Here is a 72,089-nt window from a genome sequence, read left to right as displayed (position 1 = left end):
TTTTGGCCTAATACCTCAACCTTTTTTTTAATCGTATTGCATTTATTTTCATTAAACCATTATTTGTTGCATTTCATTGTTGTATTGTTTATTTTCCTTGTCTCGTTTCTGTGTTTGTGGGTTCGAGGAATAAAACCCGTGTGGCGGCCGTCTGAAGTAAGCACCATGGTTTTCTTCACCTACGCATGACGGACTGACCGCAAATTTTTGGCTTATTCGCCTCGGAGTTAAAGCAAACTGTTCGGTTATCTGCCGCCCGTGAACTTAATCAGATTGTGATCAATATTTTTGGCCACTGTATCTTGAGTAATCCAATGACACGTCTGCAAAAGTCTCAATATTCCAGTTCCCGAAAACTCATGAAAACATGAATCAAAATCGGTGAAAACAAGGTAGTAATGATCTCTTATGACCTGATGATCCCATCAAGCGTGAACATAGAAAACGAAGCATTGCGACCAGATATAGTACTGAGGTACAAAAAAGAAAAGGCATTGGTAATTGAGGTGTCAGTCCCCAGCGATTATGACCTTAACAACACAGAAATCAAGAAAATGACCAAATACCAAGTTCTCAAAAATGACGTGAAAATATCCTGGAAGATGAAGAGCGCAAAAATTGTACCAGTGATAAATAGAGCAATGGGAATGATAAAATATAAAGTAATAGAGATCTTAAAAACCATCTCTAGGAATATTACGACAAACAAACTGCAGTTGGAAACGTGTACGGGGTTCGGTATCGATCCCCAAAAGAGCACTTGGAACAAAATTTGAGAACAAGAAAACTTCACAAACTGGTCCATGAATCATGATCCCTTGCTAAAACAGAGGTGGATACTTCGAGACCTGGGAGGACTACGTTCCATCTTCTGAAACCCATGTATGGAGATAACAACCAATGACACACACACACACACACACACACACACACACACACACACACACCCACACACACACACACACACACACACACACAGTATATATCTACCTAAACGTCATATCGAGAGCTTCCCAAAAGGTCATTGATTGGTTTTTGCTATGAATTATGTCACTTAATGCAATGCAATGCATTTATCCTATTCCAACATAATTTGAATGTCATCACTGCACATCGGATTTTTATGTGAAAAAATAAAAAATATTTTTTCACATAAAACGGCTTTTTTGCGCGCAAAAAAATTATTTTGCTATTTTCGGAGAAAAAAACAATTTCGCCCTTTTTCGGGAAAAATAAAATAAAATGCCCTTTTTGGTCGAAAATGTCTGGCAACGCTAAAAAAAAATAGGGAATTTTTCGAAATTTTTAACTGCGATCGAAATTTTTAACTGCGATCGATCTCAAAAACAAAACGTTGCGTCCACTTGCGTGCGTTGCGTCCCCAGCATGTGCAGCAGTGAGGCAGTGTACTACAGTGCGAGAGTGTACACAAAGTGTGTACAAGTCTCCTATCAAGATGAGTGCTGCTCTTCGTGACAAGTGGCTGAAGGAATTCAACGCTGGCAGTGATGGGGCCACCTTCAAGTACGTGTCGAGTGACACGGCTTTCTGTCGAGCTTGTGAAAAGACTTTCCGGGTGAAACAGAAGTCTGAGCTAGCCCAACATGTCCGAGGAGACTGCCACAAGAGCAACTTGGCCTTGAAGAAGAAGAGGACGGTCACGCAAGCTACCATGGAGGACTTTGGTGGCGGAAAGAGGCACAAGTGCGACGTCGTGGCTCAGGAGCTGTGCCAGGCCATGCTGGCCACTGGCATCCCATGGTCGAAATTGGAAAACCCTGCCCTCCGGTCGTTCCTGGAGAAGCACATCACTCTCAAGATCCCCGATGAAAGCTGGATTCGAAAGCACTACCTCGACAAGTGCTACGACGAGGCCTTGGCGGGGATCCGTGCCGACCTCGGACAGCAGCCCATCTGGCTGTCCGTCGACGAGACGACCGATTCGGCAGGTCGATATGTGGCCAACATCATCGCGGGACGCTTGCCCAAGGAGGGGTACTTTCGTCCCCACCTCGTCCAGTGCATGTTTCTGGAGAAGACCAACTCCGGGGAGATCGTGCGCGCAGTCAATGACACGCTGCGCTATCTTTGGCCTGATTTCAAGCCGGAGTGCCTCAAGGTCCTCGTCAGCAACGCCGCGGCCTATATGATCAAGGCCGGCCATGCCCTGAAGGAACTCTTCCCGGACTTGCTGCATGTGACTTGCGTTGCCCACGTGCTCCACCGTGTCTGCGAGACAGTCCGGGAAATGTTCCAGGACATCAACGACCTGATTGCCACGACGAAGAAGGTGTTCGTCAAAGCCCCGTCGCGTGTTGTCCTTTGGAAGGAGCAGCAGCCCAATCTTTCTCTCCCCCCGGAGCCCATTCTGACTCGGTGGGGGACGTGGATCGACGCCATGGTGTTTTACGCCGAGCACTTCGAGGCCGTCAAGGACATTGTGGACCAGCTGAACGATGACGACGCGATGGCAATCCGGAGTGCCAAGGACCTGTTCGGAAAGGCGGACATCAAGGTCAGTTTGGTCTTTTAAAATGCCCATGTGTTGTTCATCCCGAAGATCCTTAAGCAGCTGGAGGAGGCCGGCATGGAGCTGACCAAGGCTTTCCAGCTCCTTGATCAGGCCAAGGAGGAGCTCGAAAAGATCCGAGGCTGCCGTAAGGAGATCCTGCTCACCAAGTTCAAGGCGGTGCTGCAGCGCAATCCCGACATTGGTGTGCTGAGGACAGTGGCTTTGATCCTGGATGGAGATCAGCACGGATCTGAGGTTGGTGTGCCGGCTGGAGTCAAGCTTGCCGACATCCCCCTCTTGAGGTACTGCCCCATCGTCAGCGTCGACGTGGAAAGGTCCTTCTCCGTCTACAGAAACGTCCTCACCGACCGCCGACACCGCCTCACCAAGCAGAACATTACCAAGATAATGATTTCAAACACCTACTTTAACCGTTCCTAAAAGGGTCTTGTCAATTTCTTCTAGTCCTCTACTTATCAAACAATGCGGTTGCAATAAAGGTACCTGAACGTCATTTTTTACCTGTTTACTAGCCCAGAGTGCTTAATGTTGTGCAGGAAAAAGCTTACCATTTTTTGTTCTTTTTTTGACTGATTTCTGAAAAACTTGGTAATAATAAAAAAAAATGAATAAAACGGGGGAAAAAAATATTTCGGGATTTTTTCACATAAAAAAAAAAATCCGCTTTTCAAAACATAAAAGGCCTATTTTCTTAACATAAAAATCCGTAGTCTAGACTCATCACACATTAGTTGTGCCATCATGTCCAATATAAATGCAGTTAACTGATGATAAAATAGGGGAGAGGGTGAAGGAGTGTAAGCAAGGGCATAGACACAAACACGGTGTATGTATGGCAGGAAACAGATGAACAAAAGAAATAACCGCTAGATCTTTAAAGGTGGTGGAAATGACCACTTATCGGTTTCTGTTAAATGCATTTTGAATTGCTTTTCAATGACGAATTCAGCCTGCTGATAGCATCACGATGAAGGCAGGCGTGGCGTAATCACAGATGCTGTGCTGCTCCACATCTACGAGGGTCGGTACGAAAGTAATGCCTGTTATTGTATTGCTCACTGAATATAACTCCAATTACAATGAAACTTCCAGGGAATATGCATACTTATGTGTCAAATATGAAGCTAATTTTCCAAGTAGTCTCCGTCAACTGCAAATTCACTTAAATGAGCGCATCAATCTGACTCTTCTTTTCCGGTGTCTCTGCGGTTTCAGGCCGACCACTGAGAATCCTCGTCGATATCGGTTTTCAATGACTGTCTCTGCCTGCGTATGCACATCTAGAATTGCAGCCATTTTGAAAGTGTGGTGTGATGTTGTCATGTGACCAATCACAGTGCCGCTCAACTTAAAAATGGGTGGGAGATACATGCCTTTCAATGTCATCTTGCATTGCTTTCCTACGACGCATTGATTACGAACTGAAAAATAAGAGGCAATACTTTCGTACCTACCCTCATACTATGACTACTACCTCTTTAATAGCCACAATTATTCCCACCTTCTTGTGGGGTCTGCTAGGGAATGTTTAGTCCAAGTCGTTCATGCACCAGTTTGCCAGGCCTGACTTTGAACTGGAGCTGGTTGGTTGGACAAAAATTGGGAATTTCGTCTGTGTCCCGGTAAAAACTCGCCTACTCTTTGCGAAAAACATCGTGGGATTTATAACATCCACAATCTAACACGAGGAGATGGGACATCTAGCTTAAAGTACATCCGAGGAACAGCACACTTTGTGATACAAGATCCACGGACTGCCCTGGTTGTGAAGTACCAATCCCCCAGTTTATAGTCAGGTCGGGAATCAAACTCAAACTGGACAGTTGAACAGCACATGTGCTCCCTCTGCACCAATCAAAACCTAGGATTATGTCCTGGAATTCAATGCTTTCAAAAGGAGAAAGAGTTACGTTTTTCTTTATCCGTGTTTACAGTCTGGTTGAAAGCACAGGAAATGAGATGCACTTGTAATTAGTCTAAGGTTAACCTTCTAGAGGTTATAGCACTTGGCAAGTTTTACTGCCAAATGGCACAGTTGACAGGGTGACCCAGACAAGTAATTATTGAGTTATGTGGTTAGACTGCCTGTGCAGGAGAATGGTTGGACAGGAAGTAAATGTTGGTTGCTGATCCTTGGCTGCCGGAAATTGTGTTCAAGTGAACTTGCACTTTTCTGGATGAAAAAATGCTCCTCATTTAACCCTGGATTCTGAAATAAATGCGTGAAAATTAATATGTTGCTATAATATACAGTACTTATTTAAAAATTATAATTGTCTTATCACTTGAGGTTTATTTTTAACTTTATTTTTTATTTTTTGAAAATTTTTCATTTTCATTTTCATTTTTTATTTGGAAAAAAAATTGTTTTTGAAAATAAATTTAAAAAAATAATTTAAACACTTTTTTTTTTTTTTTTTTTTTTTTTTTTTTTTTTGTATACAAGATCGAGGCTCGTGAAAGAGCGAACATTAATCACACAGAAAGACAAACAGACACATAAAACAAATAACATCGGGAGCGGTAGACAAGATGGGGAGAGAGGGGGAAGGACACAAACACAACATTTGAGAGCAGGGACCGAGAGACATGGAGACATCGAGAGATCTGTGGGAGGGAGAGGGCTTTGGGGGGGAGGCATGTGAAGGGGGGGAGGCATGTGAAGGGGGGGGGGTGGGAGAGGTATAAACATATGGACACTGCCAGGATTTCCAGGAAATAAGTTGGAATTTCAAACAAGGTGGATCTGGGGTGAATTAGTGGGGGTAGAAAAGATCAAGGTTATGGATGGGGGAAGATAAGAGATGGTGGTGAACAGCTGTTTTAAAGACCTGGAGGGAGGAGAGGGATTGAAGGGAGTGTGGGAGTTTGTTCCACAGGCGGGAGAAAAGAGGAATGAAAGAGTGAAGGTGAGCAGAGAGCCGAGATTTCGGCAGTTTAACCATCAGAGGGTTGCTGGCAGATCTTGTGCGACCTGTAGGAATATTTGGGGGACAGAGCACAGAGAGAGCTGGGGGAGCAAGGCCGGAGAGGAGTCGGTAGAAGACAGAAAGACCACCTACCTGCCTGCGGTGAGTGAGTGAAAGGCCCTCAGAGATAGCTTCATCGCGGGAGATTCCAATGATTTTGAAAGCTTTGGATTCAACAGCGTGAAGCCGAGCCAGGTGTGAGGCTTATTTTTGGACAGTGAGGCACTTGAATTTTATTCTCATTTTTTTTCAATTCTTATCACTTGAGTACAGCAGGAGAAAGGGCAGGTTACTGATGGTGTATTGCCCACCAGATTGGTGGCGTAATGGTTCAAGCTTCCCCCCTGATTATCGGAGGTCAGCAATCTGAACCCTGCCGAGTTGTAGCAAAACTTTAATAACGATATGTGCTGCTCCCCTTCCGTGCTTGACGCTTGGCATTTATATTGGACTCGTAGGAGTACCCGGCGTTGGGGGGGGGGGGGGGGGAGGGGAGAGGGAGGCAGGAGAGGGAGGGGTGAGAAAGGGAGTGGGGTGGGGGGGGGGTAGTGGAAGGGGGTTCATCACCTTTTCGTTAAATATATGCTGGTGAATGTGGCGTTCATCACGTTTCTGAGTTAAGTGTGATGCAGATCAGGAAGAAGAAGAAGCCCGACTACCAATTCGTGCACTTCCGGAATTGTTTGATTTATTTGTCTTTAAATGTCTGGTGATTGTTTTGTATTTATTTATGCGAATGTGTACTTGTATCTAACTGTCATTAATTTTAAAAGGCTTAGGCACTATCGGACGATTTTATTTAAATAAAAAAAAACTCCAAAAAACGACCTTTTTTTCCAAATTATTATTTATTTATTTTGCCTAAAACACTCCCAGGCACTCACTGATGAACCTCTGAAAGTTTGACGAAGATCCGTTCAGCCATCTGTGAGAAAAATGGCGACACAGACAGACAGACACACACAGAGACAGACCAACAGCTCTCTTATATAGTAGATAGAGTATGGACAAACGACAATAGGTTGGCAATCATTGTGCAGGCTGGATGGGTCTAATGACCCCCTCCTGTGTCGACGTTTCTTAAAGGGAACTACTGAATATATGGCTGGTCATGGTCATGTGGCTGTGGTTACATTCCCGTTCCGAATGCAGTGAAGAAAAAGCAGTAATGAACACTACATAGCTGAACTCTTCCACTGATCAATTTGAGTATCTTCCCATTCTTCCATGCTGCCTGGATTTGTCAGGGCAGCGGGGGTCAGAGTGCCCATCGTACATGGAACGGCCCTTTCCCCCTTGTCCCCATGGACCGGCCTTTTCCCCATTGTCCCCATGAACCGGTCCTTTCCCCTTTGTCCACATGGACCGGTCCTTTCCCCTTTGGCCCCAAGGACCAGCCCTTTCCCCCTTGTCCCCATGGACCAGCCATTTCCCCTTTGTCCCCATGGACCGGCCCTTTACTCCCTTGTCCCCATGGACCGGCCCATTTCCCCTTTGTCCCCATGGACCGGCCCTTTCACCCCTTGTCCCCATGGACCGGTCCTTTCCACCCCTTGTCCCCATGGACGGGCCCTTTCCCCCTTGTCCCCATGGACTGGCCCTTTCCCCGTGGTCCCCATGGACTGGCCCTTTCCCCCTGGTCCCCATGGACTGGCCCTTTACCCCCTTGTCCCCATGGACCGGCCCATTTCCTCTTTGTCCCCATGGACCAGCCCTTTCACCCCTTGTCCCCATGGACCGGCCCATTTCCCCTTTGTCCTCATGGGCCGGTGCTTTCCCTCTTGTCCCCATGGACCGGCCCTTTTCCCCTTGTCCCCATGGACCGGCCCTTTACCCCCTTTGTCCCCATGGACCGGCCCATTTCCCCTTTGTCCCCATGGACCGGCCCTTTACCCCCTTTGTCCCCATGGACCAGCCCTTTACCCCTTTGTCCCCATCAACCGGCCCTTGTCCCCATGGACCGGCCCTTTACCCCCTTTGTCCCCATGGACCGGCCCTTTACCCCCTTTGTCCCCATGGACCGGCCCTTTACCCCCTTGTCCCCATGGACCGGCCCTTTACCCCTTTGTCCCCATGGACCGGCCCTTTACCCCCTTTGTCCCCATGGACCGGCCCTTTACCCCCTTGTCCCCATGGACCGGCCCTTTACCCCCTTTGTCCCCATGGACCGGCCCTTTACCCCCTTTGTCCCCATGGACCGGCCCTTTACCCCCTTGTCCCCATGGACCGGCCCTTTGTCCCCATGGCCCGGCCCTTTACCCCCTTTGTCCCCATGGACCGGCCCTTTACCCCCTTGTCCCCATGGACCGGCCCTTTACCCCCTTTGTCCCCATGGACCGGCCCTTTACCCCCTTTGTCCCCATGGACCGGCCCTTTACCCCCTTGTCCCCATGGACCGGCCCTTTACCCCCTTGTCCCCATGGACCGGCCCTTTACCCCCTTGTCCCCATGGACCGGCCCTTTCCCCCTTGTCCCCACGGATCGGCCCTTTTCCCCTTGTCTCTGTCTCTTTTCTTCCTCTCTCTTTCGAACTCTGTCGTGGCCCTGACTTCGTGAAGGCGGGGGGTACACCATCCTGGATGTGGGGGATCACTGAGATGCCCCGGTGATCACTGCTGTCTCCATGCCGTGGGCTTGTTCGAGAGAACTGTCCGGGGCTATACAAGAACAACAACAACATTTCAAGAGGGAGTCCTTCAACGGAGAAAGAGGGCACAGGCCCATAACATCCATTTCACCTTCCTTCCCACGGTGGTTAGCCTACCTCTTTCGATATTCAGTTGAGAAGATTATTTGTCCTTATTTACCTGTCGACGCAGCACAACTCTTGTCCGAACAACGAATAGTTTTCCATTGTGAATTATCATCAACAGGTTCGTATCATTAAACAATGTTGCACAGTAATGCCAGTCAACAAAATGGTTACATTTTGCTGTTATCTTATGGGGTTTTCAACATGTATTGTTGCCATGTCTGCTGCTTCATCCATGGCTTCCCTAATTCACCAGGGTAATGGTTTGCACTGGAAACAGAAATACATATTTGGAAAGCTCTTCCTCCCTTCACATGTCTCTTCTCTTCGTATCTCATCCCAAACCTGATCTTTCCCTTCCTCTCCATTCCTCCCACACTTCCATACCATCCGTTCTCTCTCTCTCTCTCTCTCTCTCTCTCTCTCTCTCTCTCCCTCTCTCCCTCTCCCTCTCTCCCTCTTTCTTCCTCTCTCTCCCTCTCTCTCCCTCTCTCCCCCCCTCTCTCCCTCTTTCTTCCTCTCTCTCCCTCTCTCTCCCTCTCTCTCCCACTCTCTCCCACTCTCTCCCTCTCTCCCTCTCGCCCTCCTTCACTTCCTGTTCTAAATATTCCCAAACGAGCACGTGGCTCTGCCATTCGTATGTAGTACGTAGATGGCCCCTATATGTATGAATACAATAATACCGTTGCAGTTTTTCAGAACCAAGATGGTGACTAATGATGCAAATTCCATGAGAGTGGAGAATTATTTTGGTTTTTCAGAAAGAGGATTAAATTTTCTGAAATTCATCATGGATTTCTCGTAAAGTGTGGGTTCGCGATTGTTCCCTATCACGGAAAGTTGTGGACACCTGGTGACCATTTTAAATCTGGCCATGGCAGGATGCTTGATAAGAAACATCTTGTCGCCAGCCCATTCCAGGGTCACAAAGGGTAAACATATGTGTCAAGGAGGACCATTGGGACATCATGTTGAAGTATTTGTAGTCTCTCTGGCTTTCTGGATTTGTGTGACGAGTTTAAAAGGTTCTAACGTTCATGAGAACGACCGTTATATAATATATCCCCTCATTCTGATTAAGAATCATTCAGCTGGTGTTTTCAAAGCATTTTCGTCATCGTCAGTACATTTTAAGCATGTTAACATATTTTTACCTTTCAGAAGTTGGCAGCCATATCCTGGGAACTGAAAGAGAGGGTCTTTGGGAGTGGACTATCAAACTTTACTGACGGAACCATGTCTTGGCAACAGCTCCTCTCCTGCTAGGTTTATTGGGCCATGAAAGTTAAAACACGTTTTTACTGTCTCTGATGGGCTTCCAGTGAGACTCGTATCTGTTAAGATTGGTGTGTATGATTCCTGCCAAACTTCAAATGCTTACACATACACACACACACACACACACACACACACACACACACACACACACACACACACACACACACACACACACACACACACACACACACACGATTAAAGTCGAGGTCCTCAGCATCATCCCGTTTCAGTTCTTCAACCTCGATACGGTCAGCCAAGGTGGGCCAGCAGGGGCACATATGCCTCCACATGCAGCAGCTACACCTGGATGCGTACACACCCCCACCCCCAGCCAGTGAGAAGACAGACTACAACAACAAAACTGCCTCCACTCCCAGAATCAAAAGCCCCTCATCCACTCACTCACACACACACACCAAAAAAAACCGAAAAAACAAAAACAAAAAAACAACCAACCATCACCCTTACAACATGCACGACTCAAACAACACCACATTCATGCAAAACCACATCCACTCCTGCAACACACACACCCACTCCTGCAACACACACACGCTCCTGCAACACACACACGCTCCTGTAACACACACACACACACACACACACACACACACACACACATCTCCATTTCTCTTCCGTGCTCAGTCACTACCCCTTTAGACTGCAATGAACCACCCCCCACAACCTCAACCGACACCGTTCTACGTGCCTTCATAAACTTCCTCCATATCCAAAATGAGCCTTTCAAGGCAACCTGGGCCACTTTGTCACACATCCTCCTTCTTTCTGTCCCACACACTCCAAGCCGAGCAAGAAATGCAGAAAACGATTTGCCAATATACCCTCTACACCCCACCTCAAATGGCTGACAAGAAACTCGCCAACCCTTCTCCCGGCACTCTGCCTCCAGCTCACTGTGCTTTCCTATCTTCCTCTCGTGGACCTCCTCCATGTTCTCTTTCCAAGGTAGAGATAATTCCCCGAAGATGACCTGTCTTGTTGCACCTGACCAGATGACAATGTCAGTCCGCAACCCTGTCACACAGATCTCCTCTGGGAATACCAATTGTGGCTTTATGTCTGCCACCACCTATACATATATATATATATATTGTTGCGGATATGAGGATTGTATGTTTTTGATTGTGTGTATTGTATTGGAAATTGCTGTGTAACATTGTTGATTATGGCCCCTCCTGCCTCCAGAGTTGTGTAAAGGTAAAAAGGGCGTCCCGGTAGTTAATTCCATGAAACACCACATTGAAGGACACGATAAAACCCTTGTTCAGTAGCTTATATCCTTATTATGTGTTTTAGGGTAAGGCCTTGTCTTCCATTAGCATGACACTCCATTGTACCAAGTGAAAAAGATAGATTCCCTTCATTCCCATTCCCAAAAACCTCCATTTCCCCTTTCGTCGATTGCCATTCGCATTGCCAACCAACAATTGCTGCCATTGACCACGAGGCAGGGTTGGGGAAGAAAGGCGGGTCCCCACCTCGTCATAGAGGGGAGGAGTGAGTCAGCCCCACTCAACCAACCACGAACAAGGGGTTGGACTTGGAGAGGGTGTAGAGAGAAACATCAAGGAGGTTCGCAAAGGTTGAGGGGCGGGGCATATATAACCCGCCGAGGGACGTTCCCCAGGCAGATGAGCTGAGAAGAGAGATGAGCTATGACAAGAGCTGAGTTGTGAGGTCCAAAAGCAGAGATCATCCAGGGAAGCGCAAAAGCCTGCTATTCGTCACCTTGCTCGCCAGCGGCAGCGTCCCGAGCAGCAACACTCGACAGCCGTTTGGGGCCTGGACGGCGGTTTTGAGCAGGGCCGCGAAGGGACGGCGGCTGCCAAACGCGCTGATCGTGCTGCCAGCTCTGGACCTTCCTCTCCTTTCCAGCCATTCCTGCCTACAAGTTCCCCATTCGTGTACGTGAGTTTGTTCTGTTTGTTCTGTCCTGGGTAGTCAATTAAGTCTGTATAAGCTAGTAACTTGCACTGTGTCACCTGCTTTTTCATGTCCCCTGTAAATAACCGTGACTGCTCTTTTTGCTTGTGTGTGTGTAAATAATAAACCCCGTTACTCTTCTGTACGTCTTCTTCTTCCTCTTTGCATTCGGTCGTTTTAGAGTTTCCCACATTGAATATCTGTGGCGCGATACGGCCAACGTTTGGGTGAATCGGGGAAACTGTTCGGCCGCGGTGCCTTCGCTCGGCAAACAACATCCTTATCCGCGGACCGTAACAATTGGTGTCTGGGAGTGAGATTCGAGGCCCGAACCAAATTTTTAAAAACATCTAGGAAAAAAATTTGGTCAAAATTTGGAGCTGCTGGAAATTTGTGTTGTTTTCAAGCAAAACCCGAATTTTGAAATCGTGCCATGGCTGGTCAAGGCGATCGGATGCAGGTGGGTGAGCTAGAAGAGGGGATAGGAGTAACCCAGGATCAAATGGAGTGGAGCAATGAGGAGAACATTGGCAATGTGGTTGAGGAGGTGTCAGGCACGCAAAATGGCGTCCTCACGCACGTGGGTGTAGCGGCACCAAATTTAGCCGCGCCCGTGGTCGCGGCAGCCGAGCCAGAGATGCCAATGAATTTGGACCCGTTTATGAAACAGATGATGGCCTTTGTGGTAAAAACAGATGATAATTTCAAAGGGATGGAAAACAGGATGGGGGGCCAATTGGGAGCAATGAGGGACGAAGCGAGGGGTACCGTTGAGGGTTTAGACAAGAAATTTGAGGGGTTAGACAAGAAATTTGAGGGGTTAGACAATGGGATAGAAGGGGTGAAACATGGGTTAATGGGGCTAGAAAATAGGATGGAAGACAAATTGCGGGCAATGGGGGAGCAATCCGCCCGGGAAATCGAACAGATGGGGAACCAGATAGAGGAGGTGAAAATCGGGTTAGAAAGTAAATTGGATGCTCAGAGGGATGAATTGGGACAGATGAGGGTGGCATCTACAAAAGAGATGGAGGAGATGAAAGAGGAGATACGACGAGGTGTAAGTGAGGAGGTCTCGGGGGTACGCGAGGAGGTAAAGCGAGGTGAAAAGCGTATCGAGAAAGAGGTGAGAAATGGGACGGCAAAGTTACAAGGGGGCATAGAGGACCTGACGGAGGAGGTGGAACAGCTGACGGTGGGACAGACGGAGTTAGTGGAGCAGGTTCAAAGGAACACTGCGGTATTAGGAGGGTTGAAAGCGACACAAAGAGACATCAAGGACGACTTGATAGCGACACAGAGGCAATGTCAGATGGTACGTGAGGGACTGACAATGAGGTTGGATGAGGTGACAGAGGTAATGGAGACGAAGGACCGGCAGGTGAGGACGCACATAGAAACGGTCAAGGTACCCTTAGAGGACGAGATAGAGGAGACGCACCGGGAAATAAAAGAGGTGAAGCAAAGGATAAAGGAGGTGGAAGAGGGGGTGATTGAAATTAAGAAGAGACGGACAGAAACTAAGAGAGAAATACAGGAGGAGGTGATGGAATATGTACAAGGTCGGTGCTCAAATCGTGATGATGTGCTCGCTAACCAAATAAAGAGTTTGCAGGTGGCGAAGGAGGTGCGGAGACGAGGTGCCAAGGTGAGTGGCGATATATTCGGAAATGCATATGATGTGAGGGGAGCTTCAGTCGGCTTGGGGGTTGATTTGGATCCGGGTGTTCATGAGAGGCCGTTGGTGAAGTGTGCGACAGGTACGGTGTGTGAAGGAGGAGGTGTGCGAGAGTGTCCGACTCTGGGGTGTGTGAGGAAAAAGTGCACGCCGAGGAGTGAGTGTGCTGTCGAGAGTGAGTTGGTCGAAGCGCGTGTGCGAGGGGGCACATGGAAGCGCGGTGTGGTGAGTGTTACAGGGGATGTAACGAGAGAATTCATGCCTGTGGTGAGTGTTACAGAGGATGTAACGGGAGAGTGTGCGCAAGAGTGTGCGCGAGCAAGGTGTGTAACGGACAGGTGCATGGGGAAAGAGTGCGCTGTCAAGAGTAAGGGAGGATGCATGCCTGTGGTGAGTGTTACGGAGGAAGTAACGGGAGAGTGTGCGCAAGAGTGTACGCGAGAAAGGTGTGTAACGGACAGGTGCATGAGGAAAGAGTGCGCTGTCGAGAGTAAGGGTGAGTGCGCTGTCAAGAGTGGTGGTGAAAGTAGTGAGAGTGACACGGAGCGTGAGTTGGTTGTGACAGGTGAGAGAGGATGTACACCTGGAATAGAAGGATGCACACCTGGAAGGGTAGAGCGTGTGTGGGAATGCACACTGGAATTGGTCGTGAGGCACGTGGTTGGGTGTGCGAGTGAGAGCACACCTGTGATTGTCACGGAGGAGGTGACCGAGGAGGGGGCGCAAAGAGGTGTGTTGGTGAGGTGTGCGAACGACGAGTGTGTGCCAAGGTGTTCGGTGGTCAGGTGTGTGACCAAGTCTGTGAGCGAAAGAACGAGTGCAATAACGAAGTATGCGGGGTGTACGGGCGGCGTTGGAGCATCGAGCTCAGTGAGGGTGAAAGGGGTAGCGTATGCGTGTAAGCATGCAGGTGAGGCATCGACGGTAACCGGGTTAGCGGTTAGAACGACATTTAGCCGAATCGGGCCCTCGGTGCGCGTCGGGCAGCTTCGCGTGCCGCGAGGACCAGCGGGGATCCGAACCACGGCGGGTTCGAAAGGACCGCCGTACGTGATCCACGCTGGGCCGCGTTTGGAACGGCCGCGTCTGTGCTCCGCTAGGTGGAATGGGCAGCCCGATAGGAAGGGTCGTCATGGCGACCCCTTTTTGTTGAGGCGTTCCGGCAGGTCGAGATCGGGCAATTGGATGGCTCCGAGCCGAGATGGTGCGTGGGATCTCGGCCCGGGTAAGCGTCCTTCCCTGCACCGAATGCGGGACGTATCCAGCCACCGGCACCAAACAACCCGCATTCATTGCTCGGCTTTACGAAGCCGGGCTGTGGAAGTGAATTGGCGCACCGAGAGGCACTAGTGAGTGGATTGTAATGATGAGGATAGTGGTCTGGACCCGAAATTAGAAAAACAAAATTTGATGATTGGCATAGGATTGGCAGAGTGATGATTCGCAGAGGAGTGGAAGAGTGATTGGCAAATTTTTGATTGGTTGGAATTTGGAGAGCAAAATTGGTAGTGGAACGTCCCCGATGTGGTGTGATGGCAACTCTGTCATCCCTCACAGCGGGGGCAAAGGAGCACTAGACTTATGGGGTTTATGGCAATGAAAACTAGCCCGGGTGGGTTAGGATATATCGTGTGTAGGGATCTACAGAGATGACATTAGGTAACGTCAAGGTTAGTTAGTGACAATGACACCTGTAGTGGGGACGCAGGTAGTTTAGAGTGGATGATAATGACGAGGGAGCGCAATAGTTTAAAGGGACGACTGGGAAGCGCAAGTTTCAGAGGGGAGTAGTTAGATGAGATGATGCCGTGTGAGTGTTGGAGGTGTATTCAAGTGTATTGAGCAGGGTATGAGTAAATGAGTGTGAGGAACAGGTATGATTGCACAGGTGTGCAACTGAACAGGTGGATGGAGCAGTGTATGAGTGAGAGTGATAGTGATAGTGATGAGTGTTGTATTGACCGAATGGTCCAGGAAGGAAGGAGGGTGCAGGTGGCACCAGGTATGATTGCACAGGTGTGCAACAACAGGTATGAGGAACAGGTGTATGGAATAAATGGTAGTGTGGAGTATATGGAGTATTGGAATGGATGGTCGTGGAGTGAGTATGGTGGAAACTATGGAGTGGAGTGGATGGTGCGAAGGTGTGAATGGGGGAAGGATGGACCCCCATCACGAATACCCGGGGCGGGTAGTGTACGTGTTAGGTAGAGGGTATAGGTAAATTGTGGTTGGATATTGGCATCTGTGGTGCGTGGTGAAAGAATGGTATTTGGATGGGTGCATTAGTGTTGTGGAAATGGCTGGGCGTGTAGCCTGTTAGAGTGTGTAGTTGGTTTGGGCACTCCACCACTGTGAGGATGTCGGCCAGGTGAGGCCGCAGGTGGGCTCTGGGAGCCGGTAGTTGTGGATGGGGCCCGAGGATCCGGAGGACGGACCCGGGTAGCCCAGTGCCAGAGGGCACCGAGTGGGGTGACAGAGCCAGGAGGGGCCTTCCACAGTTAGATAGGTTAGGGTGAGGAGCTAGGTAAGCTCGGGTGGCAACTGCAGTGGTGGAGGTGTGCAGGTGGGTAGACCTGCTGGGAGAGCTACACGTCTCAGCCCAGAAATTGTGCAAGGGCACAGGGAGTTGCATCAGGGGAGTGAGACCCCAAATTGAGGAGGCACCACAGTTTGGTCAATGGGAATTGGTTTTTAGAACCCATAGTGTAAGTTGGCCAATGGATTGGCAGGGAAAGACCCCGGGTAGTGTAACGTGTGTTAATGTCATTTAGAAAGTAGTTAGGATGAAAATCTCCTTGCACCATCTGCATCCACTCACCTGAGATGACGTACCTCCACACCATGCCATGTTTAATTATTTTTGATGCAAATGTTTGGAATGTGAGACGCATCATGACGTGGGTGTGACATTGTGCTTTGTTGTTCCATCTCTCCCTCCTTATGAGGATTGATGATGAATTGGGTGATGGCAAATTTTGAAGTAGAGGGATTGTGGAGACGAATTTGGTATTGGGGAAATATGGGGAAGACGTGACAGTAGCGACGAATTTGTAAATGTGTAGATTTTTGTACATATGGGGTAAGGGCAAGGGTAGTGTAGGTGACAGGGGGGGTGACGTTCGGTAGGGACGAGCTTTTCTCACTTCACTCTCCGTACGCATTTCGCCCTGCATTGCCTTGTTTGATGTGTACCCTTGTGACCTTACCCCTCGCTCATCTGTCTGTCCCCCCTTTTGTCTCCCACATGAGGACCTCTGCGCCATTGGGCGCCGAGGGGAGCGTGCGTGAGTCGGCCATTGTGCGCCCGGAACTCCCAGAACCAGCTGTCTGCATCGATGCACCACATTATGGACCACATGTCTGTGGCCGAGCACCACTTATGGACCCCATGGGTTGGGGCATGGCCCCTCTGCTGGAACCGGACATGAGGGCCCGAAATCTTGCTGGCGGACCTTGGCCACAGGGCATCGATGCCCCACAGGTGAACCACACGTAGTCGGCCCTGTGGGCCATAAATAAAGAAATCAAAAACGGACACGTTCGATGCATTTTATTGCAAATAGGCCACCAGCAAAGGAAAAAGACAACAACTGGAAGAAATAATAATAGCCAGCAGAAGGAGCCGAAGAGCAAGAGACCACCTGCAGGGTTAGGGGTTGTCGATTTATTTTTATTCATGAACAATGATGACTGCACCGATTGGTGCTTGAGGGTGTGTTGGTGCGTTTTGGGTGCTTTCATGGTGCATTGATGCAGAGCAGACTGTCTCCCCCCCAGAAAGAACAATCACAGGTCCTGGGTTAGTTTTGTAAATAAAAGTAGCGTCAATTGTAAATAATGCTCCCCACTGTCAGTGTATCGTTGAAGACCATTCCGCAATTCGGTTAACTGTGGGCGTGAGTCTGTTAGGCAGGGTGCAATGGAGCAGCGGGACACATTTATTTATGTTTTAAAACTGTCACACTCAGGGTCAGGTTAAAAGTAGAGGGAACTACACCTACGTTTCACACTAAATTAAAGTTATAGGCCTGGGACGTGCCTAAGAGGAGGAGGGTGCAGTGTTGCGGATATGAGGATTGTATGTTTTTGATTGTGTGTATTGTATTGGAAATTGCTGTGTAACATTGTTGATTATGGCCCCTCCTGCCTCCAGAGTTGTGTAAAGGTAAAAAGGGCGTCCCGGTAGTTAATTCCATGAAACACCACATTGAAGGACACGATAAAACCCTTGTTCAGTAGCTTATATCCTTATTATGTGTTTTAGGGTAAGGCCTTGTCTTCCATTAGCATGACACTCCATTGTACCAAGTGAAAAAGATAGATTCCCTTCATTCCCATTCCCAAAAACCTCCATTTCCCCTTTCGTCGATTGCCATTCGCATTGCCAACCAACAATTGCCGCCATTGACCACGAGGCAGGGTTGGGGAAGAAAGGCGGGTCCCCACCTCGTCATAGAGGGGAGGAGTGAGTCAGCCCCACTCAACCAACCACGAACAAGGGGTTGGACTTGGAGAGGGTGTGGAGAGAAACATCAAGGAGGTTCGCGAAGGTTGAGGGGCGGGGCATATATAACCCGCCGAGGGACGTTCCCCAGGCAGACGAGCTGAGAAGAGAGATGAGCTATGACAAGAGCTGAGTTGTGAGGTCCAAAAGCAGAGATCATCCAGGGAAGCGCAAAAGCCTGCTATTCGTCACCTTGCTTGCCAGCGGCAGCGTCCCGAGCAGCAACACTTGACAGCCGTTTGGGGCCTGGACGGCGGTTTTGAGCAGGGCCGCGAAGGGACGGCGGCTGCCGAACGCGCCGATCGTGCTGCCAGCTCCGGACCTTCCTCTCCTTTCCAGCCATTCCTGCCTACAAGTTCCCCATTCGTGTACGTGAGTTTGTTCTGTTTGTTCTGTCCTGGGTAGTCAATTAAGTCTGTATAAGCTAGTAATTTGCACTGTGTCACCTGCTTTTTCATGTCCCCTGTAACCGGTACCCCGGTTTCTACCCCCGGTAATTCACCCCAGAGTCCTTGCAGTGTTCATATGTTTTATTCCTCTCCCACCTCCCCCCAAGTCCTCCCGATGTCCCTGCTCTCAAATGTTGTGTTTGTGTCCTTCCCCCTCTTACCCCTCTCTTTTGTGTCCTTCCCCCTCTCTCCCCATCTTGTCTGCCGCTCCCCTTGTTTTTTGTGTTTTGTGTGTCGGTTTGTCTTTTTGTGTGATTAATGTTGGCTCTTTCACGAGCCTCGATCTTGTATACAAAAAAAAACAAAAAAAAAACAGTGACTGCTCTTTTTGCTTGTGTGTGTGTAAATAATAAACCCCGTTACTCTTCTGTACGTCTTCTTCTTCCTCTTTGCATTCGGTCGTTTTAGAGTTTCCCACATTGAATATCTGTGGCGCGATATGGCCAACGTTTGGGTGAATCGGGGAAAACTCTTCGGCCGCGGTGCCTTCGCTCGGCAAACAACATCCTTATCCGCGGACCGTAACAATATATATATATATATATATATATATATATATATATATATATATATATATATATATATATATAATATATATATATATATATATATATATATATATATATATATATATATGTATATATATATATATATATATATATGTATATATATATATATATATATATATATATATATATATATATATATATATATATATATATATATATATATATATATATATATATATATATATATATATATATATATATACAAATATATATATATATATACAGTCATGTGAAAAAGTAAGTACACCCCATGTAAAGTTTTGACTTTTTCAACATATTTCAACATACAGCTATTTGATCTTCATTTCAACAATATTGACAGATAAAGGTGATATAATATAACAAATATCATGAAACATTTACATTTTGTAGTCCATCGTATAATTTAAATAAACATAAATGCAAATTTCACCTGTAGAAAAAGTAAGTACACCCTTGATCCAACAGGTGGTATTGCCCCCTTTGGCATAAACAACCTCAAGTAGGCGTTTCTTATAAATGTCTACCAGTCTCTGACATTGACTGGTCGAAATTTTTGCCCACTTCTCCATGCAGAATTCTTTCAGCTGTGCGATGTTTGAGGGGTTTCTTGCATGCATAGCTCGTTTCAAATCCCGCCACAACATCTCGATGGGGTTTAGATCCGGGCTTTGACTTGGCCATTCCAGAACCCTCCATTTCTTTGTTTTCAGCCATTCCTTGGTGGATTTACTGGTATACTTAGGGTCATTGTCATCTTGCAAGGTTCACCTTCGGTTCAGCTTCAACTTTCCGACAGATGGCCTCACATTATCCTCAAGCACCCTCTGGTGCAATGAAGAATTCATAGTGGATTCTATGATGGTGAGCTGCCCAGGCCCTGATGCAGCAAAGCTGCCCCAAACCATAATATTTCCACCACCATGCTTTACAGTTGGTATCAGGTTCTTGTGGTCAAATGCTGTCTTTGGTTTTCGCCAAACATGTCTTCTGGTACTGTGGCCAAATAGCTCTACCTTTGACTCATCTGTCCAGTGCACATTGTTCCAGAAGTGCTGGTCTCTGCCCAGGTGTTCATTGGCTAACTTTAGTCTTGCCCTGATGTTCTTTCTGGACAGCAAAGGTTTCCTCCTGTCACACGTCCCATGTAGATCAAATTTGTGCAGCCTCTTTCTAATGGTAGACTTGTGCACTTTGACATCAACAGTGGCAAGAGCTACCTGTAGGTCACGTGATGACATTCTGGGGTCCTTAGACCTATTTCAGCATCTTGTGGTCTGCTCTCGGGCTGAACTTGCTGGGGCGGCCTGGCCTGAACAAGTTGGCAGTTCTTTGGAATCTTCTCCACTTGTAGATGATCTTCCGGACAGTCAAATGATTGATTTCAAATTGTTTGGAGATCTTTTTAAATCCCTTCCCACACTCATAGGCATCTATAACATTCTTTCTTAAGGCCTCAGAGAGCTCTTTTGACCTAGGCATGGTGACGCCGCACACTTCAACAACAAAGAGCAAACCAAACCAAATGTCTGAGGTTTAATTAAGACAGGTTCCTCCAAGATCCTCTCTGACGATGTTCTAATCATTTGCACTTGAGCTGGTGCACCTGATTCTAATTTTAGGTATTTGAAGTCATGATAAATGTAGGGGTGTACTTACTTTTTCCACATGCGAAATTTGCATTTATGTTTATTTATATTATACAATGGACTACAAAATGTAAATGTTTCATAATATTTGTTATATTATATCATCTTTATCTGTCAATATTGTTGAAATGAAGATCAAATAGCTGTATAGTCTACTTGCCAAGCCTATAGAGCCCTCTTGTGAACCCGGAAATTTTGAGTACCCCAACGTTTTAAGTTAGAAATGTACAGTATGGGTCCCCAGCACTTAGAAACTGCCGGATGCTAACTTGCATATGTTGGGCAATTAGCAAAATTAGCATTAATAGCATTAACCCTATCAAAAATAGGCCTGGGACACTGAAAGAGCAGATAACGGCATTCCTGGAGAAAGCCAGAGAGCACCCCACAGGCCGGCTATGGGTGGATTGTTTCATCACCCCTACCCTAATAGCTCACAGGTTCTGGCGAGCAGAAAGAGAGGGTGATTGGATGCTGCAACAACACTGCCTTGAAGAGATGCTGCCCTATTTCTTTGCTGCCGGTCATCACCACTATGCAAGATGGATCACATGGCATCTGCGCGACATGCAGTACCTTCCTGCTACTGCCAAGGATGACCTTTATGCTGGAAGCCATGTGTGCCGCCACTCTGATGGTGCAGCTGCAGTGAGTGGAGACATGTTTGGGGAGCAGACATGCATGCAGCAAGGGAAGGGAGTAGGAGGCATGAAGGGCATCTCCACCAACCCTGAGCAGGTCGCCGTGTGGATCCAATCTTTCGGCATCTGCTCCTATCTCTCCAAGTCATTGGATGAGATTTACGACGATGCTGAAGCACCGGATAAGACAATGAAGCCCAACAGACACAAAGAAGAGGGTAAAGGACGGCGGGAATTGGACGCGGAGGACCGGGCTAAAATCCTGAGAGTGCTACAGGAAAACTCCCATCCACTCACCATAGAGACCGCGACCCTCCACCATATCATAAATGGCCAGGTGGCAGATGAAAAGGTGAATGTGCAAGATGCATTGAAGATCGGACAGGACATGAGCACACTGTTCTCTTCATCACTTCCTGAGAGATTTCATGCGCCCATCTCAAATAAGGTGGTGACAATGACATTCACCAAAAAAAGAGTGAAGGTCAATGCGAAGATCATATGTGACCTTGAGGCGTTGTTTGCTCGGCTGCTGGTGGTGGGGAGCAAGAGAAGAATGGAGCTCTCTGCCCTCTTTGACTACGAGCTCGGCCCGGTCCCTGCATCCATCATCGATGAGTATGGATGCCTCAGGAAGGGTAACAAGTCTGTGATCGTCCAGCGTCTTGGAATCCTTGCCCCCAATCCCCACCCACCACATGTTGTACTAGTTGATGCATCGCAGCTCATCTACCACGTGGTGTGGCCATCGTGAGGCACTGTGGCTGACCTTGCAGCCAGCATGGGGCGCCGGCTTAATCGCTACATCACCGAAACATTTGTCATCTTTGACCGGTATGAGCAAGTCTCTGCCAAAGACCACGAGAGGCAGAGAAGAGCTGGGGAGAGCTCAACAGAGTACCGACTCTCACTGACAACCCCTCTACCTAGCCGCGACAAAGTGATGAAGAACAAGACAAACAAACGGAGACTGGGTGAGCTCCTGTGCACACACAGCATAGGAGATCACATCAAGATGGTCAGCAAAGCAGACAGTATTGTCACTCATGATGAGGCTGACGTCTCCCTCATTTCATACATGTTGGATGCAGCCAGTCGCGGAGCTGAAACTGTCCGCATTCTCAGCGACGACACTGATGTTTTCGTACTCATGGTCTATTGGTGCTGGAAGGTGGGTATCACATGTAACCTGCAGATGGAGAGATGGGATGGCACTATTCTCAACATCAATTCGACAGTAGAGAATCTCGGTGAGCAGTGTCGCTCCATCCTGGCTATGCATGCTCTCTCCGGATGTGACACCACCTCCTATCCCGCGGGGAAAGGGAAGGTGTCCGCACTCAAGGCCATGCGAGTAGTACCTGGTGACCTGCTTCACTTCATCAGAGAGGAGGGAGCTACTGATTTACAGATTACAGAGGCAGTGAGTGGTTTCTTCCTGGCTCTGTACAACGAGAGGGAGTCGGCATCTCTGAACGTCGCCAGATATGACATCTACCGAAAGCGCAAAACCCCCCCAGCACTGAAGACACTGCCTCCTACAGAGCGCAACGCTCTCCTCCATGGACGGCGTGCCCATCTACAGGTGCTGCTTTGGAAAGCAGCAGACTTTAGGAGTCGTGGACGGCAAGAGAACGAGGCCATTTGGTTGAGTTCAAAGCATGTTTATTCGTACAGAACCCAGCACACTCAAACACGTCATGCCGGAGCGTTTGCCCGGGAAAGGCGAGACCGGCGTGCCCGGGCGTCCTGGGCGAGCCCTGGAAAGGTGAGTCTGGACGTGCCCGGGCGTCCTGGGCGAGCCCTGGAAAGGCGAGAGCGGGCATGCCCGGGCGTCCTGGGTGAGCCCTGGAAAGGCGAGTCTGGACGTGCCCGGGCATCCTGGGCAAGCCCTGGAAAGGCGAGAGCGGGCATGCCCGGGCGTCCTGGGCGAGCCCTGGAAAGGCGAGACTGGGTGTGCCTGGGCGAGCCCTGGAAAGGCGAGTCTGGGCATGCCCGGGAAAGACGAGACCGGGCGTGCCCGGGCGGCTCAGGCGAGCCCGGGAAAGGCGAGTCCGGGCATGCCCGGGAGAGGCGCGTCTGGGCCTGTCCGGCGGCCTGGGCGAGCCCGGCATGGTGATCGCTCCCTGGCCGCGTCCTCGGCAGGTGCAAGGCGATTGTGTATACCCAGCGGTAACCGCTACAAGACTGCCCTGACCCACCAGCTGTGGACATAACAGAGTTTGGATGGAATAAGAAGGAAGGCGAGAAGGGAGAGGAAGTCATCATGCCCATCCTGGATGCAAGCCCCGTTGCTCCTCCTGCCATGTTGGACATGATCAGCTGTAGCTGCAAAGCTGGGTTAAAGCCCTGTTTAACAGCAAAGTGCAGCTGCGTAGCTGCAGGCCTGGCCTGTACCAGCTACTGCTTCTGCAAAGGCTCTGATAGTACATGTTGCAACACACTCACACACTCACAGCAAGAAGAGCAATATGACAAGAATGTAGAGTCAGGAGAAGAAGATGAAGACGACGAGGATGAGTTTTATGATGAGGATATGCTTTATAACAGTGCAGAGTAGTAGAAGTGCAAGACGCTCTTTCTTGATGGAAGTTTTATGTTGTGTAACTAGTGCACATATTTTTCAGCTCTGATAATTTTGGGTATACTTGTGTTTTAATTTTGAGGATATTATTTACCCATAGTCATATTATTCTAGTTTGGTATGGTACTTGCCTTTGTTACCTCTAATACCTGTGAATAAAAGTGGAGCAATAGAGCGAAACAGAAATTTCAGTGTCCCAGGCCTATGTTTGATAGGGTTAATGCTATTAATGCTAATTTTGCTAATTGCCCAACATATGCGAGTTAGTATCCGGCAGTTTCTAAGTGCTGGGGACCCATACTGTACATTTCTAACTTAAAACTTTGGGGTACTCAACATTTCCGGGTTCACATTGCTGGCAAGTAGACTAGTATGTTGAAATATGTTGAAAAAGTCAAAACTTTACATGGGGTGTACTTACTTTTTCATGTGACTGTATATGCTGTATAAAAAAGATTTCACTGCATGGTTAGCAATGAATGTGCTGAGTTCGACAAATTCTCACAAGGTTTTGTCGGAAACCCTTTTTTATAAGGGTATCAGATGAATAAAAGTTAAAATTACTTGGCAAGTGGCCATGTTTCTAAACTTTGAAAGAACCAAATTGGAGTTGGAAATTCTGGAAGCCGGTGTCCCATGGGACCAAGTAAGGTACTGCGAACGGCCATAGAGCCTCTCTGTAATTAGTGCCTGCTAGGAGACCAATGGCACCTGGCTGGCTGACTGTTGTCTTTACGATTTCTATCTACTGACAGGAACATTGCTCTGACTGATTATTGCTGTATATATGTCTATAAATATATGCATAACTTAACTATCTATCTACTTAAGTGTGTGTGTGTGTGTTTGTGTGTGTGTGTGTGTGTGTGTGTGTGTGTGTGTGTGCATGTACACATATAAAAATTTATTTATTTACGTGGAAGGGGGAGGGGGGGGGGAGGGATCCATAGTTAGACTGTGTTTGTGTAGTCTGTCGTGTGTTTTGAGTTGCGGTTAGATTGGCATGTAACAATAATTGAAACAGGGACCTGCCAGATTCAGTCGTTTGGCACATGTAATGCCGAGGAGGCAGCATATGTAATTCATAGACAGGTTAGCTTGTAATATGTGAGTGTGAATACCTCAAGTGGTAGGCTGGGCTAGTAGGCGAGAACTTCTCATGAGAGACTTTGTGAACTTATCATCTGTCTGGCCATCACGATCTATCTGGCCAGTATGTGTCAGCCATGGCGGCATAATGTGCCAGGGAGATGGAAGTGCCATCCTGGAATTTTTTTTTTTTATCGTTGCTGCCCCCTTGGGCAGGATGGTAGAGCAGGAGAACTTCGCCCAGGACGAGGGGAGAACCGGAGAGAGACCACGCTTGAAGGGGCGGGATTGAGAGAGACCTGTATACGAGGAAGAAGAGGCCTTGTTTTCGAGAGCAGATCACGAAAGTCTTGTATGGATGGAGGCCAGGAAAAACTGCTCAGGCTTTTGGAGTGGACTAAGTGTGGCTTTGACTATTGGATTGACCCAAGCTGGGTTAACCCTGTGTTGGTGGAGCATGGAAGAGGCCTTGTTTATAATATAAAGGGATCATGAGGCCTGGTGGAGGAGGTGGATCATCGCTGGCATTTCACACCAAACACAATCTTCATCATGCTCATTTTGGCTTCAAAGAGATATCGTCCCGCACCTGGATCCCAAAATGATCTATTTTGAGTCCAGCGTTCACCCTGCACAACAAACATAAGGGATGTCTCACCTACAATTGTTTTGTTGTATCAGTGTGATTTGTGGTGCCTTTTGGGTTAGGAATTTTTTATTTTAAATCATTGTACATATAAGTTTGAATATTCCCATTTACCTCTTTTTGTCCATTTGACTCGCATGGTTTGTTCCATTTTTGTTTATAGCGTCTTGTTGCACTTTTCCCCTTTAACTTGAGTCTCTCCCCTAGACTCTTCCAAGGGATTGGGCCTAAGCATGCCTCCCTCAGCTGAGTGTCTCCATCCCTCTTTCTTCCTTGGACAGTGTATTTTGCCACCAGGGCGACGTAGAAACACAGGGAATATTAAAATGCTTCTTTTTAAACTAGACGGATTTTTGGAAAAAGGCCATGTATAAGCTTATAGGTGAATGTTTGGGTAAAAGTTGGGAACCTCACTTTTCAACATAATTAGGGTATGCTGAATTCGATTAACCCGGTTCCCAAGCCGAATTTTGAGTTTTTTTTTTTGAGTTTTGAATAAACTGCTGAAGAACTTGGGCATTGGTGAACTCACAGAGGAGACAATCAAATCTGCATAAGCGTTCGGCTACAGAATATATAATGTGCACAGAACAACCTCTGTTGATTCAGCACGACATATGTTGTTATCCAAGAGTAAACCAGAAGCAATGTCACCGACAAGTGATGCTCTTCATTTCCATTTGATGTGAGTGCACGATCCAGCAATGGTATGGAGAAATACTCATTGTGCCATACCTGACCTTCCTGCACCTGTGGAAATGGGATGGAAACGTGGTGATTCAGGACTAGAGCCTATTCTGATATCACCGAGTCAAATCCCAGAAAGTTGCCTCGAGATGATTTGTTGTGCATGCCAGAAGCAATGCAAGACTCGACGCTGCAAATGTCGCTATTCAGACTCGAGGTGCACATCAATGTGGGCCTGTCAGCAACAGAGTGATGATCAGACCCCTTGTATGAATTTGATGTAGTTTGGCAAAACAACATGTGTGGCATTCCTGAATGTTTGTGCTTCATGGCCATGTACACTTAATTTTAGAATAAATGGTTGCATGAAACATTGTCTTATTAAAACCATTTCCCATTTTATAGTGTCCAATTTCAATATCAGTTTGAATGTCTCTTTCAATATGTCGCCAACCATAATATGGACTAGACGGATTTATGAAAAAGGTCATGTATAAGCTTCTCGGTGCATTTTGGGGTAAAAGTTGAAAAGTTAAAGTAAAAGAGCTGCATGTATATACATGATATATAAATGCTTGTTCAAAGAAATTGTCCAAAATTGGCAATTTGGTGGCCATTTTGTTTATGTTAATTAGAAGCTCAAAAACTCAAAATTCGGCTTGGGAACCTGGTTAGTCGAATTCAGCATACCCTAATTATGTTAAAAAGTGAGGTTCCCAACTTTTACCCAAAATGCACCTAACATTCACAAATTCTCAGAAATCCGTCTGGTGTATTTGATGTTATTCAAAATAATTTATTGGTAATTCCATTTATATTTTGAAAATTTTCTAATGTAGGGCCTTGTGTTTTGTGTTCAACTTGCTAGTTCAACTGTGATATTTATATCTGGGTTTTTCCAGCAATGTTTGTCATTATAACAGGATAAATATATGTATTGGCTAAAACATTTTGAATGTCACCATTACATTATAAGTGGAGGTTCGTTATAAGCAAATTGCCTAATGCAGACATTTGACTTTGTATGTAAATATGCAATTCTTAACATATATGCTGTAACACTTAACACTGTAAAACGCCCATAAACAATAAATGTTTACTACTTCCTACCACTGTACACCATCTGTAAATGACAAAAACTAATTGACACTTCTAGCATCATACCGCCATAAAACCTAGAAATACCTGCTCCCGAGGGGAGCGATCGTGCCTGTGCAAAATCATGTGAAATGTCATTGCCTTTGGACACATGACCCTCTGTGAGGTGGAATGAAGCTCTACCGACCGACGTTCATTTATGGATATTTTTGTTTATGGACATTGACGGACAGGTTTGTGATTTTTCTTGTAATTGAGGCTTTCAGTCACATCAGTATGCAAAATTTCAGTTTTCTAGTCCACATAGAAAGTACTAAACATTTACATAAGTGAGTGAGTGATTGAGTGAGTCAGTCAGTGGTTAGAAAGAGCTTTATATATGATACTTGAATGTACTTGTAGTTGTACCACATTTTTACCTGCGACAGGTCGCAGATCTACAAGAGCATCGCGTTGCTGTTTCTGTTGCTGTTGTTGTTGCTGTTGTTGTTGGGGTTCTTGTTGGGGAGTCAATTTTTGAAATGTGCACCCATTGGTTGGAGAGCTGCCAGACCACACCCACATCTGTCGCTTGACTCCACCCACAATAGCACTGAGACAAAATGAAATGGCCGCCATCTTGGTTTTCTGATGGGCCTAATGCATTAGGCCTATAGGCCTCTGCTTATTATACATTGTCTGGGTTTGTTGCATCAGATTTTCATTGGCATTGTTTGGGTCAAGTGAAGGAGCCCAAAAAATCTAATATGTCGAATAACAGCAAGGTTTAATCAAGCCTGTCAGAACGCACAGTATGTTAAAACACATGGTAATCGAGCGTTACTTCACATAACATAATCAAGCATTACGTCACACAACTTATTTAGTCACGCTTTATATGTGCGTTTCCCAATCGCCCATTACCGAATTTTGTCCCAGGTTGTGACCAGAGTGCGCTCATTCTTATCTTATGTATTCTTAGTAATATCAGAGCGAACAGGATAGTCTGGAACCTTAAAGAATTTCCTAATACTAATCTCCTATTTCATGAGACCAGAAATGAAATATTCAGAATAAAAACACCCAAAGATTTCGCCGAAAATATTATTTCTATACCCACACATTGTTTGACTTACATATTACCTGGTTCCTGTTAAATGGTCTGACTACATTTAATAAAAAGCTTTGCAATTTTGGATAAACTCAGTTGTAAAGCTTTGTGATCGCCATTTGCATATCGATTGAATATAATATATCATCTTACTATAATTCACCAAATGTCTGTCCGTCTCTCTGTCCGTTCGAAGGTACCGCAAAAACAGCTGAACCGATCGCAATGATATTTTGGGTGGGTAATCCTAGGACCCCCTGGAGTAAAATAGGCTATATTGTTTTTCCAAATTTTCCAATTTTCCAGTTTTTCCAAACACGATAGAATAATATTTACCAATATGAACAGTGATGTGGCTTTTGTTGAAATTCTACTTACCAGGAGAGATTAGATCGACCCCTGACGTTGCTGTTTCTGCTCTTAGAACATTATAACTCTTCCTATATAAACGTGCGGCTCCGAAGTAACACGGCAGCGTGTGCAAAAGCGACTGAGAAACAGTTGTAGCAGTCGCCTCCGTGTTACAGATTCGGCGCGCACTCTTCACACAAACGTGCGACTGAGAAAGACGTAGCGGCTGCTTCCGTTTGGCAGAATTCAATCTTTTTTCAAAATGGGCGCCATGTACTGTTTAGATTTTGATGATTTGCGTGTGATATGATTCAACAGATGTTTATATGAATCGTTTAAAATAAAAAAAGCTTTCAATTTCTGATATTTTGCCTTTTCATTTCGGCTTCCCAATTGAAGCCCCGATAGGGCGGGTACCGTTGCTAGTTATTATAATCTACCAACTAACAGATTATTTCTATGCATAATATAACACTTTTCTCCAATAATCTAAATGGATTTAAATTCATGTTGGAGGCTAAACATTCATAAGACCCTGGAGGCCTGCCTAAGTGATATATTGTCCTGAGATAGCCCTACAACGAAGCAAGGTGGTGTGCTCTACATATAGAAGGAAAGTAAATTTTGTTCAAATCCCAGATCATTATGGTTGTGAAAACACCATGAACTTTTTCTGTCCTCATCGCAAGCAGAACAGCTGGCTTACCTTCCCCTCAGAATGAGGGCCTCCTCTGTGGTGAAATGTCTCTTGATGGAACTACAAGAGAAGGAGGTCAACCTGAATTGAGATCAAGAAGAGAGAACTCTGCAGTAAGCAAGCTACTGTTTTTGAGCCTTATCACCAAAGTAGATATACAACATAAACAAGTGATTATTTTTACTCTTTTTCATAAATATTTATCTTCTATGACATGATAAAATAAATAAACAAGTGGGAGGAATGCATGATACTAGCCGGAAATTGCATAAAAACACAAGTAGCACTTAGGAATCACTGGTGCAGGACCATTTTTTGAATTCTGCGAACTATGTGTATGCATATATACAGTATGTATGTATATATATATATATATATATATATATATATATATATATATATATATATATATATATATATACATTCTGTATTTGTTAATGCGCCACACACTTTTTAGAGCGTTGGTGCTGCGAAAGTAGTCTCTTGGCAAGGATTATGCTCGGTGCTTTGCCATTGCCTTCCCAGTATTGTTTATCCGTGCTCTATCCTTTCAAATACCGAGTGTCAAGCTATGAAGCAGCACATACCATTTTCAAAAATGTGTTTGCTATGACTCGGACGGGTTTGGACGAAGGACCTCCCAGACTCGACCATTACGCCACCAACGATTATCACTGTAAAATACATTAGACTTTTTTTTTTCTGTTCTATTACGCTACCAAAACGTTAGGACGATTGTTTAAATCTGTAGGAAAAATTAACTCGGGAATGCAACTTGGCAGTGATGGGCCAAATGGCTTCCTCATTTCCTTGTTTAAGGTCTTACAGGAGCGTATGGCCAATCCTTACACTCAATGCAGTCCCACGGAGACCGCGGGTCCTTTGTACGTTATATTACATTCCATTCTGCAAACGGAACATGACTATTTAAATGGAGGAGATTCATTTCCCAACAGAGAATCACCTTCAAATGCAGAAGCCAAGCTCTTCCCCTCTCCCCACAAAGTCGGACACCCGATAGATGTACCATTATTTCATGGTCTAACGTCAATTTCACGAAGAATTGAAAGTTTTTATTTTGACTTAGCCATTCCACGTTTGAAAATAATGCAGTACAGTACAACACATTTCAGGGAAATTGGCCGAGGAATTTCGAATTGTATAAGGTACAATCATATATATATATATATATATATATATATATATATATATATATACACTACCGGTCAAAAGTTTTATAACGCCTCAATTTTTCCAGTTTATATTGAAATGTACGCAGTTTAATGTCTCAATGTCCTCTGAAATTAAGCATAGAACAAATAAATAATTGGAGATAAAAAAGAAATCATAGAATCATTTTGTTTAACAAAATTTAATTTAAATTTTTGACTCAGCAAAGTGGCCGCCTTTTGCAGATAAAACCGCCGAACACACTCGTGGCATTATTTCTACAATGGAAATCAAATATTGTTCGGGAAGTTCTCACAAATGTGTTGCACTTGTAGGTTGCTTTGCTTTCACCCTTATGTCCAGTTCATCCCAAACCAGCTCGATGGGGTTTAAGTCTGGAGACTGTGTTGGCCATTCCATGATTTGAAGCCTACCGTCTTGTTCTTTTCCTCGAAGGTAGTTTTGACATAGCCTGGAGGTGTGTTTAGGGTCATTATCTTGCTGTAGGATGAACCCCTGACCAAGTAGGCGTATACCGGAGGGTATTGCATGGCGTTGCAAAATGCTGTGGTATCCCTTTTGGTTCAGGGTGCCAGTCACTCTGTGCAAGTCGCCGACTCTGGATCCAGCAAAAGAGCTCCAGACCATCACGCTTCCTCTTCCATGTTTGACAGTTGGTGTCACACACTGATGAACCATCCTTTCGTCTCCTCGACGGCATACAAAAACCCTGCGTGATGAACCAAAGATTTCAAATTTTGATTCATCAGTCCATAAGACCTTCTTCCAGTCTTCAGTAGTCCACTGGCGGTGCTTCATGGCCCAGGCAAGCCTCTTTTTCTTATTTTGCCATCTTAGCAATGGCTTTCTTACTGCCACTCGACCTGTCAAACCTGCAGCTCCGAAGTCTTCTCTTCACAGTTGAAACTGAGACTTGCTTACTTCGACCAGTGTTAAGCTGTGCTTGAAGCTGTTGTCCTGTGAGCCGCCTATCATGCAAGCTGTTGACTCTCAGAAACTTGTCTTCTGATTCTGTTGTGGCTTTGGGTCTGCCAGACCTCTTCCTGTCAGAGTTTCCTCCAGTTTCCAATATACTACTTCCTGCAGTGCAATATTGTCCAAATAATGCTTCAGAGGGTGTAATAACAGTCTGTTCCAATACTGCTTTTATACAGACAGGCGGTTTGTCATCAAGTAATCAGCAGAGGTTGGGACACCTGTAGGAATTGTTTGCATCAACTTTCAAGGCTTAATTTACTTACATTGCTGCGGAACAGCTGTAAGTTGTTAACCCACTACTTGTTCCCTGAAGAAGGCCTTTTTTTACAATGTAAGTGTGCAATTTACATTATTTTCCCGTTTTTTCGAACCGAAACTTTTTTTTTTTTAACCTCGAGCAGTTTACTGTTTACCTTTGTACCATTTCATGTTATTCACAGGACTTGAATTGCTTAAATTTCAATAAAAACTGGAAAATTTAGGTGTTTTAAAACTTTTGACCGGTCATGTATATAATATAGATATATATTTATATATGTGTTGACTCCTCCAATGCTTTTCTAGCCGAAGAAAGCTGCATACCTGCAACAATGAAAGGATACACAAGGTAAGCCCGTTGCTGTTTCAAACTCTTCCCAGACTCCCTCCACTGCTGTAACGAAATTTACACATAGTACACACAAGAGAATTCCAATGCTACACACCCTCTCAGCTGCCGGACAAGTTTCATTGCTTATTGGCGAGTAGACAGGAAACGTGTACGAGGCTCCCAAGCATGTACTAGGCAAAAATGTCGAGCAGTCAACCTAAAAATGAAAAACAAAGACCCGCCTACGTCTCTCACAAGTGAATGAAGGGAATAATCAATCAGCTCTCATCTAATGAGAGGTTCGACACCTAATGTTGTTGTTTATGTTATAAATGTTACTTTTTCCACATGCAAAATTTGCATTTATGTTTATTTAAATTATACAATGGACTACAAAATGTAAATGTTTCATGATACTTGTTATATTATATCACCTTTATTTATCAATATTGTTGAAATGAAGATCAAATAGCTGTATGTTGAAATATGTTGAAAAAGTCAAACCTTTAGATGGGGTATACTTACTTTTTCGCGTGACTGTATACTCTCTGAGTGCCGTTCTAGTTTGTTTGTTTGTTTGTCCGGACATATCTCAGCCATCCTTTGAGCTAGGAAGCTGAAATTTCTGCACAATAGTGAGCAAGTGCTTTGGCAAAACGCCAAAACTTTGGCAAAAATTTTTTTAAATTAAACAATTTGTTGATTAGTTATTTAATTATTATCGATAAATTAAGAACTTATTTATTTCCTTTCTCATCTGAGCAATATCTGAGGCACCTTTTGAGCTGGGAAGCTGCTATTTGGACATGACAATGACCAAGTGATTTGGCTGTAAAGGCTATTTTTGATTTCTTGATTAATCAATTAATTATTTAATTATTCGATTGATGACAATGTTTTTAAAGTTACAGATTCAGGTGAAACGGTGGTGGTTTTGGTATTCTATTAGCCAATTGATTAATTATTTAATTTTTTATGATTATTATTTATTTATTTTCATTATTAATCATTTAATTATTTTCTTTCTCATCTGGGCAATATCTCACGCACCTCTTGAGCGAGGAAGCTAATATATGGACATGGCAGTGACCAAGTGATGTGGCTATAAAGGATATTTTTGATTTATTGATTAATCAATTAATAGATTAATTATTTATTGATTAATCAATTAAATATTTAATTTTTTTGATTACTGACATTTAATTAACTGTTAAAAAGTTACAGCTTCGTATGAAGCACTGGTGGTTTAGGTATGCTATCAGCCAATTGATTAAGAAAATATTTTATGATCACTATTTATTGATTTTAATTATGCAATAAATCAATCAATTATTGTATACCTCTCCCACCCAATACAGTCTCTATGAGCTGCATGGCGGTATTGCCAGGCGCCTAAGGTGCAATGCCGCGCTGGAGGATATTTATTTATTTGGCATGGGGGCGGTGTATAGTTAGGTTCACCATGTCAATAAATTATATTTCATTCAAAATCATGGTAGATTAGCAAACCTACACATTTTTGGAAAGGTTTTAGCATAAGGAAACTAAAAATCAATGTTTACATTTGGAGAGATACCTGTATGGCGGCCATTTTGGATTTTCAAAATGGCCACTGTAAAATACATATTTTGTTCTATTTCTGCCTCTAATTACCCTAAAAACTTTTTAAAATATACTAAACCTATATTTTCAGGGACAATGAATCCAATGAAAGTATCAAATTAGTGCTATGGGGAATGGTAAGACATGAATCAAAGGTTTTGAATTGCAAAATACTGTCTTTATATTCGTGATAAGTTGCATAATCAAATACATGTTATCATTTTGTACAGGCAGTTAATAACATCAAAATGTGTCACAATAATTCATATCACCAAACATACACAGGCAGTCAGCAAAATCATATATACACATGCAGTCAGTATAACTTCACATCTACACAGGCAGTCAATGACAAAATATACACAGGCAGTCAATGGCATCAAACATACACGATTGCAGAATATGCCATTTAGAGTTTGTCATCACTGTCCTGTGTGTCGTATCTGACAATATAGTCCGCATCGTTTCCACAGTCCGTTCCATACAAGCAAAGGTCGGTCAAATTGATTGGCAAATCGAATTGGTCGAATGGTCGATCGAATCGAATTCGATGAATTGAATCGAATCGAATCGATCGAATTGGTCGAATGGTCGAATGGTCGATCGAAGCGATTGGTCGAATGGTCGAATTGGTCGAATCGAATTGGTCGGAATTGGCAAATGTAAACATTGATTTTCAGATTTTCCATGTAATAACATTTCCAAAAATGTATAGGTTTGCTAATCTACCATGATTTTGAACGAAAAAACATAGTGAACCTGACTAGTACTTTGAATGTGTCTGTACTTGTTGGTTATTCCCTCCATTCACATGAGAGGTGTGGGTGGGTCTTTGTTTTTCATATCTATATATATAAAGCAGTAAAGTATTTTTGTTTGTTTGTCCTCTTATAACTCGAGAACTACTCATCGCAGAGAAAAACCAAAGGCATATTCGGAATCAGTATGTCTCAGAGCAACTACAGCACACCTTAAATTTAAAAAAACTTCGGGTTTTAAAATTAGCGTATTAGCGCAGAAGCGCTCGCAGAAGAGGGAGGGAATCGAAGGGAGGGAGCGCTCCCTCTAGCGCTTCGCAGCGCCAGCACTTCTGTTAGCGTAATGGTGCACAGGCGGTTCTAATGCGCTGTTCCGATGCTTCATGTTCCTGCAAAGACTTTGGCGCATGCGCAAATGACGACACATGGGCCACTGTATGTTCGTTTAATACGTACGCGCTTTTATGGGCGGGGCGTATGGCGTTCATGAAATGGTCGAATGCGGAAGTGCTTGAAGCCGTTGCGAGCGACTCGCACGATCTCTTGTCATGGTCCACAAGATTATCACAGAGACGTGCAGCTTCCAGCATTACGAGATATGGTCGAGACCTAACTTTTGAGACCAGGCCCAGCCTTCTAGGCCCCGTGGTTGGTTCAGACGACCCCGACAAAGGACGTGTTGGATTTTATCGCGAGCCGATTCGAGCGCCGACGTGCCGGCGAACAAAACCAGTCATATCTTTTTAACGCGCGGTTCGATTTTTAAAAATTAAACTTTTTCTTGAAGGGCTGAACCGTGCGCTCACAACGATACCGAGTTTGACCCTGGGAGAGCCGTTTTGCGCCGGCAAAGGCGCCTTGTTTTCCGTGATGACCATGTCGTGCTGCATACATTACCATAAATTATAATATATTACCGGCGGCGCGTTCCGTGACGTCACGGCTCACTTAATTGCAATTATCTCTGGGATTCCTTGGCCGAATCATACCAACTTCTATATATATAAAGCAGTAAAGTATGTTTGTTTGTTTGTCCTCTTATAACTCGAGAACTACTCATCGCAGAGAAAAACCAAACGCATATTCGGAATCAGTACGTCTCAGAGCAACTACAGCACACCTTAAATTTTAGGGGGGGAGGGGGAAGGGGGGGGGGGGAGGGGGGAGAGGGAGGTGAAGGGGGGAGGGGCCCTTCTTCCCCCGGGCACCCCCACACCCTCCCCTCCCCCATTCCCCTCCCCCTTCCCCCCCCCCTTCCCCCTCCCCCTCCCCCCTGTTCCCCTCCCCTCCTCTTCCCCCTCCCCTCCTCCTCCCCCCCTCCCCCTCCCCCCTCCCCCCCGTTCCCCTCCCCTCGTCTTCCCCCTCCCCTCCTCCTCCCCCGCCCGGCAATGCCGGGTACTTCTGCTAGTATATATATATATATATATATATATATATATATATATACATGTCACCATATTGCATCTTCATTCTGCGATGGATTTCATTGGGATTCACACCCTCATTTCCCAAGGAACGGATGACAGAACGTTGCTCCTCCCTGGTGCATGCTTCGAATGGAGCCGCCATCTTGGAACTGCTCTACTGACGTCATACGCTCAATATTACCAGATCTAAAACAGGCAAACCATAACTCTTACTCATAGATATAACATATGTCATCTACAACAACACACATTACCTTCTCGAATTTATATCGCCATTTTAAGGTTACTTGTTGACTGGCGCTCGTGTATATATATATATGTATGTACATATAATTATATATATATATATATATATATATATATATAGATATATATATATATATTGTTACGGCCCGCGGATAAGATGTTGTGTTTGCCGAGCGGAGGCCCCGCGGTCGTACAGTTTCCCCGATTCACCCGAACCCCCGAACGTTGGCCAGATCGCGCCACAGACATTCAATAGGGAAAAGACAAAAGTGACACGGATGTGAAGAAGAAGCAGAAGACGAAAAGGTTGGCAATACTACTAAATTTATTCCTACTGTATACAGGCTCAAAAAAACCAAGGAGAAGGAAAGATAAGAAAATAATATACAGAAGATTTTAGAGACACAGTGAAAATTACTAGCTTATCTAAACAGGCTTAACTTATACCCTTGACAGAACAAACAGAGACGGACTCACACGAATGGGGAATGGAGGCAGGAACGATTGGCTGGACCGGGAGGAAGGTTCAGCTCGGACCACAAGCTGGAAGGCTTTGCAGGGCGCACAGCAAACCGGGCCTCGTCAGGCTGGGAGCGAGCAGGGTGATGTCGTGCACTTCTCTCAAGGCTTCCCCGCGCTTCACTCACGCACTTGTGTTAAAGGCTTCCTTCTCGCTTCTCTTCCCTCCTTGCGCACTCCTCTCTGAAGCTCGTCTCTTTGCAGAACTCAGAACTCATCTGCTTGGGGAGCGTCCCGCGGCGGGTTAAATAGGCCCTGCCCCTCAACCTTCGCGAACCTCCTCAATCGCTCTTCCTCCGCCCTCTCAAACCAAACCCCTTGTGCTTGGTTGGTTGTTCGGGGCTGGCTCACTCCTCCCCTCGATGACGAGGTGGAGACACGCCCTTCTTCTCCGAGCCTACCTCGTGGCGAATGGAGTCGCGGAGGGAACAGTTGGCAATTGCGGTTTTTGGGAATGGGAATGAAAGGGGATCTACTCTGATTTCACTTGGTGCAATGGAGTGTCATTTTAATGGAAGACAAGGCCTTACCCTGATACACATAATAAAGATATAACTATCGAACAGGGGTATTCTATGATTGGCTGACGTGTATGCTTTATGGACTAATTATGGGACGCCCTTTGACCTTTACACTACGGAGGTAGGGGGGCCAGAATTTTTTTTTTTTTTTTTTTTTTGTATACAAGATCGAAGCTCGTGGCTCTTTGCACGAATTAAGCAATATTACACAACAATTTACCATACAATACAACACAATAAAAAAAAACATAATCCTCATATCCGCAACACTGCACCCTCCTCCTCTTAGGCACGTCCCGGGCCTATAACTTTAATTTAGTGTGACACGAAGGTGTAGTTCCCTCTACTTTTAACCTGACCCTGAGTGCGACAGTTTTAAAACTTAAATAAATATGTCCCGCTGCTCCATTGCACCCTGCCTAACAGACTCACGACCACAGCTAACCGAATTGCGGAATGGTCTTCAAACTACACACTGACGGTGGGGAGCATTATTTACAATTGACGCTACTTTTATTTACAAAACGCAATCCAGGACCTGTGATTGTTCTTTCTGGGGGGGGGGGAGACAGTCTGCTCTGCATCGACGCACCATGAAAGCACCCAAAACGCACCAACACACCCTCAAGCACCAATCGGTGCACAGTCATCACTGTTCATGAATAAAAATAAATCAACAACCCCTAACCCTGCAGGTGGTCTCCTGCTCTTCGGCTCCCTCTGCTGGCTATTATTATTTCTTCCTGATGTTGTCATCTCCCTTTGCTGGCGGCCTATTTGTAATAAAACTTGCACCCAACGTGTCCATTTGTGTTTATTTATGGCCCACAGGGGCCGACTATGTATGGTTCACCTGTGGGGCATCGGTGCCCTGTGGCCAAGGTCCGCCAGCAAGATTTCGGGCCTTCATGGTCGGTTCCAGCAGAGGGGCCATGCCCCAACCCATGGGGTCCATAAGTGGTGCTCGGCCACAGACATGTGGTCCATAATGTGGTGCATCGATGCAGACAGCTGGTTCTGGGAGTTCCGGGCGCACAATGGCGGACTCACGCACGCTCCCCTCGGCGCCCAGTGGCGCTCAGGTCCTCATGTGGGAGACAAAGGGGGGGGGGGGGGAGAGACAGATGAGCGAGGGGTACGGTCACAAGGGTACACATCAATAAGGCAATGCAAGGTGAAGTGCGTACGGAGAGCGAATTGAGAAAAACTCGTCCCTACCATACGTCACCCCCCCTGTCACCTACACTACCCTTGCCCTTACCCCATATTTACAAAAATCTACACATTTACAAATTCATCACTAATGTCACGTCTTCCCCATATTTCCCCTACACCAAATTCGTCTCCACAATCCCTCTAACCAAAATTTGCCATCACCCAATTCATCATCAATCCTCATAAGGAGGAAGAGATGGAACATCAAGCACAATGTCACACCCACGTCATGATGCGTCTCTCATTCCAAACATCTGCACAATAAAAATAATAAAACATGGCATGGTGTGGAGTTACGTCACCTCAGGTGAGTGCATGTAGATGGTGTGAGGAGATCTTCATCCTAACTATTCTCTAAATGACTTTAACACACTTTACACTACCCGGGGTCTTTCCCTGCCAATCCATTGGCCATCTTACACTATGGGTTCTAAAAACCAATTCCCATTGACCAAACTGTGGTGGTTCATTAATTTGGGGTCTCACTCCCCCGATTCATCTCCCGGTGCCCTTGCACAATTTCTGGGCTGGGGCGTGTAGCTCTCCCAGCAGGTCTACCCACCTGCACACCTCCACCACTGCAGTTGCCACCCGAGCTTACCTAGCTCCTCACCCTAACCTAACTAACTGAGGAAGGCCCCTCCTGGCTCTGTCACCCCTCGGTGCCCTCTGGCACTGGGCTACCCGGGTCCGTCCTCCGGATCCTCGGGCCCCATCCACAACAACTCTACCGGCTCCCAGAGCCCACCTGCGGCCTCACCTGGCCGACATCCTCACCGTGGTGGAGTGCCCAAACCAACTACACACACTAACAGGCTACACACCCAGCCATTTCCACAACACTAATGCACCCATCCAAACACCATTCTTTCACCCGCACCACAGATGCCAATATCCAACTACAATTTACCTATACCCTCTACCTAACAGTTACACTACCCTCCCCGGGTATTCGTGATGGGGGTCCATCCTTCCCCCATTCACACCTTCGCACCATCCACTCCACTCCGTAGTTTCCACCATACTCACTCCACGACCATCCATTCCAATACTCCATATATTCCACACTCCATGTATTCCACACTCCATGTATTTCACACAACCATTCTCCATACACCTGTCGTTGCACACCTGTGCAATCACACCTGGTGCCACCTGCACCCTCCTTCCTTCCTGGACCATTTGGTCAGCACAACTCACAATCACCTTCTCTCACTCATACACTGCTCCACACACCTGTTCAGTTGTACACCTGTGCAATCACACCTTTTAACCATACACACGGCATCATCTAATCTACCTGTTGCCCTGCTAACTTAGTGCTCCCCGTCTTCCCTTTACACTAAGCACATACCACGTCATTATCATCCACACTAATCTACCTGCGTCCCCACTACAGGTATCAGTCACTACCTAACCTTAACGTTACCTAAGGTCATCTTCTAGATCCCTACACATATATCCTAACCCTCCCGGGCTAGTTTTCACTGCCATAAACCCCATAAACCCCACTGCCCCACTGCCCCACTGCCATACCCCATAAATCCCCCACTGCCATAACCCCATAACCTCCTTTGCCCCCGTTGTGAGGGATAACAGAGTTGCCATCCCACCACATTGGGCATCTCCCACTACCAATTTTGCACACCAAATTTCAGCCAATCAAAAATTTGCCAATCATCTACCAATTCTCTGCCAATCCTCACTCTGCCAATCCTTTGCCAATCCTCAAATTTTGTTTTTCTAATTTCGGGGCCAAAACACTATCCGCGTCATCAGTCTTCTCACTAGTGCCTCTCGGTGCGCCAATTCACTTCTACAGCCCGGCTTCGAACAGCCGAGCAATGAATGCGGGTTGCTTGGTGCCGGCGGCTGGATACGTCCCGCATTCGGTGCAGGGACGGGGGCTTACCCGGGCCGAGATCCCACGCACCACCTCGGCACAGAGCCGTCCAATGGCCCAATCTCGACCTGCCCGGAACGCCTCAACAAAAAGGGGTCGCCATGACGACCCTTCCTATCGGGCTGCCCGCTCCGCCTAGTGGAGCACGGACGCGGCCGTTCCGAGCGAGGCCCAGCGTGGATCGCATACGGCGGTTCTTTCGAAACCGCCGTGGTTCAGATCCCCGCTGGTCCTCGCGGCACGCGAAGCTGCTCGGCGCGCACCGAGGGCCCGATTCGGCTATACGTCGCTCTAACCGCTAACCCGGTTACCGTCGATGCCTCACCTGCATGCTTACACCCCGCAGCCCGTTCCTTGCTCATACATCCAGCTGTTCCCATGCTCCTCGTCATTGCACCTTCGCTTACACACCCAGGTACACTCATTCCGCTCACAGACTTGGTCACACACCTGACCACCGAACACCTTTGCACACACTCGTCGTTCGCACACCTCACCAACACACCTCTTCGCGCCCCCTCCTCGGTCACCTCCTCTATGACAATAACAGGTGTGCTCTCACTTGCACACCCAACCACGTGCCTCACGACCAATTCCAGTGTGCATTCCCATATGCGCTCTACCATTCCAGGTGTGCATCCTTCCATTCCAGGTGTACATCCTTCCATTCCAGGTGTACATCCTTCCATTCCAGGTGTACATCCTCTCTCACCTGCCACAACCAACTCACGCTCCGTGTCACTCTTACTACTCTCCCCTCCACACTCGATCGCGCTCTCACCCTTACTCTCGACAGCGTACTCTGTACTCATGCACCCGTCCGTTACACACCTTTCTCGCGCACACTCTCCCATTACATCCTCCGTAACACTCACCACAGGCGTGCATGCTTCCGTTACAGCCTCTGTAACACTCACCACACCGCGCTTCCATGTGCCCCCTCGCACACGTGCTACGACCAACTCACTCTCGACAGCACACTCACTCCTCGGCACGCACTTTTTCCTCACACACCCCAGAGTCGGACATTCTCGCACACCTCCTCCTTCGCACACCGTACCTGTCGCACACTTCACCAACGGCCTCTCACGAACACCCGGATCCAAATCAACCCCCAAGCCGACTGAAGCTCCCCTCACATCATATACATTTCCACGTATATCGCCACTCACCTTGGCACCCCGTCTCTGCACCTCCTTTGCCACCTGCAAACTCTTTATTTGGTTAGCGAGCACATCATCACGATTTGAGCACCGACCTTGTACATATTCCATCACCTCCTCCTGTATTTCTCTCTTAGTTTCCGTCCATCTCTTCTTAATTTCACTCACCTCCTCTTCCACTTCCTCTAATTTTTGCTTCACCTCTTTTATTTCCCAGTGCGTCTCCTCAATTTCGTCCTCTAAGGCTACCTTGACCGTTTCTATGTGCGTCCTCACCTCCCGGTCCTTCGTCTCCATTACTTCTGTCACCTCGTCCAACCTCGTTGTCAGTCCCTCACGTACCATCTGACATTGCCTCTGTGTCGCTATCAAGTCATTCTTAATGTCGTTTTGTGTCGCTTTTAACCCTCCCAGTACCGCAGTGTTCCTTTGAACCTGCTCCACTAACTCCGTCTGTCCCACCGTCAGCTGTTCCACCTCCTCCGTCAGGTCCTCTATGCCCCCTTGTAACTTTGCCGTCCCATTTCTCACCTCTTTTTCCATACGCTTTTCACCTCGCTTTACCTCCTCGCGTACATCCGAGACCTCCTCACTTACACCTCGTCGTATCTCCTCCTTCATCTCCTCCCTCTCTTTTGTAGATGCCATCCTCATCTGTCCCAATTCATCCCTCTGAGCATCCAGTTTGGTTTCTACCCCGATTTTCACCTCCTCTATCTGCTCTCCCATTTGTTTAATTTCTCGGGCGGATTGCTCCCCTATTTCCCGCAATTTGCCTTCCATCCTATCTTCTAGCCCCTTTAACCCATTTTTCACCTCCTCTATCTGATTCTCCTGGGCCGCCATTCTATTTTCCACCCCCGTTAACCCATTCTTTACCTCTTTTATCCCGTTGTCTAAACCCTCAAATTTATTGTCTAGCCCCTCACCGGTACCCCTCGCTTCGTCCCTCATTGCCCCCATACTGTTTTTCAAACCTCCAATTTGGTCTCCCAATCGCTAACTATCAGCCCTCGCTTCGTCCCTTAATTGCTTACCCATTTTGTCCATAAGGGCCCCCATTTGCAGCATTAAAAGGTTCAAATCCACCGGTGGCGCTGCTACGGTCGCGGGCACGGTCGCCGTAGCCATGTGCGAGGTGCCATTTTGCACGCCCGGAACCTCGTGCGCGAGAGCGCCATTTTGCGCGCCTGAAACCTCCTCAACCACATTGCCAATGTTCTCCTCCTCTCTTTCCTCCACATACATTTCCCCGAGGTCCTGGGTCGATTCTACCCCGTCTATCTCTCCCACCGACATCCCGTCGCCTTGACCAGCCATGGCGCGATTTCAAAATTCGGGTTTTGTCTTTAAAACAATTTCAGCAGCTCGTAATTTTGAGCGCGTTACACGTGCTTCGGGTCCGTTCCCGCTCCCGACACCAATTGTTACCGCCAATAGTACAATTGGTGTTCCATAATTTGGGCTAAATAAATTTAGTCCCAGGTCCGAATCCCAACTCCTGACTACCAATTGTTACGGCCCGCGGATAAGATGTTGTGTTTGCCGAGCGGAGGCCCCGCAGTCGTACAGTTTCCCCGATTCACCCGATCCCCCGAACGTTGGCCAGATTGCGCCACAGATATTCAATAGGGAAAAGACAAAAGCGACACGGATGTGAAGAAGAAGAAGAAGACGAAAAGGTTGGCAATACTACTAAATTTATTCCTACTATATACAGGCTCAAAAAAACCAAGGAGAAGGAAAGGTAAGAAAATAATATACAGAAGATTTTAGAGACACAGTCAAAATTACTAGCTTATCTAAACAGGCTTAACTTATACCCTTGACAGAACAAACAGAGACGGACTCACACGAATGGGGAATGGAGGCAGGAACGATTGGCTGGACCGGGAGGAAGGTTCAGCTCGGACCACAAGCTGGAAGGCTTTGCAGGGCGCACAGCAAACCGGGCCTCGTCAGGCTGGGAGCGAGCAGGTAGACGTCCTGCACTTCTCTCAAGGCTTCCCCGCGCTTCTCTCGCGCACTTGTGTTAAAGGCTTCCTTCTCGCTTCTCTTCCCTCCTTGCGCACTTCTCTCCGAAGCTCATCTCTTTGCAGAACTGAGAACTCATCTGCTTGGGGAGTGTCCCGCGGCGGGTTATATCGGCCCCGCCCCTCAACCTTCGCGAACCTCCTCGATCGCTCTTCCTCCGCCCTCTCAAACCAAACCCCTCGTGCTTGGTTGGTTGTTCGGGGCTGGCTCACTCCTCCCCTCTATGACGAGGTGGAGAGGTACGCCCTTCTTCTCCGAGCCTACCTCGTGGCGAATGGAGTCGTGGAGGGAACAGTTGGCAATTGCGGTTTTTTGGAATGGGAATGAAAGGGGATCTACTCTGATTTCACTTGGTGCAATGGAGTGTCATTTTAATGGAAGACAAGGCCTTACCCTGATACACATAATAAAGATATAACTATCGAACAGGGGTATTCTATGATTGGCTGACGTGTATGCTTTATGGACTAATTATGGGACGCCCTTTGACCTTTACACTACGGAGGTAGGAGGGGCCAGAATCAAGCAATATTACACAACAATTTACCATACAATACAACACAATAAAAAAAAGCATAATCCTCATATCCGCAACAATATATATATATATATATATATATATATATATATATATATACAGTAGTGACCCCTAATTCCGAACGCCCCTCATCTCGAACTACTCTAATTCCGAACCGTAAATTCGAGAAAATTTTGTCCCTAATTCCGAATGTATTTCTATAACCGAACCGCCAACATAGCGTTAGCGTCGTTCATATTTCCAGTGCTGAAATTAGAGAACTGTGCTTCCATTGGTCTAAAACACAGGCCATTGTTGAAAAGTGGCACCCTAATAAAGCAGTGGTTAACAGGAGCATTAACTTGTTCAGTGACAATGTGATTGACCACTTCAGAAAAATTAAGAAAAGTCGCCAACACCAGGCAACTTTGGAGAGGTGGTTCTCTAAAGAAAGCAAGCCTAATGAGCCCCAACCCTCTACAAGTGGTGTTAAGAGACAAAGCAAACACCAGAAGCACAGTCATCTGATGTTAGCTTGGAAGGTGCCTCACCTTCCAAGCAATAAAACCCTCTCCCTCCTTCCTTCTCTCCAGCTTCCACATGCACCATCAGAACTCTCCACTAAGGTAAATGCAGTTATTTTCATGTTAGTACATTTATTTCTTGTTTTTATTATTATTATTATTATCTGATATTTAGGGCATTTACTCATCTTATTTTACCTTGAATCATGTGTATTTGCAGTTAACAGTGTCTTGATAATGGGTTTTTGGGGTCCAGGAACGGATTAATTCACTTTCCATTATTTCTTATGAGGAAAATAGTTTCTAATTCCGAACTTTTCCCAATCCGAACTGCCGCTGGAACGAATTAAATTCGGATTTAGAGGTCCCACTGTATATATATATATATATATATATATATATACGTATATATATATATATATATATATATATATATATATATATATATATATATATATACGTATATATATATATATATATATATATATATATATATATATATATATATATATATATATATATATAAGTAGTGTAATAATGTTGCTTCTGGGACACCTCCGTTTAACATGGGAAATCCCTATCTAATGTCATTTACCCCCTTGTCTTTTTCAAAAATCATAAACACCTCTATTTCTCCCACCCTCATCTTTATGAACCTTTTGTCTGTAGTACCTATCCTTAATGTTGTTCATTAGACCACTCAAACACTACAAATATTTGTTTTCTCTTATAGACCTATCATCCTTCTTCTACATATCATCTGGCAGATTAATCTTTGACCCACTCAAACATTGACCCATTCACTTCCATATTAATTTTTCCCCTCCCTCATTGCCCCTAAACACCTATATTTCTCTCACCCTGTTCTTTACGAACCTTCTAACCTTTTGACATGTTATCCTTATTCATTAGACCACTTAAACAATGCTGTGTGAACCTGTGATCCTTCTGACCTTATGGACCTTTTAACCTTTTACTCTTAATATCATCTGGTGAATATGGCCCACTCAAACAACGACCCTACAAATATTTGTTTATGCGTGGGAAATAATTTAATTCTCCTCCAACTTCCATCACCATACTCAAACCTTTTTTTATTAATTCTTCGCTTTTGAGAAATGACGTTGTTTCAATGACTTGGATAACTTCCCAGAAAGATTTCATTGTCTTATTTCCTGTTATTCACACACGCTCAGGGCTTCCCCGAAATGACTGCATGTCGTCATTTCAAGAAAATACATTTTGTTCATTATAAAAGAACGTGTTCAATTCAATTTTGATCATTGGGGATCGACATGTCTTACTACTCCATCCTTTACTCTGATAAAGAAGAAGAATACTCACCAAGGTAAGTTTCATTTAAAATTAAAGTGTTTAAAGCTTTGTATGGGATTAATTATACAACAAATGACTTAATATTCCTTTATCTTTACAGCAATGCGAATATCCTGGCAGAACTTCAAACTGGTTGGAATGAAAATACTGCAGAATCTCAAGAGTTGCAAAACGAAATGAACTTGAACAACCTGCCTGTTTCACCATTCTTGGAAGATTCATATGCAAGGTAAGATACTAAATATTAATACATTTGTGTTAAACGACGCTGCCTTAGTGTGTGTGTGTGTGTGTGTGTTCGTGTGTGTATGTGTTTGTGTGTGTTCGTGTGTGTATGTGTGTGTATGTATCTGTGAATGTGTGTGTGTATGTGTATGTGTGTGTTCTTGTGTGTATGTATCTATGAATGTGTGTGTGTGTGTGTGTGTGTGTGTGTGTGTATGTGTGTGTGTGTATGTATCTGTGAATGTGTGTATGTGTTTGTGTGTGCGTTCGTGTGTGTATGTGTGTGTGTATGTATCTGTGAATGTGTGTGTGTATGTGTATGTGTGAATGTGTATGTGTGTGTATGTGTGTGTATGTGTGTGTGCGTGTGTGTGATGTTTTGTCAAGCTTACTTCAACATAGTAATTTCTCCTTATTTTGTTTGCAGCCTTGAAGACCAAAGCTTGGAGTGGGACGATTTTGATTTTCCAAAGAGTGGTTATTTCCCGTCAACATGTGGTACCCTAAATTTTCAACTCGACCACTTGAACACAAAGCTCGATTTTTTAGAGGTATGTATCCCAATATCCTCATATCCTTGTGTGTGTGTGTGTGTGTATGTGTGTGTGTGTGTATGTGTGAATGTGTGTATGTGTTTGTGTGTGCGTTCGTGTGTGTATGTGTGTGTGTATGTATCTGTGAATGTGTGTGTGTATGTGTATGTGTGAATGTGTATGTGTGTGTATGTGTGTGTATGTGTGTGTGCGTGTGTGTGATGTTTTGTCAAGCTTACTTCAACATAGTAATTTCTCCTTATTTTGTTTGCAGCCTTGAAGACCAAAGCTTGGAGTGGGACGATTTTGATTTTCCAAAGAGTGGTTATTTCCCGTCAACATGTGGTACCCTAAATTTTCAACTCGACCACTTGAACACAAAGCTCGATTTTTTAGAGGTATGTATCCCAATATCCTCATATCCTTGTGTGTGTGTGTGTGTGTATGTGTGTGTGTGTGTATGTGTGTATGTGTGTGTGTGTGTGTATGTGTGTATGTGTGTATGTGTGTGTGTGTGTGTAATATTTTCTCTCCCCTCTTGTCCTCTTGCCTTTGACAGAAAGAGATTCCAAACCTGAAGATATCTGCTGCTGTTGAAACTACCTTTGTCTTATGTTGGGAAGAGATTGATGATTTGTGCTGGGAAGAAGTTGAATGTATAATACCTCAAGGAAAATGTTTTTGTAATATGAAGCTTTTGTTTAAAATATTATTTATATATATATGCTTTGTCCAGAATTATTTAATTATTAATTACAAAAAGAGAATAAAGGAGGGAACGGGGAGGTGCACCCCTGCCAAAGACCCTTCACCCCCCTCATCCCACCCCTCCCCTCCCCTTGTGTGTGTGGGGAAGGTGGGGGTGGGATGAGGGGGGTGAAGGGTCAAGGGTGGGGGTGCACGGAGGGTGGGGGATGATGGGTGTGGTCTGTGTGGGCGGGGTCTGTGTGGGCGGGGTCTGTGTGGGCGTGGTCTGTGTGGGTGTGGCTTATGATTTTAATTTATTTAAATTTTTTTTTATTACCACTAATTAAATTAGCTAATCTGGGTGGGGTGAATAGAAATGTTGTTTAATGAATTATTAGCTTTGTTTTTTGTAATTCTTGCGAGTAAAATGAACCCAAGATTTCCTCTCCATTTAAATCATATAATTTGTAGGTCCAAGGGACTGTATCCATTACATCAATGATTTTAAATAATTCACGAGTCCATTTTTGTGTATAACCTTTCTCAAAATGGCTTTTCCATTTGTATATCCTTACCATATCACCAACTTTGAACTTGGGCTTTCTCAAATTAATCTCCTTTTCATATTCTAATTTTGTAAATGTTTCTGATGGTTTTGATTTTGTTGATGAATGAACTGTATTGTTGTAATCATCTACAATATCCTGAATTAAATACACCCATTTTTGAGAACCGAGTTCTGTGAATTTTTTATATAATTTCTCTTTCAAAGTACGATTAAAACGCTCAATAACAACTGCCTTTCCTTCATTAAAGGTGCTGTATAATTTAATACCCTTCCCCTTAAGAAATTTCATGAATATTTTGTTATAGAACTCTGTTCCCTCATCAGTCCATAACTTCTTTGGTTTCCTTTTATCCCGATCAAATATTAGCTTAAAGGCTAACATTAAAGTATCACCCCTTTTATTTTTTAAAGGGACAACCCAGGCAAATCTACTCCTCAAATCAATAACGGTTAAAGCATACCTGTATCCCCTGTCATTATTCAATTCAATTAAATCAGCGGACCATATGTGGTCGGTGTATTTAGAATAAACCTTCCTTCTTTTAAACTTTGTGATTATAGGTTTGTGTAATTCTTCAGCCAAAAGCTCCTCAGTCTTGATGACATCATTAGAGCCTAATAGTTTTTTGAGGAATAACCAAGACCAAGTTTCAATTTAGCATTTATCAAATTTCTCACAATAAACCTATCAACTTTCTCTCTCAACGTTGGATTTTGTATCAAAGACAAATTATACAACATTTCGCTGTCGGCTTTATGTTTTTCAGTCAACGTAGTGGTTTTCCCATAAGCAATATCATGCTTCATACACACTTCGTCAACCCTATTTGTAGGTTTAGACCAAGGTTTAGGATTGTCAGCCTCATCTAATCTTTTATCCAAGTTTGTTCCTGGACCACAGAAAGAATACCCTGGAAGGTGTAATTCCCCTGGAATTCCAGTTGTTGTAAATTTACTTCCTGACAGAAACTTTTGTATGTCTCCTCCTCTTTTAGGAGAGATGAATTGGCACTTTTTAGAGCCACATACTTGACATATTCCTTTTTGATAAACTCTATTATTTTTAGCTTTAACATAAGAGATATTTTTAGATTTAGTTTTCTTTTTACATTTGAGACAATAACTCATATTTATTTATCAGAAAAATTCCGACAGAGTATCAAAACCTTTTTGGTTTTCAACATATACATTTCAATCTTTATTTTTAAAACATAAAGAATCCTAAGGAATGCCTTCACTCTCTCCTCCATTTATTTACAAATAAAAACTAACTAAAGTCAATGACACCAACATCATCAATCACATAATCTTTTCCTTCTTCTTCTTCTTCTTCTTCACCACTTTCTCGTTTAAATCTCTGAAATTGAAGACATTGACGTTCTTATTTTTGAAACCATTATCTTCATAAGAGTTGTTAATTCTTTAATTTCCTCTTCGGTGCGTTGAGATTGATTTATTTGCTTTAATACACTCAATCTTTTATGAATCTCAGTGATTTCCATCTTTTTATATTTTTCCTCCCTCTCTCTTTGCTCCCTCTCCTCCTCCTCCATTTTCTCCCTCTCCCTTTCCTCCTTCTCCTTTTTCTCTCTTTCCTCCTTCTCCCTTTTCTCCCTTTCCTCCTTCTCCTTTTTCTCCCTCTCCTCCTTCTCCTCCTTTTTCTCCCTCTCCTCCTTCTCCTCCCTCTCCCTTTCCTCCTTCTCCTTTTTCTCTCTTTCCTCCTTCTCTTCTTCAACTCCTTCCTCATCCCTTGCTACCCTTGAGTTTGAACCCCAAAGAATATTATACATATACTCATCTGGATTTTGAGATATTCTTGTATCTATAATTATTTTTCTCATAATAGGATACCAATAAGATTTGTTGACGATTTCTAAAAGAGTTTTATATTTCATAACTTTGAGAAGTTCATTTTTATTTAATATTTTAAACAAGTCTCTATTTGTGGGTTTAACAATATCAGTATAAGGCCAGTTTTTTATGACAAAATTCCCATGTATATGCTCCAAATCATAAGGTATGTAATACCGAGCACCCTTTTCTTGTAGGTATCCTTGAATACAAAAATTATAATTCTCTTGTAGTCTTCTTCCTGCCATTTATGTATCAGAAATATATGTGAGATTAATATTATGACAGGTAATACCACCCCATCTTCCCACTACCAAATCGGTTTGTATTCCTCGGCTTTCTATCCTTATCTCATTACCTTCCTTCTTTGTCATGCGAACCATCGCTATACTATCATATATTTTTATTTTCTTAAAATCACGTATTTGTTGTTTACTAATTGTACTTCCACATAAATCCTTATCTTCACCAAGTGGATAATATTCTTCTTTACGAGACTGATTTAAATCATGTAGGTCTTCTATGTTTATTGAAAAAGACCAATTATACCCTAAATCAGGCATATCATACCCCCATTTATTAATTCGCATATTAACTAAATGTCCTTCTTTATAAAATTCAATTGTAAGCAGGTAGTTAAATTCAATGAGGAAAGGTGTATGGTCAGTATAACCAGGTGTTGTGGTTGTAAATTTTACTTCTTTCACAAAACGTGCTGTTTTCTTTAAAAATATATATTGTGATAAATCACTTAATCTAATTAAGTCATTCGCATCTGTAGGGTTTGGATAATTGATTAATTTATAAGTATTCTTCATATTAATATTTTTACTTACACTATATTTTTGTCGTTCAGCCTGTGCCTTTGTATAATAATTTGATAAATCAATATCCTGAGAGGATTTTCCAAAGATAGAACCATCTTTTCCAACATAAGTCATTTATATTAGATTAAAAATGATATCATAAAACTTTTCATTATTGTTGAGTTGAAATAATACATATAAACATAATTGACCACAACATTTAGAATTAATTTCTTGAACTTGAAATGTTTGATAAACACCATTCTGTAAGAATTGTATTACTTCAACAGGTGGTGGCATACCATAACTATCAAAATAATATTTATCCTGACTATTATGAATACAAACCCAATGAGAACCATTCTGTGTGTCTAAATTCATAATAATATTCTTTGTATTCTTATTTATATGTATTAATTCATCTCTCATACAGATTACCACATTATCAATTTTTAGTGTTTTACAATACTTGGCTAGTTCTATATTTGACGTTGTATTCTTTCCAAATTGTTTAAACCATTTATCCATTTATTTATGAGAAAGATACAATCCATTACCCCGTTTAGTTAGTTTAACACCCGCTTGAGCGATAGAGGAAAGCATATCACCAACCAACAATCTAGCTTTATCAGGTAGACTTTCAAGTTTTTGAGCAAAATCTACAATTACACCACTTCCACTAATTTGTTTCTCCAACTCCTTGTTATGTCTTTCCAATTCTTTTTGAGCTTTTAGTTGTGCCTTCCTTTCGTTAGCAGTTTTTACCGCTGCTGAAATACCACCAGTCAATGCTCCCGCCGCACTTAAACCAGCAAATAAAGGAATTAGAAACGGGAGAAATCCTCCTCTTGACTCGTCTATTGAATATTTCTTTAACATAGGTTTCGTCATTTTAATTTTAAGTGATCCAACATCATTTAGTGTTTTTACTTGTGTGTGTGTGAGTAAAACATCAATTCTTACAGCTCCTTTTCTTTGAATTGTATTAACATTAATAATACAAGGCTTTTGATTTTGAATACAAGATGTTAATTTATTAAGATTGATTTGATTAACATATACCCCAACCATTTATTTATGAGAAAAAACCTATGTGATATTAATCATAACACCATTATCTGTATTAATCTGTAATTCTGTTTCCTCCAAAAGCAAACAATATGCATTAACCTCTTCACTCTCCCCTCTTTCAATGTATAGAGAAGTATCCACTCGATTAGACTTTATAGTTTCCTTTTGAGAACTCAGGTCAATTGTGTAGATTGTATAAAGTTTTTGAAACGCAACCATATCCAAAATAGGATCATTATTACCATTACTTTCACACACCTTTTGGTAGGACTTGTAGGCTTCCGCATAATCATTTTTTTCCCAATCAATTTCCAATCTATCTCGCGGATAAAATGTGCCATCAAGAGAAACCCGAAGTTGTTTCACCTTAGCATTATCACTCAGCGCATTATTCTTATTAGTACCGTCCTCTCCATCTGGTTTTTTAAAAATGAGCCAGAGGTATCGTGGCTTTCCTTGAAGAACACCCAAATTCCAAGTGTAGGTAGTGTGTTCCAGTTTAACGTGTTGACATCTTCTTTTAAGGTATGATACATTTAGCGGTTTCTTTGAGTTAAGTCTTCTATTTAACATCTCTTCCGTTTTAAGATTAGGAGTATATTCACTGATATACCAACACAAATCATTAATAACAAATTTATTATTTTCTCCAAAAGCATTTTCAACCCCAAAAAGCAATCTATTTACATTATCATTCCTTTGTAGTTGAAATCTAATTTTAAGCCCATACAAAACTTTATCATAATCACAAAATCCAAATATACCTTTCAGAGGTACTGCTACGGTAAAACTATTCTCAGCTTTTGCGTCATCATTATACATTGACTTCCTTTGACTATAACCAGGGTCTGCGTTTGTACCCGTTGACATATCAGGAATAAAACCTTCAACAGCTCCCTTACCCATTCTATCACTAAACGAATATAGTGTAAATTTCATCATTTCAGATGTAGCAGAGACATAATCAACCGCTTCAACCTCTTGTGTTCCAATATACAGGCGGACACTGTCAAACATTTTCCAGAAGAAATCATTTACGAGTGTAGCATTAGTATTATTCGCAGCCTTAGTGAATTTAAATTTACACAGCAAGAAACTATCAGCTATATTCAAGTAAGTTTGTTGATTATTTATTTCAAAACTTTTTGTTCCGTTTGAATTCCAGTCTGTTCCTGTTATAGCATTTACCTTAAAATAGTCTTCCTTTTTAGTGGAGTTTGAAATGATAATCGTATCATCCAAATCATAGATACTATCAATCGCTTCCATACTTGTATTTATATAGCATTAAAATTGTTGAAACCCTGACCCAAGTATTTTAATGATTTTTTGTCGTTCTTGTGAAGATAGTTGAGTTTTACCTTTTTTTATTTCTTTGATTGCTTGTAATTTATGAGACTCCTTTTGAGCATCTTTTATACTCTTTATAGCACCCGCAACGGAGCCCACGGCAGAAGCAGTTGAACCAATTAGGTCTTTATGTTTAACGATGGTTGAACCAATACCCATTAGAGTATCAATTATCCCATCTCCTTTATTTCGAAATTGATGACCTACACCTCGTTGTCTCTTAGGTTTATAGTATCCTCTACCCACATACCTTGTATAGTCTGGTGAAAGGAACATGCCCTCCCCTGTAATTATTTTATATTTTCCCAACTCGTGTTTTCTCACAATAACCATTATTTATTTATTGAAAAACTTCACGTAGGTGAATTCTGATGGATATAATTTCATCATTAAAGGATATCATACGATTATCTTGGTCGGTTATCCTAAAACTTACTCTGTATATGGTTTTTCCTGACACAGGTAAATAGACAAGATTTTTTGGTTCCATATTAAATTTATAACCAATCGGGGTTGAGTATGCACTGAATGAAAATATTGTATTTGTTCTTATTCCATCGTTATAAGCACCATCAATCAAATCACAATGAATTAATACTGAATTTATACCGGAGGATATTTGGATAACATTATCACTGTAAAACGTCCCGTTATTTTCAATCTTTTTTGAAGAGAAACCCAATAGCTCTCTAAACGAATTTTCAATCGTGAAATCAACTTTATAATTATTTTTAAGTTTAATAGTTGATTTTGAAGTGTGTTTTTGAATATCTATTACAATATTTTTTGGTTCATCACCTTTTTCTTTCATAAGGCGAGAGACTTCTGAAGATATTTGAGAAATCTCGTAAGCTCCAGGTGAAACGGTTATAGTTTTATATCCACTTCCTGGATTATAACTAAACTTGTTGTTTTTCTCTGTGATATTAAAAAGGGTATTGTAAGTTTCCATTGACAACAAAGATGCCTCATATGAGGTAAGGGGGTCAAGTTGTAGTGGGTAAGGGAATGAAGCTGTGTAATCGCTCGTTGTGAAATTAAAACTAAGAATTGTGCTTCTCATCTTATTTAATATCTAATAAAATATCTTTGTATTGACATTTATTAATTATTTTCATGTTCATCAACTGATCTAAAATGGCTGAGGATTCATTAAAACAATTGTTGTTTCCAGCCTTCTTACTACCTAACAACAATAATAGCCTATTAACTAATTGTGATGGGTCATTTGGAAGAAAACTAACACCCGAACCAAGCTTACTTAAAGCATCAATAATATGTTTCTCCTTCTCATTCTTCTTACTTTTACCAGCAACAGAAACTCCATAATCAAGTGTATTTAACAACTCAATATATACCCTATCTTCCTCTCTTTCCATATCAAGTGGTTCCTCAAAATATTTTGAACCGCTGAATCCGGGGTTTGTTAGAAGAAACATTAATCTTGGAGTTAATTTAACATTTGGTTGAGTAGAACTCAAGAACATCAATTCATCATTAAATATCAATACCTTTTCTTCCACAAGATGAAACACTGCTGGTTCTTCTGTTGGAATGAGACCTGCTCTGGTTTTTGAACCCGCAGAATATTCATTGTTTTGAAGAGCTTCCACAACATAATTAGGGGGTTGATTTACCTCCTCAAGTTTCCGAAATAATCCCTCGTCATCATATTCTAATTCACCAAGTTCTTGTTTTGTTATCTGACTAAAATCTTTGAGCATTTGAAGTTTTTTCGGAGTAAATTCTACCGTGGGAACTGTAGGTGAGTGTTGAGTTTTCAAAAGTGGTTTAAAGAATTTCTCTTGTTTTCTTTCAAAGGCTTCTTCACCAGTTAGTTTCTGTCTCCGTTTCTTCTTTATCTCTTCCTGTTGTTTAACAACTTTTGAAACTAATTGTTGATGTTCCTTAAACTTTCTTTCTCTTTCTTCGGTATTCATTTTCTGTATTTATTTATTGAAAAATATCATTTAGTATCTCATCTTGTTTCACAACAATATATTTATATTTTCCAATCGTGTGTTTCATATAATTTTCAAATTCTTTTTTACTACATAACGTAGAGCAATTATCTCTCCAAAAATTATTTACATCTATTGAATTTAACTTAAATAAAATAAAAGTATTGGCATTGTTTCTTATTGAGCGTCGAGGGAGTTGAAAATATGATTGACTAAGATATATACAATTACAAGAAGAATGTCTCCCTCTTGTATAGTAGCTATCCATTACTGTTTGGTTTCTCTCATTAACACAATCATCAAAGATGACGAGGTTCTTTTTTGATTTATCTAAATCTTGAGGTGAAGGTATATCATCCGTATTATCACTGAGAATACAAGTTATGGGTTTCGATTTTGATTTCTGTGTATCACAAAATAATTGTATTATATCTTCAATATTATAATCATTCAGTTTGTTTTGAAGTTTAAATAAACCGATAATGTCTTCCTTTTTAAGACCTGCATTAAAACCCTGTGAGAGTAGTTGATACTCGGGTTGAAAACTTGACTTTGTAAAAATTATTAAATTATCATAATCTAAAAAATTAGGACCAAGGAGCATCTTTAAAAGTAAACAGGTTTTCCCACATCCGCTTGAACCAACTATTAGACATCTCAATGAATTTGGAATGTTTTTATGGTTATTAAATTTTATCTTATTTTCCCAAACGGGTAAAAAATCATTCATTTATATATTTGGAAAACAAGTCATCCAACTTTTTTTGAGCTATTTTAGAAACTCTATATTTTATCCTGAGTTCGGGTTTAATTTCAAAATAATTCATTATTTTATTTATGTAGTATCTTGTATTAACATTTCCATTAAAATTATTTTGAATAATAAATATCATTAAACCCTTATACATTTCCTCAATACAAAGAGTCTCTTTCCTTGTAAGAAATGATGTATTATCACCATAATGCTTAACATTCATCTCTCTTATTAATCTTGTAAAGTAATTCATTTTTGGTTCTAATTTAAAAGAGTTATATGTTTTTTTATATTTCTTATTATCATTAATTAGAATATAATCACAGAATAAACATTGTTTATATGAATCCTCATCATTAAGCCCCACTCTATCACAAGCCGGACAATTCTCTAATTTATCATATGGAGAGTCTGGAAATTCTAAATATCCTTCAGAACTTATCATATTTATGTGGTAAATTTTTACTTAAACTAAACGCAAGTTTATTCATTAATAAATACAATGTTTCAAAGCACAAAAGACAAATTTCAATCAATCTCTACTTCGGTGGAAGATATAGAAAAATATGTCAAAGATGTTAAATTGAACAAAGATAAATATGGAAATTTTTGGGTAAAACCAGTTATGGAAAATAACATGAGCCCCTCTATTTCATTTAAAGGAAGAGCTCTAACTATACCTGGAAAGACATCCATTAAAGTAAATCTAACAAAAGTTTCTCCTCTACTCCTGGCAATTTATTCAAAGCTTGAAAAAGTGATTGACCACGATACTTTGAAAAAGAATGATAAGACCATTAATAATTCTAGAGGAGACATTTGTATTTTCTTTAATAATCCAAAGGGTGTAGATCTAAGTAAAATGAATGATGTTAATATTTCTGGTGAAATGTCATTTCGTTCTATGATAGTTAGAGATTATTTAAAGATAACTTTTGATATAAAAATTGTAGAGATTGAATCTGTTAATGAAAGAAAGTATATAGATATTGATGGGAATATTTTTCTTGCTAATTAAATATGAGTCAATACAGCAGTGAAGATTTTACTATTTCATTGAACTCGGACGATAGTGATGATAGTATTTCATTGAACTTGGACGATGGTGATGATAGTATTTCATTGAACACAGATGATAGTTATGACACTAATAGTTTGTGCTCAAATGATAGTTATGAGAGTAGCTTTATTGATGACTCTGAGTATGATTCTGAGTATTCATGTGATAGTTATGACTTAGATGATTCTGAGTGAAAAAGTGTTTTAGTTTAAGCACAGCGATATATATAAAACGGAGCTGTAAAGCTCAAAAGTGTTTTATTTTAAGCACAGTGATATATATAAAACACCACGTTTTCTCACGCTATAAATATGGTTTATTGTGATACTTGCGAGAAGGAAGTAAAATATTATAAACAACATATTCTCACCGCAAAACATACATACAACATTTTAAACAAACTTTCCCCTCTTCCACCTGAAACAAAACACTGTTCTACATGTAATAAAAATATCCTCAAGAAAGGCTTCAAAATACATCTTAAAACAAATCTACATTTATCAAATTTTATCACAACTAAAAACTCTGATGGAGCATTCAAAGGACATATTAAAATAAGAGTCTTTAACTTCAAACCTCCTGAACCAGAGTCTATAGTTGATGCTGTAGAAATAGTTAAACCTGCTGTTCAAACGTTGATTGAAAAAACACTAAAGGAAATGAAACCACTTAAATTTTATATGGGAGTAAAATTAGAAATGACAAAGGATGAAGGAGTTATAGATGCACCATACATGAGAACTGAGCCACACTTTATATCTTCATATCAAGATTTTAAAACATCAGGAGTCTATGATGAACTTATTAAACAAGAGCAAGATGTGGATAATTCAATCGTAGGAAGTGGATTCAATATAGGAAAAATTATTTACATAGACATTCATATTCTTAAATCAGATCCTCTAAAAGCTTCTTCTTACATTGATTTACCCAGTGTTATCAAAAATAGAAAAGCAGTTATCAATATCAAAAATAAAGACAATAAATGTTTTCTCTGGTCTATTTTAGCACACTTACATCCTCCACATTTTCATGATGAAAGAGTATCTCATTATAAAAAATATGAGAATACATTAAATACGAAAGATCTAAAGTTTCCGATGACTTTAAATGATATTCCTAAATTTGAAAAGATGAATAATTTATCAGTTAATGTTTATGGTCTAACAGAAACAAACAACATCCAGGTTTTAAAGCTTTCTGACAATTGTAAACAAACTCATATTAATCTTCTATATTTTAATTCAGGCGAAAATTCACATTATACATACATCAAAGATATTGCTAAATTAATAAAACCACAAGTCTGTAAGAGAACAAATAAAATATATATTTGTTTGCGTTGTCTTAACTTCTTCAATTCACAAGAAGGATTAGATAAACATTCAAATTATTGTGGCGAACATAAATCAACGGTAATCAATATGCCTAAAGAAGGCTCAAAGATCACATTCAAAGATGAAAATAAAAAGATCAAACATCCATTTGTTATATATGCTGATTTTGAAAGTATTTTAGAAAAAATTGATACTGCTTCTCAAGATCCAAAAGAATCATACACAAATAAATATCAAAAACATACTCCTTGTGGTTTTTGTTATTATATCAAATCATCCGTTGGTGATAAATATAACAAGTTAGAGATGTATAGAGGCTCAAATACCCCAGAGGAGTTTGTGAAACGACTAGAAAAAGACTGTGTTCGATTAACCAAGATAATGAGAGAAACCAATAAACCAATGTCCTTAACAAGTAAAGAAAAAAGGGAATTTATAAAAAACAATGTCTGTCATATTTGTGAGGAGAAAATTGGTAAAGGTCTAAAGGTTAGAGACCATTGTCATCTCACTGGTAAATATAGAGGTCCGGCTCATCAAAGTTGTAATATTAATTATCAACTCCCCTCTTTCATTCCTGTCTTTCTTCATAACAACGCTCATTATGATACACATCTATTTATCAAGGAACTCTCAAAGACTTCTGGAAGTATCTCAGCAATTCCAAACACGGATCAGAAATACATTTCATTCACAAAAACAATTCACACATCTCCTATTACTCATATCAGATTTCTTGATACATTTAAATTCATGGCAAGTCCATTGGTTAACTTGGTTCAAAATCTAAAAGAGTTTCCATGTCTTTCAGAGTATTTTTTAGATAAAGATTTTCTAACACAAAAGGGAATTTACCCCTATGACTATATGGACTCATTTGAGAGATTCAATGAAACACAACTTCCTTCAAAAGAAAATTTCTATAACAAATTAAATAATAGTCATATATCTGATAAAGATTATGTACACGCACAAAATGTTTGGGAAAAATATAACATCAAGAATCTTGGCGAGTATCACGATTTGTATCTCAAAACTGATGTGCTTTTATTGGCCGATGTATTTGAAGCCTTTAGATCTGTTTGTCGCACTGGATATGGATTGGATCCTGCTCACTACTACACAGCACCTGGATTGGCCTGGAGTGCGATGTTGAAAATGACAAAACAAGATTTGGATTTGATAACCGATGTTGATATGCTTTTGATGATTGAAAAGGCAAAAAGAGGTGGAATTTCACAAGTCTGCTCGAGTAGATACGCAAAAGCAAATAACAAATATCTTCCAAATTATGATCCAACGAAAGAGAGTTCTTACTTGATGTACTATGACGCGAACAACCTGTATGGCTGGGCAATGTCTCAGGCTCTTCCTTATGGAAAACTTAGATGGGTAAAGGAAAAAGACTACAAAAACGTTTTACAAGATGTATGTATCTCTACACAAAAAGAATTGGATGAAGAAAAAGTTGGTTATTATTTTGAAATTGATTTAAAATATCCAGAGGAACTCCATAACCTACACAAAGATCTCCCATTTGCTTGTGAGAAAGAAAGTCCAAAGAAAGAATGGTTGAGTGATTATCAACGATCGTTTGATATAGGTGAATCAACAGAAAAATTACTTACTACATTATATAACAAGAAAAATTATGTTCTACACCAAAGAAATTTGCGACAATATTTATCAAAAGGTCTAAGAGTAGAGAAGATCCATAGGGTTCTAAAGTTCAATCAAAGTCATTGGTTAAAGGGGTACATTGATTTTAATACACAAAGAAGAACAGAGTCAAAAACAGATTTTGAGAAAGACTTTTATAAATTGATGAATAATGCGGTCTTTGGTAAGACTATGGAGAATGTGAGGAAAAGACAAAATATCAGACTATCAACATCTTGGGAACAAGCATCAAAATTAATTAATAGACCGAGTTTTACTCGAGCTGAGGTCTTTACTGAGAACTTTTGTGCGATCCATTTGATTAAAGAGAGTATTGAAATGAACAAACCTATTTATATTGGAACAACAATTCTTGATTTATCAAAGTCATTAATGTATGATTACTTTTATAATAACTTGAGGAAGAAATATCAAAATGATGTTAATCTACTTTATATGGATACAGATAGTTTTATTTTGAAAATTAATACCAACGATGTTTATTCAGACATGAAAAGAGACATTAATATCTATGACACGAGTAATTACAGTCCAGAGAGTGAGTTGTTCTCTTCTAAAAATAAAAAGGTGATTGGAAAGTTCAAGGATGAATTAGGAGGAAATGTTATGAGTGAATTTGTGGGATTGAGGTCAAAGGCTTATGCTTATAAATACATTGTGAATAACGTTGAAAAGACTGATAAGAAGTTAAAAGGTGTAAAGAAAAATGTTATTAAAGAAACAATAAACTTTAAGGATTATTATAACTGTTTAACAACAAAGAAAGAAGAGTTTAGAAAGATTAATGGAATAAGAAGTTATAAACATCAATTATATTCAGAAGAGATAAATAAGAAAGCATTGGGGGCTTTTGATGATAAGAGGTTTATTTTAGAAAATGGAATTGATAGTCTCCCTTATGGTTATATAAGTATATAAGTGATAAGATATATATATAAGTGATAAGATATACATAAGTGATAAGATATATATAAGTGATAAGATATATATAAGTGATAAGTTAAAAAGGGGGGGGGTTGGGGATTTTAACGGGCTACCGCCGCCTTTTTTACTATTATATAAATGATAGAACCAAGTATCAACCAGACTAAAGAGTGGAGGTGTAATCAACCTTGGTATATAAATGGAAAACATAATGAATGTGAAAAATATCAAATAGGTATAATTGAAAAGGCAACTGGTAAAAAAGTTCACAAAACAAATAAGAGAATTAATTTAAATACCGGTGAATTGGGTAAAAAAGATGGAAATATTTTTGAGTGGACGGAAAACTTTGATGGTTGTCAGGAAAATATATACTTTAATTTAAAAATGGTATGTGGCACTGGAGGCGCTCAAGCAAGAACATTGAGGGAGGTTTACCATTTTATCTTAGCTCAGTTAAAATATCTTAATAAAGAACCAAACTCAAACATATTTTTTGTTAATATATTAGATGGTAGATGGTGAAGAGAGTTGTAGGAGAATTAAATTATTTCCCACGCATAAACAAATATTTGTAGGGTCGTTGTTTGAGTGGGCCATATTCACCAGATGATATTAAGAGTAAAAGGTTAAAAGGTCCATAAGGTCAGAAGGATCACAGGTTCACACAGCATTGTTTAAGTGGTCTAATGAATAAGGATAACATGTCAAAAGGTTAGAAGGTTCGTAAAGAACAGGGTGAGAGAAATATAGGTGTTTAGGGGCAATGAGGGAGGGGAAAAATTAATATGGAAGTGAATGGGTCAATGTTTGAGTGGGTCAAAGATTAATCTGCCAGATGATATGTAGAAGAAGGATGATAGGTCTATAAGAGAAAACAAATATTTGTAGTGTTTGAGTGGTCTAATGAACAACATTAAGGATAGGTACTACAGACAAAAGGTTCATAAAGATGAGGGTGGGAGAAATAGAGGTGTTTATGATTTTTGAAAAAGACAAGGGGGTAAATGACATTAGATAGGGATTTCCCATGTTAAACGGAGGTGTCCCAGAAGCAACATTATTACACTACTTATATATATATATACATATACAGTGAAACCTTGACTTACGAGTTTAATTCGTTCTGTGACCGAGCTCGTAACTCAATTTGCTCGTTTCTCAAATTAAATTTCCCCATTAAAATGCATTGAAATGCTATTAATCCGTTCCAGCCCCCCAAAAACCACACCAATTTTTTTTTAAATATACAGTATATATAAAAATATCTCGCGCTTTATATTTCACCTGTATGCAGCATACAAGTTGGCAGGATGGCCTGGACTGGAGGTATGCACACTTGACTCTAAACTGTCCAGCCTGGGTTTGAATCCCGACCCAGCTATAACCTGTCATGGGTGAATCACAGGCAGGGTGATTCATCAATGTGTGTACCGCTAAACTGGGCGCCCCGTTTGCGTCCCATTAGTTGTTGGATGTTAAGGATCTCACCGTGTTTTCCACAAAGAGAAGGCGAGCTATCGCCGGCACTCTGAACAAGTTGTGGCCTGGCATGCTCTTCTCCTCTGCCGTTATATACGTCCTCCTCGGCATCTTTTTCCAGAAGAGCCCTGTCTCGTCACAGTTGAAGATTTGCTGGGGGATGTATCGTTCGGCTTCTATCAGTTCGGCAAAAGTTATAATAAAATCTTCAGCTGCCTTCACATCCGCCTCACCAAGTCGACAACACGCACACCTCGCTCATGTTTTTCGACGATTGCGTGTTTTATATCCAAGCACATCATCCTCTTCTTCTTCTCAGTACTGCCCTTGGCACTCAATTTCTTAGGACCCATGGTTAAAACTAAGAAATTTTCCAAAATAACCAAAATGCGAAAACAATGCAGCAGCGATATACGGCAGAGATGCTTGCACGGCAAGATAGCCACGTGACCGGAACCCACCTGGTGGCGGGTGGCGTAAGCTCCAAAATAACCAAAATGCGAAAACAAAGCAGCAGCGATATACGGCAGAGATGCTTGCACGGCAAGATAACCACGTGACCGGAACCCACTTGGTGGCGGGTGGCGTAAGCTCGTTACTCAGATCTCGGCTCGCATCTCAAAGCAATAAACCGCCTGAGCGACGGCTCGTATCTCGGAAAACTCGTAAGTTGGTGCACTCGTAAGTCAAGGTTTCACTGTATATACAGACTTGGCATTTAATATGGAATATTTTTTTTGTGGGGGTGAACTTACTTTTCAAGATGACTTAGAACCAAAAGTTCATTGGAATTATGTTGAAATTATTCTAGATTTTGTTAATGTGACGTTTAAAAGAAACAAAAACCACATTTGACATATCAAAGCAAATAAATTGACTCTTGAAAGTGATGTAAACTGATATCGAACTCAATTCACGGACAGTACTGTGTTAAACTTCTGTACGTTTTCCAGAAGTATCTCTTTATTTTGCACATTAGCCAAAAACATTTTCAACAAAAACAAAAGCTAAATTATGACTGAGATTACAGACAGTAAAATTACAGTTCAGTACTTCGTGTAACCCCCACGAGCATTCAGGAGAGCACGTACACGTCGAGGCATGCTGTTTACGAGATTTGCCAAGGTTTGGACAGGAATCGCTTGCCATGCAGTGACAATAGACTGTGCAATTCACGCACAAAGGTGGGCTGCTGGTCCAAGTTGTCGATTTGATGCGTTAATTCTGCCCACAAGTTCTCTATCGGATTCATATCCGGGGACATGGCAGGCCACTCCATATGCTCTACACCACGGTCAGCAAGAAAGTGTTGGATCATGCGAGCACGATGAGGCCGTGCATTGTCATCTTGGAAGACAAAGTTTCCTCGAAAGGCTGCACGAGCAAATGGAAGCAATGTTTCTTCCAGAATGACCCTGTACTTGAACTGGTTCAGGTTTCCATTCAGAACAACCAGATCAGTTTTGCCCCCTGCATGAAAAGCAGCCCAAACGGTCACCCCACCACCTCCAGCTTGGACTCTTGGCACTATACAATCTTCGTTGTGGGCTTCATGCACTTGTCTGCGCACTCAGACGCGGCCATCTTGACGACAGACCAGAAATCTAGACTCGTCCCTGAAGGTCACGTGATTCCAGTGTCCTGGCTGTCATTGAGGTGCTCTATGGTCCACTGCAATCGGCGCTGGCTGTGTTGTCTGGTCAGGCGTGGCTTTCTCAGGGGACGCCTGGCACGATAGCCTGCTTGAACCAGTCGTTGGTTGACTAGCCTTCTGGATACAGGCACATTTGTCAGTTGCTGCCACTCAGCCCTAAGCTGATTAGTTGACTTGGTACGGCCATTGTAGACTAACCGGTGCAGCTGGCGATCATCTCTCCTTGTTGTTCTGCGTGGATGTCCTGGCCTCGGTATTGGAGTAGGGACACCCTCTGAGCATTTCGTTTCAGGATCTTTGACACCTGACCTTGAGTGATGCCATACTGCCGAGCAATAGCACGCTGTTTCATGCCAGAATTTCGTAAAGCCACCACTCCATGACAAACAGCATTGTCAAATTGACGGACCATGTCCAGAGGAAGCGGCAATAACTTTTGTAGATGTGCAGCAGTTGTTTTCCACTAATACAGAACGCAACAACCCTTATATACCCGATTGTGAAGCCAATCGTCAAATGTACCTGTCCTTACATTTTGTCATGCCACCTGTGATATAATCCTGTTATTGCTTCTTGCTGCGAAAGACAATCAGTGACATGGTTCTTTCAACAAAGACATCACCGAAAGGTAAAAGAAACTCACCAGATTGATATACTGAGTTCAGAAAGTAAACCCAAGTCAAGAAAAAAAAATATTCCATATTAAATGCCAAGTCTGTATATATATATCCATATATATATATATATATATATATATATATATATATATATATATATATATATATATATGCATATATATATATATATATATATATATATATGCATATATATGCATATATATATATATATATATATATATATATATGTATATATATATATATTATATATATATATATATTATATATGTATATATATATATATATATATATATATATATATATATATATATATATATATATAATTATATATATATATATATATATATATATATATATATATATATATATATATATATAATATACATACTTACATACATACATACATATATATATTGTATAAGGGACTGGGACTTTTCATCCATAGTATAATTCCTCTGGTGTATGAAATCTGATATGTGATGGAATGTTCATGGCATAACTCTAATGCCAACCTTCCTTTAGTGCACTGAAATTTGACCGTGTATTTCAGCGAGTTAAATCTCCACTTCCAATACATTTTAACCGAGGCTCAACTCTGTTCATTCATAAGAACCACTTACATGATGTATACCTGTGAGAGAAGCCGCACAGCATTTCTCCTCCACTTCTTCCTAATATAGCTGTTTTGCATCCCAAAGGAACCTTTAATTCACATATACTGCACTACTATAATGAAAAATGTTATCAAGTACATTTTCCCAGGCTGGGCTGTCTTTCTGGAATGAATCCCTCGTCGACACCGAGTATTTTTCTTGCAAGATGCAGATTGGCACACAGTTTCATTTTATGTTCCCGGTGTTGTTATGTCTCACCTTCTGAAGCCACCCTGGCTCCATGGCCGCTTTCCCAAGCATTCTTGGCTATAAAATGTCCGCCAGCATAGCAGGCAGCCGAAGACGAAGGGACATTACTGGCACAGGCCAAACCTTTTTTTTCCCCTTGGTGAAATAAAGCTTCAGAATATGTTTCACTCATTGTCTCTATCTACACATTTCTTGATAATTTTTAGAAATCGTTTTTTTTGGGAAATTTTTAAGATTGGGATCATATTACCGAACAAGTTGGAGTAACTTTCCCATGTGTTTGCAGCTCCCTTTGAGGATATTTGAAGGCAATTTCAAGCTGAAATTACAACTTGGAATTCCTCTCCATTATGCAAAGAAACCTATAATCAGCAACTTTATCCCACCTTAGTTTGGGTTGTTGGCAGTTCCACAATCTTGGTTGCCCCTATAACATCAAGCATGCATGCGCTCGCAGCCGCGCACTCTCTGTTTATGTAAGCTGGCTTCATTCGAGCCAGCAAAATGACCTCTTTTAAAGCAACAAGCCGTGAGGCCATGGCACATGGCTGATGTACAACGAGCGGGTTCTCAGGAAAATGCTCTAACAAGCAGAATGAGGCACGTAGTCAAACGGTCGTCTGCCTACGCATCACGGGAGTACACATTCAAGCACTAAGTTCTGTGGCTTTCCCAGCAAGAAAATATTTACAATAAAACTGCAAGTGTAAATAAAGTTGTCACTTTTATTCTTCTGATTAATTGTGCGTCATGAAATATCATCTCTTCTCGAACCATTGAATATTCCACCTTTGCTTTTCTTTCCTGGCTGTATCCCCATCTATCTCTTCATCCTTTTGGCTTCACTCACTTGTTATATCATGCTTTCCAGATAATGTACGTCACAATCTTGGAATTTGGCTTTTCATCCTGGATATTCTCTTTGGATTTCTAATAATTCGACGGTCCCAAAGTCCTCACATAATGACGCTTGAATGGGGATAATAATAACAAAAACAATGCAGAACATCGCTGGGGTATATATAGATTACAGTATATCTGCGAATGAATGATCTATATTGAAGTAGATATATGTGCAGACACACACACATACACACACACACACACACACACACACACACACACACACACACACACACACAAAATGACAGCCTGATTACATTAACCTCTATTGTCCATGTATGGGTATGAGTAATGCCAATAATACGAAGAATACGAAAAAGAGTAAGATGGACGGAAGTATTGTATATCAACATGTGACTAATTTATTGGATTTTCCATTAACAATTTGAATAATCCCACCTCTTACTCATCAGGATTTCGGTAGACTTCTCAGGCAATCGGTGGACTTCCTACGTAGGGAGAGCACAGCCACTCTATAGATGTAATACAACACAAACCCTCAAAAAATCGACTAAGTTACAATCTAATCAACCTATAAATACCTTCCAGTAATCTGCAGGCAATTTCACATCCAACAACATTCATGAAACTTGGACAACATTGCTGAACTACAAAACTGATGACACCAAACTCATTTGCAATTCTTCTTATTCTTCTTTTTCGACAGCCTAACTCAAAATTATTTTCAGCTCAGTACTTTGATTAAACATGAATCTCCTGTTTTTTTTATACTGGGGAAGTTCATGACAACTTAAAATTTTCTGAACTTGAAAGGATTCCACAAAGTAAACATCGCTGCTTACAATGCTTAAGAGTAGGGCAAGGAAGGCCCAGGTTTGTTTCATACAGCTGCATGAAGAAGTAAATGTATTTTATTTGCCAGATGTAGGGTGCCTCTTTATATGAACTTTTCTAGAGCATTACTTGGTTCCTCCTCAGAACACAAGGGTAGTACAGCATGCACACGAGATTTTTTGAATGCCCCTCATTTTGTATTGTTTGGCATTTTCTACAAGCTATGGAATGTCCCTTCTTTTCTGTACTTTGCCACATCACACATACCATATAAAGGGATATTTTCTATGCGCCTGGCATTTTCACCAAGAATACCGTTTGAATATTTGAATCACAGTTTGATCCAGAGGTAGGTGGTGGTTGTGCTGGTTATTGGACATGTTATATTTAAGGCAAGATGTATTTCGTATAAAACCACCTTTAGAGTATTTAGAGAAAGATGTATTTCGTATGATTTTATGTATTATCATTGAAAGGAATGTGTGATAGGAGTTGTAACTATGTGATGATACATTAAATCATCTAGTGAGTAAAGTTTGATTCGTGATGTTGCATTGATGGGTTGACTGACTGTCTGGATGCAACCGAGGTTGTGGGTCCACCGTTTGGAGAGGTCCTGGGTTTAAAGGATCGAAACCTCGAGGAAGAACTGTGCCGAGCTGATGATCTGTGAGCTCGGCAAACCAGTCAATTGCTTACCGGGTAAGGTACTTACTTTAGGTAAGGCAACTATGTTTTGAGGTTTACAATAATGTAAAATGAAGTTGAATGTAGGATGTTGTGAAATTGACATCATTTACAGCAATCCTTTAAATTTTATTATATTTTCAAAATAGTGGATAGTGTATACTTAATAAAAAGTGTGTGAGTGTGTGTGCAACTGTTTAATACCTCACTGGTCGAATTCATACATGGAACCAATCAACATACACTACCAGTGCAAATAGATGCAGGGATAGGGATGGGCTGGCAACAACCATTATTCAAATAAAGATTTTGGGATGGTTTCACATGATAATTTATTGTGACCATCCCTACATTGTTTACATACTTTTTGTTATACCATCCATACATCTTTTTACATTTCTTAAAACTAGCAATGGTACCCGCCCTATGGGTGGGGCTTCAATTGGGAGGCCCAAATGAAAAGGCAAAATATCAGAAATTGAAGGCTTTTATTTTTTTAAACGATTTATATAAACATCCGTTAAATCATATCACATACAAATCATCAAAATCTAAACAGTATCTTTAGAATTTCAATAAAAGCCACATCATTGTTCATATCGGTAAATATTATTCCAAGGTGTTTGGAAAAACTGGAAAATTGGAAAAATTTTCCTAATTGGAAAAACAATATAGCCTATTTTACTCCAGGGGGTCCCTGGATTACCCACCCAAAATTTCGTTGCGATCGGTTCAACCGTTTTTGTGGTACCTGGGAACAGACAGACAGACAGACAGACAGACATTTGGTGAATTATAGTAAGACTAGCAATGGTACCCGCCCTATGGGCGAGACTTCAATTGTGAGGCCCAAATGAAAAGGCAAAATATCAGAAATTGAAGGCTTTTATTTTATTTTAAACGATTTATATAAACATCTGTTAAATCATATCACACGCAAATCATCAAAATCTAAACACTATGTGTAGAATTTCAATAAGAGCCACATCACTGTTCATATCCGTAAATATTATTCCATCATGTTTGGAAAAACTGGAAAATTGGAAATTTGGGGAAAAAATTGAAAAACAATATCGCCTATTTTACTCTAGGGGGTCCCAGGATTACCCACCCAAAATTTCGTTGCGATCGGTTCAGCCGTTTTTTCGGTACCTGGGAACAGACGGACGGACAGACATTTGGTGAATTATAGTAAGATTTTAGTAAGATGTTTTTTAAATACTTATTCTTTAAAAAATTGTCCAGTATTGTTTATCCAAATGCATTGTGGGTTGCGATAACATTAACTAAAAGTACTGTATGTTGATGTATTATTTCATCCTCATGGGAATTACATGTGCACATACTCCCAATTGTGAGCCTTCGACGATTAGAATGCCCTCAACAGATCACGAGAAAGTTATACAGTTGTTCTGGTTATGCACTTCGCTCATTTTGACATGTCTAAAGGAAACACTGATGCCGCACTTTTCAAATCACCATACGGAACATGACCTTTCGTGACCACAGTTGAGGCTTGAGGTCAGGCTGATTGGATTAGACCGACACGTTTAAAAGCAGACCTTTTCAATCGCAGCTGAAAAGACGACATCTGTTGCAAAAAGAGATTTTAAAAAAGCAACTCCTCGCCACTACCCCTGTGGTAAGCACCGGAAGTTTCAGGAAGCGTAGGATGAAAAGAACCACAAGAAAGCAAAGCAAGTTGGAAAGGACATTGCTTAACAGGTACCATGTGAGATGTTCAGGAAGCAGCCAAAGTCAACATCGAATTCCTTTTCTCTTCCTTTCACTAGAGGAGGATATAGCACATCCATTCCCAGCCTTACTACCAAACCCAAAGTGCAGTGCAACGCCAGGGATGCAGTGGGAGTGCGGATTCACGTATAAAATACATAAGCTGAGTGCACCTGCACAGTTGAATGAATTCAAGATGGCTGCTTCATCTGTCAAAGTGGATTGGTGTTGGCGGATGGTTTTCTTAAACATTTAAAACTCCTTGGGGGAGGAGGAAGGGGCCTTCACAAACCAGTGTACAGTTCACCAAACAGTTCATCACATGGTCAGAGTTTCAATTAAGACTGATGACCCCTTTACGGACCCTATAAGAAGGGTTTAGTGTAAAGTAAACAAATGGATACACCAGCTGTTGCTGTTCACACCATACATTGGTCATTGAGGTCAATGTTGTTGTGCTGCTAAGATCTGGTGGACTTAAATGCTCTTGGCATGAATTTCTCTCATTCTCACAGGGGACAGATTTCTCTTGTTTCCAACCTCATACAGAGCAACTGCTTTATCTTGAAATAATCATTCTCTGCCTTTTCCCTTCTGCATAGCAGATGAATTGAAGAAGCACTTTCTAAATTCCTATCCAATTGTGTAATGCCAGCACACCCTAATTACCTTATATCCCATCACATCTATCCATATTTTGAAATGGACAATAAAAGGAGGCCTGAAAAGATTAGGTTTTACACTTTTACAGGTGAAAATTTATCAAGTTGTCATCATGTTTTCTTTTAAGGTCATAATTTACATTTTATGTACACCAGCAAAATGGTGGAGATGCCACTGTTCCCTCCTCGTATAATATATCCAGGGGCCTTATGTGTGGCCCTCAAGCATCTTCATCGAAGTTGCTTTATTACCTCTGCCAACGAAGGTGGGCGGAGTTTATGTTTTCACCCCTGTGTGTCTGTCTGTCTGTTTGTTTGTGAACAGGATATCTCAAAATGATGCGGACATATTCGGACGAAATTTGGTGGAGATTTGTATGTGACAAGGACAAGATGATTAGATTTTGTGAAAATTCGAATCCAGATCCAGATACAACAATTTTTTAAAGTGATTCTTCACTATTGAGCAATAGGGCCAAAAACTATATATTGCATGATATCTCAAAATGATATGGATGGATTCGGACAAAACTTGGTGGACAGTTTGGGTGTTTAACAAGGAAGAAATCGTTACATTTTGGGGAAGATCTGAATCCGGATCCGAGAATTTTCTTCGTGATTCTTCACCATTGAGAGTTATGGCCAAAAACGATAGATAGCACGATATCTCAAAAATATATGGATGGATTATGACAAAACTAGGTGGATGAGTTGGGTAGGTGACAAGAACAAGCCGGTTCGATTTTGGTTCAAGTCCGGATTCAGATCCGGACTATCATGGGATACAAAACATAAACTGTCAGCCTGGCAGAGGTATGCTCTCTACCAAGTGCTGGACTAGTTTTATATGATAGATAAGGTGTATATATTATTACTCTGTGCTCGCAAGGCGAAAAGCGGGATTAGGCATTCGGTTACGTACGTGTGCCGTAAGTGCGTGTCTGCATTTTAAAAATTCATTTTCTCGGCAACCGTTAGTCTGATTGACGTGAAATTTTACCGGGGGAGCGCCTCTGCCTGTAGATTTTTTTGCTTACAATTATGACGTCATAGGTCACGTGGTACGGACGCCATCTTGGAAAAAAGTTACAGCTCTATATCTCCCAAACCGCTTAATGGAAAAAATTGAAACATGGCTCATTGTCAAGTGCAACCCATGGGGAATAAGATATGTTAATGAAGATGTCATAGGTTCCTCCATTATGACGTCATAATTCTACAAGTACAACGCTTGATCTGATCAGTATGAAAAAAAAAATCCTCTGTAACTGTTAGTCCGATGAACACGAAATTTTCAAAATATGTGTGGCTCCTCCTGCAGAATTTTTTTTAAATGATAATTATAACGTCATAGGTCACGTGGTGCAGACGCCATCTTGGAAAAAATCGAATAAAGTTGCACCTCTATATCTCCGAAACCGCTCCATGGAAAAAATTGAAACATGGCTCATTGTCAAGTACTCCCCTTGGTGAATAAGATATGTTAATGATGATGTTATTGTGCCTTCGTTATGACGTCATAATTCGACAAGTACAACACTTATCCGATCATTGTCAATTTTTTTTCTCAGCGACTGTTGGTCTGACGGGCACGAAATTTTCATCATATGAGCGCCTCCTCCTGTAGAATATTTTAGTGATAATCATGACGTCATAGGTCATGTGTTACAGGCGCCATCTTGGAAAAACCGAAAAAAGTTGCGCCTCTATTTCTCCAAAACCGCTGCATGGAAAAAATTGAAACATGGCTCATTGTAAAGAACTCCATGTGGAGAATATGTTATTAACGATGACGTCATTGGTGTCATAATTATGACGTCATAATTCGACAGGGACAACGCTTAGTCTGATCAGATTGAAATGTATTGAGCATGATCTATGCAACAATTATATTAGAGAATATAAATTTATGATGTCATCACTCACGTGGTCTGGCAGCCATATTGGATCAAAGAAAACAGAAGAGTTGGCCTGCATCAAGTTTACTGCGCAGGTTAAGTATTCTATGAATATCATCTAGTTATAGCAAGTATTTGAACTGGCAATCTCAGTTTAGAAAATAAATATACGACCTAAGCTCACAGCCAGACTGACACCTGGTTGGAGGTTAAGGTGGAGGAAAAATACTTCCAATTATTTATGAATTTACAAC

At 42.0% G+C, this 72,089-nt stretch overlaps 2 long non-coding RNA genes across 2 annotated transcripts; both read left to right on the top strand.

Annotated features, from left to right (window-relative positions):
• The first annotated feature begins 44,915 nt into the window (after positions 1-44,915).
• LOC137419429 (uncharacterized) lies at positions 44,916-46,533 on the top strand. Its single transcript, XR_013624182.1, has 3 exons — positions 44,916-45,725; positions 45,813-45,941; positions 46,365-46,533. It is a non-coding gene; the product is annotated as an uncharacterized LOC137419429 (long non-coding RNA).
• A 58-nt stretch (positions 46,534-46,591) lies between these two features.
• LOC144893016 (uncharacterized) lies at positions 46,592-47,092 on the top strand. Its single transcript, XR_013624181.1, has 2 exons — positions 46,592-46,868; positions 47,030-47,092. It is a non-coding gene; the product is annotated as an uncharacterized LOC144893016 (long non-coding RNA).
• Positions 47,093-72,089: the final 24,997 nt, after the last annotated feature.

Source organism: Myxine glutinosa, chromosome 7, assembly GCF_964187855.1.
Source record: "Myxine glutinosa chromosome 7, kmMyxGlut1.1, whole genome shotgun sequence".
In the NCBI taxonomy this organism is placed as follows: Eukaryota; Metazoa; Chordata; class Myxini; order Myxiniformes; family Myxinidae; genus Myxine; species Myxine glutinosa.
Note: the sequence above shows the minus strand (reverse complement) of the source record. Positions and strands in the feature narration are given on the sequence as shown.